This window comes from Gorilla gorilla, chromosome 7 (assembly GCF_029281585.2).
Source record: "Gorilla gorilla gorilla isolate KB3781 chromosome 7, NHGRI_mGorGor1-v2.1_pri, whole genome shotgun sequence".
Classification (NCBI taxonomy): Eukaryota; Metazoa; Chordata; class Mammalia; order Primates; family Hominidae; genus Gorilla; species Gorilla gorilla.
Window position 1 is genome coordinate 145,194,241 of NC_073231.2, and position 72,089 is coordinate 145,266,329.

Sequence of the window (72,089 nt, forward strand, 5' to 3'; positions counted from 1 at the left end):
AGACCCTGTCATTTGTCTGCCCAATAACCATGCCCCTATTTATTTAGGAAAGTTTTATGATATTTGGGGAGGGAATGAGGACAGACTCCTTATAGCAAGAGTGACCATGTGACTTTGTTCTGGCCAATTAAAGTTGAGAAGTCCCTAATCTGACTGGACCTTCTCTGATAAAATGGATAAAGCCACACTAGAAGAAACCCTTCCTCCTTCTCTCTGACCCTTTCTAACTACCAGAATAGAAGCAGCCATCCTGCAACTGTAAGAATACAAGCTAAAAGGAAAGAAATATTCTGGGTCCTTGATGGCTAGTGACCCTTGCTCTGGACAGGCTACCTCCAAGTAAAAATAAGCCTGTGTTTGTCTAGTCACCTCTATTCGTTTGCTAGAGCTGTCTTAACAAATTATCACAGACTGGGTGGCTTCAACAACAGAAATTTATCTTCTCACAATTCTGGAGGCTAGAAGCTTGAGATCAAGGTGTTGGCAGGGGCGCTCCTTCCAAAGGCAGTGAGGGAAGGATCTGTTCCAGGCCTCGTTCCTTGGCCTGTAGACTGCCATCTTCTCCCCGGGTCCTCACATGCTCATCCCTCTGTATCTGTGTGTCTGTGTAGACGGCCGTCTTCTCTCTGTGTCCTCACATGCTTGTCCCTTGTTCGTTGGCCTGTAGACGGCCATCTTCTCCCTGTGTCCTCACATGCTCATCCCTCTGTATCTGTGTGTCTGGGTCCCAGTCTCCTCTTCTTAGAAGGTCACCAGTCATACTGAATTAGGGCCCACCATAAAGACCTCATTTTAATGTAATGACCTCTTTAAAGACCCTATCTCCAAATACAGTTACATTCTCAAGTACTAGGTGTTAGGACTTCAACATGGCATTTGTGGGTTTAAGGGCAAAATTCAGCCTGTAACACCATCATTGTGGGGTTGTCTGTGGTTTGCCGCTATCTACATAGCTATTTACCATATTATATCAACAGAAGGATCTTAGATGCTGTTGGTCTAGGTGCTGTTTGGTCTATCCACATGGATATCCACACACAGTGCAGTTTGCTGCCATCCACACAGCTATTTGCCACATTAGATCAGTAGTAGGATCCTAGATTGAGGTGCCGTTTGGACTAGGACTGGGCTACAAGGGCTGGCAGCCAGGCTGGTAGACACAGGTGTGTACAAAGGTCACAAACACAAGGCTTTAGGAGAAGAGGCCTGGAGGGAGGGGGGAGGAAGGCAAACTTGCCAACCAGTAATAAACCATATTTGATGAGCAGCTCTGCAGCAGACAGTCGGCAACAGCGCCGCACAGGAGACCCCCTTCCAGGACCAGCACACACTCACTCTACCTGCATCGTGCAACTTGCACATATGCCTGTGACACAGTCCATCAATGTTGTCCATGCCTGGTAATTTGGCACAAATGATAAGCAGCTGCTATGATGACTATTAACCCTTTGCCAGCACAAAGGAATCTGCCAATACTTTGATGGAAGCTGTGTGATCGATCAAGGAGCAGCACCGTGACAGAGGACAGCACAGATTCTTAGCCAAAGCTGGGTCTGCCCCTTGCCTGCTCTGTGACCTTCAGCAATCTGTGCCCTCTCTGTGCCTGCTTCCTTATCTTTAAACAGGAATGAGAATTGCCGAACTCACCTTACTAGGTTATTGCAAGGAATAACCAATTAACATTTGTGAAACGTAGAAGAGTACCTGGCACAGAGTTAGTTCCATTTAAACGCTCAGGTTTGTTTTTGTTTTTGTTTTTTAGTCCCAACATTTCATCCAAAATCACAGGTCCATGGGTCAATCCCTACCTTATTCTCAGCCTCTGATTTCTCTTTGTAAATATCTACTTAGCAAATTCACGAAGGACATACTATATATATGACACTGAGGCCAGCGCTGTGAGCTGAAGGCTGGTAATGCCGTCCCTGTCTTCTTTAAAGGGTTGTTATTGGCCGGGTGTGGTGGCTCACACCTGTAATCCCAGCACTTTGGGAGGCCGAGGCAGGCAGATCACTTGAGGTCAGGAGTTTGAGACCAGTCTGGCCAACACTGTGAAACCCCATCTCTACTAAAAATACAAAAATTAGCTGGGGGTGTTGGCATGCACCTATAGCCCCAGCTACTTGGGTAGCTGAGGCAGGAGAATCACTTGAACCTGTGAGGTGGAGGTTGCAGTGAGCCAATATTGGGCCACTGTACTTTAGCCTAGGTGACAGAGTGAGACTCCATCTCAAAAAAAAAAAAAAAAAAAAAAAGTGGGGTGGGATTGTTATAAGGATTAAATACAATTGTGCTTGGGAAAATGCTTTGTAAAGTATAAACCGTTGTGTGTATTTTAAGAGTTGCTAGTATTATCCTGAATGTGTGTGATGACATATTTTTTCAGCAGTTCTGAGTGGGCTATTCTGGTGGGCAGGGTGAAACAGGACCCAGAGCAGCTTTAAACAGGAAGCTGAGAGGAAGAGACCAGAAGTAAGGAGGGAAGGGGCGGCCATTGGTAAGTTCCTGCCATGGGTCAGGCATTGTGCTAGGCCCCTGACATGCCTTTTCAGATGGAGAATGCTAGGTCTCACACAGAACCAGTCCTCTGCTCCTTCGTGGTCCCCTGGAGAAGCTGTGCCTTGCAGCCCCTTACTGTTAGGTGGCACCAGAGACTAATTCTGTCTGATGGGCTGTGCATGGGAATGACATGCCACTTCCAGGTGGTGGCCTTGAAGAATAGACATGGGCTACGCTCCCTTCTCTCCCGTCCATGGGGGCTTCTCTTTCCCTTCCAGGTTGTGCGTCCCAGAGGGTGGCTCTAAAAGTTAAAGGAGGATGGCCTTCCCCATGTCAGATATAACGTGGGCCACTAGTGCACCTGTGCACTCTTGACTAGCCACTAAAATGTTGGGGTGAATTTGTTCATTTATAGATTCCCAACCACCCTCCCCACCACCACCACTTCACACCCATCCAATAGGCTGTTCTCAGCACTGCAACCAAAGCAATCCTGTTATGATGTAAATCCACAGTTCACGGCCCCCCAGAGGTTTCCTTTCCCGACAAGTAAAAGCCACAGTCCTGGCACCCGACGCCTCCACCCTTCTGCCTTGGTCCCTCTCCGCTACCATACTGCCCTGCCTGCCAGGCCCTCCAGACCCGTAGAAGAGCTCCTCCCACAGCAGGCATCCCCTCAGAGCCTCTGCATGTCCATCTCCCTTGTCCTCATGCTTGGCCCCATCGACGTTCCTCTGGCACTTTCCTTGGATCTTTGCTCAGGTGTGCCCTGCTTAGTGGGGTCTCTCCTCACCATCTCACCTAAAACTGTGCCCCTTCTTGGCCTCCTTGGCTTTGTTTTTTGGCATGGCTTTCAGCACCACCTGGTGCATCTATTTCTGTCCGGTCATCTGGACCCAACATCATGGAATTAGATGATAGCATAATCTTCATGAAGGCAAAGAGTTGGGTTTGTCAAATGTCCAACAACGATAGACTGGAACAAGAAAATGTGGCACATATACACCATGGAATACTATGCAGCCATAAAAACTGATGAGTTCATGTCCTTTGTAGGGACATAGATGAAAATGGAAACCATCATTCTCAGCAAACTATTGCAAGGACAAAAAAACAAACACTGCATGTTCTCACTCATAGGTGGGAATTGAACAATGAGAACACATGGACACAGGAAGGGGAACATCACACTCTGGGGACTGTTGTGGGGTGGGGGAAGAGGGGAGGGATAGCATTAGGAGATACACTTAATGCTAAATGACGAGTTAATGGGTGCAGCATACCAACATGGTACATGTGTACATACGTAACAAACCTGCACATTGTTCACATATACCCTAAAACTTAAAGTGTAATAATAATAAAATTTTGAAAAAAGAATACAATGTTTAAAAAAAAAAAAAAGAGTTGGGTTTGTTTACTCCACTGCCATCTCTCCAGTACCAAGAACCATGCCTAGCACATACAGTAGCAAGCACCCAAAAATTGTGGACTGAACAATCCTTTGGAATACATCTGGTGGAATGAGATCCCACAGCTAGAAAGTGGCAATTCCAGGATTTAACTGAGGTTTTGGTCTCAGGCCAGTTTCCTAAGCAATAGACTCTGAGATGGGGATTTGCAAACAGGAAGTTTATCAGGACAGGCTCTCAGGATCTGACCCCATGTGAGAAGGGGAGAGAACAGGATTAGGCAGAGAGAGAAACTGAAGTGCAGTGTGGGCTCCATGGAGTCCCTGTATCCACAGTGAGGTCTGGAACTAGGATGATGGCTCTCAGGACTGTTTCACTTGAGGCCAGGGGATCTGCCCTTTACCCCCCTGGGTGGACGAGTCATGGGCTGTGAGCTGCACCTGGGGAGGGGTGTGGACCTCCCACAAGGCACCCTCTTCCTGGGTGACTCAGAGAAGCACTGGGCTGAATGTTGGCAGCCACAGACTGACTCTCCACACTGAGTCCTGAGTGCGGCACCCCCAGGAGTCCCTTTCCTCTGAACTACAGTGCTGGGGAAACACTCCTTGAGCTCAGTGTCTGTGCTGGGGTAAAGGAAAACAAGACGGCAGGGTGGGTTGATAGTTATTCTGGAAAACAGCTCACCAACTTCCCTGAAATGCTACAGCAGCTCAGTTTATGCTTTGGTTTTTTTGTTTGTTGTGTTTTTTTTAATCATTATTCCTGAGGTTTTCCCCCAAAATCACAGAAGAAAAGCTGAGATGTCATATAGTCTCCTATTGTTTTTAAAAAACAATAATAACTTAAAAGGAGGAAATGAAATCAACACAGTTGCTTGGAATCAAGTGACTCTTGGAACCGTAATGGTGATGTGGAAAAAGATTACAGAGCAGAATTCCCAACTGCATTTTCCTCCTATGCTCACTCTCTTACTGCACACACAAGTGACATTTTAATTATGGAGCTCTGAGCTGGGGAAGCACAACTGCCTGACTCTCTCCCACTTACCCAATCTGGTTTCCAGTCCAGCTGGGAGGGAAGGGGGTGAGATGAAGCCACTGCCCTTGCATGAAGATGAGGATTTCTCCTCTTAGAAAGGCCCGTTCTTTCTCCGTTTCTTCATCTTTCATGAGAACACTTCCTCTGTCCTGGAGTCCAAGGTCACTGCTAATAGTTCTTCACTCTGCTTTCACAGACTGCCACTTTCCTGAGGACCTGCCGTGTGCCAAGGACCTACTGTATTCTGAGCATCGTGGCCATCCTGGGGCATGGAGTTGCGTAAGGCCCCCTTCAAAGGGCCGCCTGTCAGGCTTGCAGGGTGACAGGCACGGGCAGAGGTACAGCATGGAGTGGCCGTGTGGTACACTGACCCACGGGAATGGGGGCCCAAGGAGGGACACTGGACCTTACATGCATTAGTGGAGACTTTCTGCCAGGGCACTCCTGAAGCTGAATTCCTGCTAGTTCCCGAGTCACATGATTTCCTCTAAAAACAGGTCACTTCTCTGTTAAGAACACTGACTGCTAAGCTTTCTCTTGGATTAAAATCTCTTTCTTAGCTGGGTGTGGTGGCTCACGCCAGTAATCTCAGCACTTTGGGAGGCCTAGGCAGGTGGATTACTTGAGGTCAGGAGTTCAAGACCAGCCTGGCCAACATGGCGAAAACCCGTCTCTACTGAAAATACAAAAAAATGAGCCAGGTATGTGGTGCACGCCTGTAATCCAGCTACTGGGGAGACTGAGGCAAGAGAATCACTTGAACGTGGGAGGTTGCAGTGAGCCAAGATTACGCCATTGTACTCCAGCCTGGGCGACAGAACAAGAATCTGTCTCAAAAAAAAAAAAAAATCTTTCTCTTGGATTAAAATCTTTCAAGCTTCCTTTAATTCAAGCTTTCTCTTGGATTCAAATCCCTTGTCCATGTACGGGTCTGGAAAACTCTGTGCTCTCTGATTCATCTCTGGAACGCGCTGTGCTTTCTCTCTGATTCATCTCCTACTGCTGCCCCTTTTCTCATTCCCCTGTGGCCACTTCCCTGTGACATATTTGGCCTAAAACACCTCACACACTGTCCCATAGCAGGGCTATGCACTCACTGGCCCCTGTGCCTGGAAGGTTCACCTCCAGATGTCTGCAGGGGCAACTCTCTTCTCAGTCACATATTCGCTATGGGTTACTGTCTCAAAAGACCTACCCTGGGCACACTTTATTTATTTATTTATTTATTTATTTATTTATTTATTTATTTATTTGAGACAGAGTCTCACTCTGTCACTCAGGCTGGAGTGCAGTGGCGCGACCTCGGCTCACTGCAAGCTCTGCCTCCCGGGTTCACACCATTCTCCTGCCTCAGTTTCCAAAGTAGCTGGGACTACAGGCACCCGCCACCATGCCCGGCTAATTTTTCTGTATTTTTAGTAGAGACAGGGTTTCACTATGTTGACCAGGATGGTCTTGATCTCCTGACCTCGTGACCCTGCCTGCCTTGGCCTCCCAAAGTGCTGGGATTCCAGGCATGAGCCACTGCGCCCGGCCCCTGAGCACACTTGAAAATGGTGTGCCTCTTCCCTGCATTCCCAGGAGCCCATATCCCACATTACTTCTTCTTTTGCACTTATCATTTTCATTCCAATCATTGCTTATTATTGCATAGTCAAAATAATATATATGTTTTATGTTTTTATTGGCTATCTCCCCCCACCTCCTAATATTAGCTACATGTGCACAAGAATTGTCTTTTCTGTTCACTGGTGTCACCTCAGTGCTTAGACCAGTGCCTGACATAAAATTTGTGCTCAGTTAATGTGATGAATGAATGGATGGATGGATGGATGAGAGAATGAATGAATTCAGGGCTCCAAGAGTATTGGGAAAACCATAAAGAAATTATTTGGACTGGCATAGTTCCCTAAGCATTGCAATGGCGTTCACACAGTGTGCCAGGAGACGGCTTGGGAAAGTGCTGCTCACTCTGACACAGGCAGAAACATACATAGGGTGGGGCTTGCCCTAGGGCACTCTGTGTCATCACTGGATGGCTTTGCCAAATTACCTTCCCGACAATTTTATCTGAGGCTCTCCCCAGATGCTGTACCCCCTCGGAGACAAATTCCACCCTCGAGTGCGGTGAGCTGTTGACATGCGGCCTCAGAAGGCACAAAACAATAAGGCCCTCCACGAGGCGTTCCTAATTGGAGCCTCGGGTTCCTTCAGCTCAGCCTGGACCAATAAAGATTTGTTGATTTATTCTTCCCAGCATGGATGGGATCTGGGGATGCCCAGCTGGAAAATATATGTTTCCTGCCTTCAAGGAGATCCCAGGCTGTGGGGAGCATGATGCAGGGGCGCCAGATGAACAGTAGGGTATGTGGGCCAGCAGCAGGTCTCTGGGGCTAAGCAGATCAGCTGAGAAGCTGTATTCTGTCATGGACTGACTGTGGGACCCTCGGCAGCAGCTGTGATAGTTGACTGTCTCGCCTGCAAATGAAATTGACACTATCTCCCTCTCACGATTGGTGTGAAGATGCAATAAGACAACACCATAAGATTACAGTCTTCTGCTCTTCGCCTGGCATGTAACATGGACTCAATACATGATACTGACAGTGCTTTTGATTCAAACTATGGTAAGCAAGAAATAGAAAAAAAACGCATCTTTTGAAAGTTCAGAGAAGAATGCTTCTGTATTGGTTTCCTGTGGCTGCCGTGAAAAATCGCCACGAACTTGGTGGCTTCAAACAACACACATTCACTCTCTTAGAATTCTGCAGGTCAGCAGTGTAAACTCAGTCTTATGGGCTAGAGCCAAGGTTTGAGGATGGGCCACACCCTTTGGATGCTGTAGGATAGAATCCGTTAACTTGCCTTTTGCAGCTCCTAGAACTGCATCCTTGACTCCAGGCTCCTTCCCCCATCTGCAAATCCAGCAGCATAGCGTGTTGCTTCAGTGGCCACATCTCTACTTCCATCTATGTCAAATCTCCCTTTCCCTGCCTTTTATAAAGACAGTTTTCATTGTGTTTAGGGCTCGCCTAATCTCCCCATCTCAAAATCTTTCACCACATCTGTAGTCTCTTTGCCATGTAAGGTAACACTCACCAGTTCCAGGGCTTGGAATCTGGATCTTTGGAGGCCATTATTCAGCCTACCACAGCTTCCAACTCTTGGAAGCCTTCAGGAAAGAAGGGATGATTGGGTTATTGGGTTGAGTCCTGGAATATGAGAGGACATTCACTTTGGGAAAATTGGAGGAGAGTCATCCCAGGTGGGACAAACAGCATATGCAAAGTCACGGAGGAGAAGGGAGGAAAAGGTTATGAACTTTCCTCTGCGCTGAGTCAAAGAGCCAAAGGAGAATGGTTTGGGAGGAGCTTCAATCACAGGGGCAAGTGGCCTGCAGCAGGGTCATCATGACCTCCAAGAAAAGTCAGGGACTACATTAAGTCAGATCCACAGAAGCCGTTCTCTGCCACATGTCATCTGAGAGTCCTGCAGAAGTAACTTAAGGATGTTATAGTTCGCTGCTGTATCACTTTCAGTTCTTATAGAGGGTCAAGATGAAATTACACTTTTCAGTAGTATTTCTTAATAGAAACAAAATTGAAGACATTATTCATAATACTAGTCACTTAGTCTCATCGTGACTGCTCCAGAGCAACTCACTTGAGTCGGGTGCCATGGTAGGGGAAGCCATCATCCAACCACTTGGCTCACTTCCATAAGGAAATGGCATTTCCCTGGGAGAGACACCATTGCAGGGAATAACTTTAGTTTCTCTTCCCACCCCTCCCCATAGGAGGAGGAGTAACTCACATCATCAGTAAACTAGATGGACCTTGACATTAAGACACATTAGCCAGGGATGTGGCCACAGCGTTGTGAGGCACAGACGCTTGACTCTGGCCTTCTCTCTTGTGTTTCTGCTGGGTATTCTGGAAAGTGCCATGTAGACAGCAAGGAGTGGGAGTGGTGTCAGCTCTCCCCAGGGAAAGGGCCTAAGGTCTAGCTTTGGGGTAAGTAACAAGACTCACTTTTAGCCTCCGGCTTTAGCTGTGCCATCCAACACCAAAAACAAGGAACACCATAGTTGGGTGTTATTGCTCCTGCCAAGCCAGCAACGACACCAATTCTCCACTCCGATTGTCATTACCCTCTTATTTCTGTTCTCAATTGGTTAAACACTTAAATAGGAGAAGACCTGAGTAATTATAACCACGGAATTTCCAGCCTTCTATAGGTACTCTAGTTCCTATCCTTATCAGAATCTAATGCCTGGTGATCTGTCACTCTCTCACATCACCCCCAGATGGGACCACCTAGTTGCAGGAAAACAAGCTCAGGGCTCCCACTGATTCTACATTATGGTGAGTTGTATAATTCTTTCATTATATATTACAATGTAATCATAACAGACATAAAGTACATGATACATGTAATGCACTTGAATCATCGTGAAACTATATCCCCTGCCTCCCATCCATGGAAAAATTGTCTTCCACAAAACCAGTCCCTGGTGCCAAAAAGGTTGGGGATGGCTGTACTAAGAGATGGCCATGTGGTCTTTGGTTATATGTTTTCTGTCAGCTGAATATAAAGGGCAAGAAATTCGGGTTGCACAATTTCCCTTGTCTAAAAGAAATAGAGCTTCCTAGTGTAGATCCCTCGCATGCACAGTTCACAATAGAGTTTGCGCTCCTATAAGAATCTAGGGCCACCACTAATCTGACAGGAGGCAGAGCTCAGGTGGTAACATGAGTGATGGGGAGCGACTGTAAATACAGATGAAGCTTCGCTTGCCCACCAGCTGCTCACCTCCTGCTGCGCAGCCCGGTTCCTAATGGGCCATGGACCAGTACCAACTACCAGTATCATCCACTCTGATAATCAGTGTGCAAATATGGCAGCACCCTGAAGTGGTAAGAGAGGGCTTTGCAGCCTCAGTCTCTCTCCTCTCCTCACGCCCTGGGCCCTGGTTACCAGTCTCGAGGGAAAGCTGGGGCGATTTAGTTAGCACAACAGGATGACAGACAGAGCTGCAGCAACGGTTCATGTAAGAAACTGTAAGGAAGCGAGGGAAGCAGCACAGGGCAGGAAAGCAAAGACATGAATTCAACAATTCAATGGCAGTCCAGTCTCAACCAGTCACTGCAGGTAGCACTGGTGGCTTGTCCCACCTTGAGGCAAGAGCATCGTGAATTCACCCCTGCAGCAGCCAGTCACTGGCTTATGGACATCCTCAGGGGAAGGTGTATCTGGCATGGTATATCTGGGCAAAAAAAAGCCCACAGACCAAGAGAAATTTGCTAGAGAATGTGTCCCTTGAGCTGTGAGCAGATAACCATCGTGGCAGATGGAGGTGGCTGTGTGGGCAGGGGATGAGAGGAGGCTTCAAAGCATCTACCCCTGTCCACTCCTAGCACCACTCATGTCCACTTTCTTCCTACATCAGGCCCACTCAAGGTTGTAACAACTTCTCCAGAGTTCTGATGGCTTACAATTTCTGGGTAAAGTTTAACCAGGAAGTTTAATGGGACAAGAAAAGCCCTTAAGGATGGAGTTGATCCCAAGGCCATAAAGAATTTTCATGATCTCCCTCCTCTGCTATGTTCTCTAGATTCTTCTCTCCCTGTTAGTGCTTGTTCTGGTCTACATGGCTGCCCTGGTGGAGTGATCCAGAGCCTCACCCTGCACACACTGAGTTCCTAGTTAGCCTGCCCTTTTAAAGCCATGGTTACCATGATGCAGGGCAGGTTCTTGGCTTTGCTCAGGAAAGAATTCAAGAGCAAGTCTGTGGTGGAGGAAGGCAATTAGTTGAGGCAGCAGCAGTGTTACAGCTGTGTGACTGCTCCTGGCAGAGCAGAGCTACCCCATAGGCAGTGTGTGGAGACTAGCAGTGTATGGGCAATTTGCAGTCATATTTATACCCACTTTTAATGACATGCTAATTAAGGGAGGAGTTATTAAGAAATAGCTGGAAAATAGGTGGTACCATATAGATGTTGCTGTGGCACAAGCTAGTAACTTCTGGGTGTTGCCATGGCATTGGTAAATGGTCATGGAGCTGGCGGGAGTGTCTTCAGCAGCAAGACCAATGGGGGTGCTTTTGGCACCTCTTCCCAGTTTTGGCCAGCCTTCTGGTCTGGAGAGCAGTCCTGCTGGCCTCCTACCTCAACTGCAGAGTTAAAATTGGGCATGAGAGTACCAAGAGATTCTCCAATCGATTACCAGAGTTCTTAACATATTCCTCCTTGCCTTAACTATGTGGTGACAGCATCAATCGCATCTCATAATGTCAGCATCAATCACACCTGTCCTCTCACTAATCAATGGCACGGGACTCTGATGCGACCAAGCAGAAGCCACAGCTCTTAGTGGGACTCTTATTGCATCCCCTGGTGGAAGATTTTGCTCTCTGGGAACCAGGACCCCTAGACCCATAGAACCTAAATTTTCAGGAACAGTAAGACATTTTTACCAGATGGGTCATGAGGAGTGATAGTGAGCAGAACCACTCCTACCTCCACCCCTAGGTTCCCTGACCCATGGATTCTACGTATTGGAGGTACAGTATCATATCATGGCTGTTGGGTTGGGTTAAAGGTGCCATTTCTAAGCCGGTGCCTCCAATATATCTTAAGGTCACTGGAGGGCTCTATGAGGTAGGCCATTTCTAGATGGCATGGCACTTAACAGGGCCAGTAAATTCTATGAGCCATTTACCCACTGCTCTGTCTCCTTACTGCACAGTGGACCCTTGGCCTGAAGCAGTGCTGCAGGGTTCTATATCATGACTCTGGATGCCATTGGGAGTTCTAGGGCAGTGATGCTGGCTGAGGCCCTGAGGGCAAAAGGCAAACACACGCTCAGAATTAATAACAACCCCACTCAGGACAGATGGTGGCCTTTATCCCTTGGAAAGACACAATGAAATCAGTGTGCCACCAAGAGGCTGACCTCATCCATCTATGCTTTGATTGGCAGATGGCTACGGTTAATGAGTGATTTCTAAACAGTGGCAGATAGGAAATGCCAGTAGAGGTCAAGACAGTTGATTTGCAATTTTTAGAGTGCATGTAATGTGGATTTTTCCTGCTTTGTCTGATTAATAAGTTACCTTTTGTTTTAGCAGCAGGCAGTTAGGACTGTCAGCCATGTATTTGGAAATACAAGACAAAGGAAAATACCCAACCCATGCATCCCAAGAATGTGGTTTAGGGATTTTGAATGGAGAACTCTATTGAAATATCCATAGATAGGGCCAGAAATGTAATACTATTGTACCTGACTGCCCATTCAATTCAGAAACGCCCTACTACTTCTGTTAGGTGGTTAGCAGGGGCCATCTGGTCTCCGCCGGAACATCCCCGATGGGCAGCAGCTTGTGACTGATTCCTGAAGTCACCCGTTTGATCTTTGACAAGTCTGACTATTAGATTTGGGTTCAACAGAGAGAGGAACATTCTGCTTCCCTGTGGCTTTCCTGCCTTTCTCCTCTATCTGCTGCTTGGGCCTAAAAGAATGCCCAGTCCCTGTCTGGTAAATGAGCATCAGGTATATGCAGCAGCAATCACTGAGCTGAGACACTCCATTATGTCCAGCTCCTCAACTCTGGTGCCTCCAAATTACCCATGTTTGCTTAAAACCAACCAAGTTTTCTCAGTGGCCCAGAACAGATTCCAAAGTCCCTGCCTTGGCCTACCAGTCTGCAAGTGACCTGCTCCAGCGGACTCTGACACCATCCCTTCCACTGCTCCCTCCTCACTCTCATCCAGCCTTTCTGGGCTCCCATTGCTCCAGGAATCTGCACAGCCAGCATTCAGGGCCCACATGGCTTCTGTCCTCCCTGCCATGCTGTCTACACTCAGACCCCTGCTCAAATGTCACCTCCTCAGAGGGGCTGCCTGACCACCTCGCAGAGGCAGCACTCTCCCTCCCCTACTCTCCACACAGCCAATTCTCCATCACAGAACTTATTTCTGCCTGACATCTAACTATGTATATGTCTATGTATGCGTGGTCCTCCTCTCACCCCAACACACTGGTATCGAACCCCAGGAGAAGGGCTTTGGTGGGTAATGAACAAACAAATCAACTGAATATGCTCACCCATCCACCGTAACCCTAGTTTCCTTCCTCCAGTCAAACTCCAGGCCGTCCCTATTCTTTTGTAAATAATGCTATCTGGAGCTGTAAAGTTCCAAGTGTGGTCTTACTTCCTTTGTGAAACTGGATAAGTCCATCGGTCTCCCTGGGCTTTGGTTTCACCCATGTGGGAACTGAGCCCATAACGATGCCCTGGTGTCACCATGGGAGTCACAGCATTATGAGGAGCTTGTGAAGTGCTCTGCATGCTGTAAAGTGCTGTCTCGGTATAGGGTAGAGGGTATGGTATACTTATTACATCAGTATGCACAGGAGGCCCTGCTCATCTCACTCCTGGTCACTGTTCCGGGGAGAGTGATATGTAGGGACATGCAATCTGGAATCCTATCTACTCAGAACATGGGAGCTCCCCGGTGGACCCTCAGCCCAGCCGCTCACTTTAAGGCCATGTCAGCCTCAGAGGAGACCTGCAGAAGGGCTCTCTCTCCCCTAAAGATGAAGGAGCAATGGCAAAGGCTCTTAGAAGCCAGCTTGGAAAATAGGTTAGCAGCGGGGTCTGCCGCTTCCCTATCTCCTTTACTCTGAAGCTGGCACTTGGGGAAATGTCCTCAGGCACCTGAGATGAGACAGTATCCAGCTGAGACATTGAACAGCAGCTAAAAAGTAAGCTCATTAGCAAATTTCCCAGCCCCAAACCCTTCAGAAAGTATTGGCCTGGCAAAAAAAACATGCAACCTTCTCTGCTCTCAGAGAGGCAGGTGTGGTCATGCTGAGAATGCAGGCTCAGTTCAGGTAGACCTGAGTTTCAGTTTGCCCTCTGCCTCCCCATGGTGTGTTGGCAACCTTTGCTCTCTTCTCTCCTATTTTTAGAGTCATGGATCTCCCCTTTGAAAATCTGTTGAAATTGTTGATCCCCTTGCCAAAAAAACTCTCTGACCCCATTTCCTCATCTTTCAGATGGGCATAAGGAGGCCTGATATTCGTCTTCTTCCCTTTGGTAAAGTCCGATGATTGTTTAAGGCTGGAATCCATTCTGATTGGTTTGTGTGTTTCATACAGGTAGTTATTGCATTTTAAATAGCATCCCTGGGGGCTTTTGTGAAGACAAAATGAGGCAATGAGAGGGGAATCCCACAGTTAACCCACTCAGTCAACATCCGTGCCTTCCTTTAAGATAAATGATTAGCTCTGGCCTGGGTGCAGTGGCTCATGCCTGTAATCCCAGCACTTTGGTAGGCTGAAAAGGGTAGATCATTTGAGGTCAGAAGTTTGAGACCAGCAAGGCCACTATGGTGAAACCCTGTCTCTACTTAAAAAAAATACAAAAATTAGCCAGGTGTGGTGGTACACACCTGTAGTCTCAGCTACTGTGGAGGCTGAGGCAGGATAATCGCTTGAACCTGGGAGGCTAGGTGACAGAGTGAGACTCCAGCTTGGGCAACAGAGTGAGACTCCATCTCAAAATTTAAAAAAAGATAAATTATTAGCTCTGGATGGCTCATACATTGTCCCTGGCAGATGTAAGTTCCTTTACTAAATGAATTAGAGTGGTGTGGCTGGTGGGCAGGAAGAAACTACCTTAAAGACAGTCGCATCTGAATAAGGGACCCTCCAATCATGAAAGTTCACTGAGGGTCTCATCTTGTTGAAAAAGATAATTTGTGGACCAGAAGCTTTTCAGTAAGTTGCTGAGATATGGGGATCATCTGCTATGGTAATTGCCTTTTTTTTTTCTCATAGTAAAGGTAACTGCACTCTGAGGAGGTGAGGACATGAATGGAAGTGCTTCAGCTGGTTTGAAAACTCAACTTTCCAAGCTAATTGTTTAGTGTCTCTCTCTGCAAAAGTCAGTTCTTACCATTAATATACCTGAGTTCCCATACAGACTTTTCTACTAACTTGCTGTGTGATCTTGGAAAAATTGTTCATCCTCTCTGTTTTTTTAATCTCAAAGATGGCTTGGCTAAATAGATAGCATCTAAGAGCGAGAAGCAATCTTAGAAAACATCTAGTCCAATTTCTGACCTTACAGAAAAGGAAGGTAAGTTTCAAAGAGGGGAAAGCATCTGACTTCTGATTCCTGAAGCCTCTGGGCTCTAAATTCTAAACAACTCACACAGCTGCTGCAGACAGTGCCAACATTAGACAGGCGAAGATGCAACCTCACAGGTTCAGGTTCCTCCTCAGGTGCACCTGCCAATGTTGAAGCTGGAGTCTGAATGAAGTGCTGTTTCAGAATCCTGTTCCCTTTCCTTGAACACATGTCTGCCAGGCCATGCAAGGTGAAGATGAAAGATAATGGAGTTGACTCCAGTCTCCCACCCAGCTGATGAAGAACAGGCTGGTGGCAGAGATCAGTGGCCAGCACGGTACGGGCGTGGTTGGAAAGTTCCCACCAAGGGTGGTGAGATGTGTTCCCTTTGGGGTTATTTATTAGAGGCAACTTTTTTTTTTTTTTTAAAAAAGGAAAGTATGCTTATATTTGCCTTTTCTTTTTTTAAGTGTGTTTACATTTAAGGAGTACAAGTGCAGTTTTGTTACATGGATATATTAAGTAGTGACGAAGTCTGGGCTTTTAGTACCACCATCACCTGAGCTGTTTAGGGGAGGGAAGAGGAAATAATAAGGGTCAAGAGAGAGGAGTCTGATGTCAGGAAATCTAGGATCAGACAAAGAGGATGTTGGAGCTGGAAAGAGCAGGAATGCTTGCCCATTTCCTTGCTCATATTTGCAAAAAAAATCATTTTAATAAATACCTCTTGGGTCAAACTTCAGCTTCCCTCATAAGCTATCCTTGCTCCGCCTGACCCTTCAATGCTGTGCCCCTCGGCTTCCAAGTTTTGCACTCTTCTCTCCTATTTCTGGCTCATGGGTCCTCCGTTGAGGATCTGATGGAAATTATTGATCCCCTCACCAAGAAAGGCCATAAATGCACATATGAAACTGCAGCTCACCATCACAGGGAGTCCTAAACCCTTGGTCTGTAGACACCAGTGGTTCCCCACACTCCAGTAACATCTACGCCCTACTTACTTGCAAATTTATGTTTTAGCCCAGAATTTTTCTCAAACATGTTTCTGCAACCCAAAACACCCTCTTCCATCAGTACAATGGGGAGGATTGTGACACCACCTATGCACCCCACAGGGTTTTTGTGAGTAGGAAATGAAATGCCCAGTGAAAAAGGCCATGGTGTATAGCAAGGGGCTACACAAACATCTTGGGAAGCCTGATCATGCTCTTCGGTGAAGGAGAAGGCCACCCACGTAGAAGGGTAGTCGTCTTTATCATTTTCATCCAAAGGGGCAGAATAAGAAATATCATATTGTATGATGAATGGACGGGAGAATCTTTTCACAATGAGAGCTCACCCAAAGTAGAAGTTCAGACCAATGTGGTGAGATTCAAGTATCTGCCTCTTGGCTTCTCAGATGCATTTTAGAGGAGAGATCTTGGTTTTCAACAGCATATTTCCAAACTCTGTGTCTAGCAGGTATGCATTTGGAAATAGGTTTCCCTTCCTTATTGCAGTCTGTAATGAGGTATTTCCATGGCTTGCAAGTATATGAGCTGTTTCAGAACAGTGTGTGTCCTCTAACTACCCCATGGAGCTAATGGAAAATGAAATCTACCCTACAAAATAACTCATTAGAAAATACGCTATGGTGCTAATATTTGGTTCTACAAAATCTTTAATCATATTTCACTCTGGAAAGAACAGAGGCCTAGGCAAAGTTGAAAGTTTAGTGTCAAAAAGATCCCAGATTTTTACATATCGGTTGAATTTAAAATCATGTTTAAGAACTCCATTTTTCTGCCACTATTTATTCTATAAGCCATTCACTAACTTACATAAAACTATCACCAAAGCCTTCTCCATGATTTAGAATTAAGATTAATTCTAAATGTAGGCTCGAAGTTTATAAAAATGAAAGCAATGTGGAAACAGGCTTGCTGTGCAAATTATGAGAGAAAAAGAACATGTTTTATCTTCACAGTGAGATTCACAAACTATCATCATTGACTTTTCTTCAGCAATGAGTGTGCTAATTACTACTGCTGATACCTATTTGTTTATTGTCACCTTTTTCGAGATCCTCAGAGGTGTTTAATTTCATTGACTTTTTCTCTGTCCCTGATGGCTGTGATACTCCATTTACATGAGATTAATAAAATCAAGTCCTTGTTAAAACAGTAAATAATGGAAAAGGTTGAAGGTTTTAGATGAGTTTTTGAATAGGAGTTAAGAACATTGGATTTGGAGAAAGATAAATGGTTTTAAAATTTGAAAGTTATTTTAACTTTCAATTTTCTCATCTGTAAAATCCTACCAATAATATTACCTATTTCAAAGGATCATATTAAAGATTAAATGTGATAATGTATCTGAAGTGTTGAGTGTACTGCCCAGCACCTAGTAACATTTCTATTGAATACTTGTTATTAATATTTAGGGCTACTAATTTTAAGATTGTTGTTAAGATGAGCTAAATTGTTTCTAAAATTATATGTGACTGCAAAAGACTTAAAATAGGGAAAAAATCTTAAGAAAAAGCTGGAGTACTCAAACTATCTAATAACAAAATTAAATATAAAGCTACAGTATTCAAGAAAGTGTGGAATTGATATAACAACAGACACATGGGCCAGGTATGGTGGCTCATGCCTGTAATCCCAGCACTTCGCGAGGCCAAGGTGGGCGGATCACCTGAGGTAAGGAGTTCGAGATCAGCCTGGCCAACATGGTGAAACCCCGTCTCTACTAAAGATACAAAAATAAGCCAGGCATGGTGGTGCACGTCTGTAGTTCCAGCTACTCGGGAGGCTGAGGCAGGAGAATTGCTTGAGCCTGGGGCGGGAAGGTTGCAGTGAGGCGGGATTGTACCACTGCACTCCAGCCTGGGCAACAGAATGAGACTCCATCTCAAAAAAAAAAAGAAAAAAGAAAAAAGAAAAAAATAGATACATGGATGAATGAAGGAACAATGGAATAAGTCAAGTCACATATAACATGTTATTTGATACTCCAATGAGGAAATAAATACTTTTTCAACGTATAGGGCAGGAAGAATGGGATAAATATAAGAAAAAAGTATCAACTCCTTTCCTCCTGCTATACGGATACATTATTTTAAGACGGATTGTAAACATAAACATAAGCTAAAATTATAAAGGTTCTAGAAGAATATATAGAAGAAATCTTATAAACTTGAGATAAGAAAATATTTTGAATATGATATATGAAATCAAAAATTTAAAAAAATCAATTGGATTAGATTTAATTTGGATTTCATTAGAATTAAAAGTTTTACCTCATCAAATACAGTGCTAACATAATGAAAATCAATAACAGATTTTTAAAAAGTATTCAAAATGCGCATAGGACTTGTATCCAAAATATATAAAGAACTCTTTCAAATCAATAAAACAAAAAACCACATTTAAAAATGGGCAAACAACTGAAAGAGACACCTCAAAAAAGAAGAGGTAAAAGAGGCAGGCAAGCACATGAAAATGTCCGACATCATTAGTTATCATTAAAATGTGAATTAAAATCACGAGTGATATGTTTTCCTACTCACTAGAATGGTTACAATTTAATAATTGATATCACGAAATATAAGTGAGTATGTGGCACATATATTGCTGGTTAAAATATAAATGGTTTACCTACTTTGGAAAACTGTCAGTTTCTTATAAAATTATGCATAGCTACCATATGATTCAGCAGTTCTACTTCTAGAACCTAAAGAAATGAAATAGTATGTTCACAAAAAGTATCTGTATAAGAGTAGTTATAGAAGCTTAATTCATTAAAGCCAATAATTAGAGACAACCAGAATATTCAGTAAAGAGAAACATATTGTAATATATTCCTACAATGGAAAACTATTCAGCAACAAAATGTAATCACCCACTGATTGACATATATATGACAGGTATGTCATATATATAACATATATAACATATATAACATATATGCCATATATATAACATATATAACATATAACATATATATATAAAACAATATGAATCAATGCCACAGGCAATGTGCTCAATGAGAAGCCAGACACACAAGAAGAGTGTCTGTGGTACTATTCCATTCATATGAAGTTCAAAATCAGCAACATAAGTCTGTGATGATAGAAATCATAACACCATTTGCCTACAGGAGATGGGCATTCGCTAGATGGCAAAATAAGGGAATTTTCTGGTGTGATAAATATTTTCTGTGTCTTCACTTGTTTCATGGGTGTGTACCTTTATCAAAACTCATAGAATTGCACACTTAAAATTGATTATTCCACTCCAGGCACATGCCATATCGATAGAGCTTTTTAAATGCTAAGAAAGTTGGAGAGATCTTTGAATAGTCAGAGCTAACTAAGTTCCCTCATTTCATAAAAATACTCAAGATCAGAGAGGCAAGGCAGCTTGCCGGAAGTCACCCAGTGTGTAGGGCACAATGAAGATTAGAAGCCAGCTCCTCTGACTTCTTATCCAGTGCTCCCTCCAATATACTTTGCTAACACCCCCATCCAAAGCCACACAGCTCCTGACAATAGATCCAATACTACAACCTAGATATTCTCATTTAAAACCTTACATTGTCTTTAGGATTATTCAATTTGCCAAAGAATCGTGGCATGAATTATCTGAGCAAGAAAACCAATGCTATGAAGAATCATGCTAGGGAAACCAGATTTGGAGTCAAGAGATGTATACTTTGCTCTTGGCTGTTCTGTATCTTACTGTGCACTCTTAGGGAGATTACTTTCCCTCTCTGTGCTCAGTAGCATCAATGGATTGAACTAGATGTTGCTCAAGAGTCTTTCCAGCTCGAATGCCCTGCAAACATCTGATGCCCTGCAAACATCTGACCTTCTAAGTGTACAGAGTTGTTTCCCTGTTGACCTGATATATGCAAAATCCAACATTTAAATTATCCATTCAGACTTTACTTGAGAATTCCACAAGGGGCTCCTCCAGGGCTCAGAGGATCACACTACCTGCCTCTGGAGTGAGACTGACCCTGGGTGTGGGTGTCCTCTGGTTATTGTGACACCATTTGCTCTCACTTCCTGCAGGAAACACTGCAGGTTCCTCTGCCTTCACTGGTGGACCTCTGCAGCTCCTCTAGGCAGGACAACTGAAAACCACTGAGCAGGACAATTGGGCATTGAGGCGAGTTTCTTAAATGTTGAAAAATAGAAGTACTAACATTCAGCTTGCTCTTACTATGCAGGAGGCCCTGTGAAAAATGCTTCATGTTCACTTGGCTTATTTTATCCTCACAACACCCTAAGAGGAAGCCACTATAATAATAGTGATTTTTCAAATCAGGAAACAAACTTAGAAAAGGTATGTTACATGCTTAAGGTCACACAGTCAGGGGGCAGGGGCAAGATTTAATGTAGTATTTTTACCTTCCAATCTGTGTGTTTAAATACTTCCCTAGATTTCCAGTTCAGCATGGTGATCTGCAAAGATCCTAAGTAAATATCCAGCCAACGTTATCAAGCCGCTTCTCAAATTATTGTTTGCAAAGGATGAGAGGATTGGCAAGATGGTTTCTAAGGTAGCTTTAGATCTGGAGAATCTGTTCTGAGATGGAAGACCTGGGGTGGACCCCAGGCCTTCCTAGACACAGCTCAGCCCCCTATGCTGAGCTGCCTCCCAGTAGAAGCTCCCTGCCCTCAACTCCCTATCTCCTGGACCTCAGCTCTTGCCATTGCAAGACAGAGATGGATCTAAAAATACCGCAAAGGCTTGGCAATGTATAACATATAATCTCTTGCTCTGGCCCTGAAATCAATTAGATTTGTATTTTAAACTCCAGAAGTGTGTGTAGACTATAGCCTTTCTCCAAAGTCAATAGAAAATATAAAAATGATTCCATGATCTGCCAACTTCTGGGCAAACCCAGGTTGGCTATTCTGCCTTACTGAGAAGTAACCTTGGGCCTCTCTCAACAGCAGGAACCAGTGGCAAATCCCAAATGCCAATGTCAGGGATCACCTGGCTTTTAGATGATGTGTCATATTGTAGGAGGCTATAAAGAATTAACTGAAGAGTCCAGGGCTGACCCCTAACCCTGCCTATAAGAGGTGGCAGCCCTATCTGATGAAAAAAAAAGTTAAAGTCATCATATGAAAACATGTATGATGCATGAGGCGCTGCCTGAAAAACGATGTAGTGTCAAGCAGACCTGAGATTGCCATCAAGCGTCTCCCCAGCCTTAATGCGTCACTAAGGCACCCAGTGACAGGCACATGATTGTACCAGAGACAGAGCATTCCAGTCCAGAAAAGGCCAAAGAATTCATGAGGATTCTAGAAGGGGGTAACATTTAGGAAGGCATCAGGGCATGTATCAGCAGGTAACAACAGGAATGAGGACCCGGACTGAGGCCGATGGTGGATGGGATGGGAGGGACGGCTGAATCTAGCAGAGTTCAGAAATCAAAGGGTACATCTGTTCAGTAAGATAGATACCAAACTGCAAGCTGGGGAAATGACACTTGAGCTGAAGTCTGAAGGCTTGACATGAGTTAAAGATGGAAAGAAGTACAAGAGGAAAGTCTTTAAGGGAGAGAAACTACAAGCTCAGAAGCCCTGCATTGTGTAGGCCATGGTACATGCAAGGGACTGGAGGAAGGCCAGTGAGGCTAAGCAAGAGCCAGGGATGGAGGAGGCTGGAGAGTCAAGTGCTGGACCCTGGAAATATGTCTGCTTCATCCTAAACCAATGGGAAGCCACTTGAGGCTTTAAGCAAGGGTCACAATGAGGTGGCAGCCCTATCTGATGGAAGAAAATAATAATGAAAGCCATCATATGAAAACATCTACAATGCATGGGGCACTGTCTGAAAAACGATGTAGAGCCAAGCAGACCTGAGATTGCCATCATGCAATCAGAGCTGCTGACTCTCCAGCCTCCCCCATCCCATTTTCTGCTGGAAGCAGTTCAGCATAGAGGTTGAGCTATGTCTAGGAAGGCCTGGGGTCCACCCAAGGCCCAGCATCTCAGAACAGATTCTCCACATCTAAAGGTACCTTAGAAATAATCTCACCAAACCTCTCATCCTTTGTAAATAATAATTTGAGAAAGGGCTTGATAAGTTGATAATATTGGCTGGTTATTTACTTAGGATCTTTGCAGATCACCATACAGGACTGAAGTACAGGGACGTATTTAAACTCACAGATTCACTCTATGTTGTGAAATGAGACCAAAATTTGCCTTTCAAGATAAGAAATCAACAAATGCATATTGACTGTTGAAATATGCATAAACAGGATAAGCAACAAAAACGTGGGGAGAAGTGGATACTGAGTTGATTCGCGTGGCTATCTCCATGAGATTGGATTGCAGGAGGATTTTGATTTTCCTGTGATACATTTCTGTATCTTACAGATATTTTACATCAGTACATTTTGCATTTTCTGAGAAGAAAATAAAGTGTGTTTTGTTTTCCTTTTTAAAAGCAAAATCTCTGCAGATGATGCCTTCTCAGACAATAGGAATAAATTGCAAAGGAAATTGCCCTAATGTGACCCAGACTGGAACTGGGCGTGCTTTAAACATAAATAGAAAGGCCTTTGATGATGTCATTTTAAAAGTGTCCTTGACATTCTTGAAGGTTTTAGCGGACCCCAAGATAAGAAAAAAATAGGATCGTGTCACTGAAAGGGACCTTACAGTTCAAACAATCCAACTTGCATATTTTACCACTGCAGGAAACAAAGCCCTGAGAAATAGATACTTCAAAAGGAAATTCACTCAACAATCAATAGCATTTCTAAGCACCAATAGTAACTAATTAGACATTTACATTCTAAGAAGGCTTCAGTCATTAATAGCAACAAAACCTAGGCTAAGAGTAAATCTAACCAAATACATGCAAGTTCATCACAAAGAAAATAAGAAAACTATTTAAACTATAAATTACCAGCACTTTGGGAAGCTGAGGTGGGCAGATCACAAGGTCAGGAGTTCAAGACCAGCCTAGCCAATGTGGTGAAACCCCATCTCTACTAAAAATAGAAAAATTAGCTGGGCGTGGTGCCATGCACCTGTAATCCCAGTTACTCGGGGGGCTGAGGCAGGAGAATTGCTTGAACCCGGGAGGTGGAGGTTGCAGTGTGCCGAGATCGCACCACTGCACTCCAGCCTGGGTGACAGAGCAAGACTCCATCTCTGTCTCCGTCTCTCTCTCTCTTTCTCTCTCTCTCTCTATATATATGTGTGTGTGTGTGTGTGTGTGGGTGGGTGGGTGGGTGTGTATATACGTATACATATATACATATATATACACCCACACACACAGATATATATATGTGTGTGTGTGTATATATATACACACACACACGTATATATACATACACACATATATATACAGACACAAAAAGAAATATATATATATACACACACACACATATATATATTCACACACACACACACATATATACATGATCAAGAATAGGAAGATTTATCATCAGGACCTGCAAAATTGTCTAACATATATAGTAGGTGCTCCCTATATCTTAAATTGAATCCATTGGAAAATATGTCAGTTCCTCCCACACATTAAACATACAGTCATTGCCATTCCAATAGTAACCCCCACAAGTTTAGTTAGGTTGGTTGTTCTTCTAAAATCAATTTTATTAAGATTTAACTTACATTAAATAAAATGTACCCATTTTCAAGTGTGCAGTATGATGAGTTTTGACAAACATCTAGATCAGGTGTAACCATCACCCCAACCAAGACTTCCATTACCCCTGAAAAGCCCTGCAGGGCTTTTTAGGAACTTGGCAAAACCGGTCTTAAAATACACACGGTAGAGCAAAAAGTTAAGAATAGCTTAGACAATTTTGAGGAACAAGTCGGAGGATTTTATCTAACAGATATAAAGATTAATTTTAAGCCATAATAACTAAGATATAAACAAATAGTCCAAAGACACAGTTTTGCATTCCAGAAATAGACACACTCAGATATAAGCACTATATACACACCAAACCAAATCTACCAAACATGGCATTTCAAGTCGGTGATGCTGGAACACAGCCATGTCAATGCATTTACAGATTGTCCGTGTCTGCTTCCATGCTGCAACAGCGGACTTCGGCAGAGACCATATGACCTGCAAAGCCTCAAGTGTTTACTATCTGACCCTTTCCTGAAAGCACTGCTCTGCTCAGGACATTTGCTGAATTCTGAAGCTGTATGACCTGGAGAGCTAAAATGCTAAATTATTTGCATTCTACTTCCCCATAAACAAAGAAACTTAAAATTCTCTGTTTTAAGTGGTGGGGGTGTGCCCCACCCGCCACCCCCCACCCCGTGTTTTGCAGTATTGTGTTTAGGAATTTCAGTTCTACATTTATATGAAACTTTGGCTGTTCATTCTATCCTGCATTTCCATATTGTAATCTTGGATCATTTTCTTCTGCCCAAAGAGCACCCTTTGGTGTTTAGTGCAGGTATACCGATATTAAGTTAGCTCTTGATTTTACCTGAGGTATTTTTATTTTGCTTTCATCTTTGAAGTTACTTTTGCTGGACTTGGAATTATAGGACAGTATTTGTTTCCTTTTAGCATTTTAATGGTTACTCCACACATCCCTGACTTACTACAAATCTAGTACAAACTATTCCTTTTCCCAGTTCCCTCATAGAGCTAGGACCTTGGGATACTCAAATTGTGATTATTACATTCATGATTTTCTGTCATTTTAGACTACAATAGATCAAGGATCCATATTCTAATCACTGGGTAACCACTAAAGAATAGTAACAAATATATAACAACTTAATAGAGGGATAAAGGGAATAATCTAAAGGATAGTTAATCTAAAGAAAGGCCAAGAGAAGAAGAGAAATAGGAATATACAATAAATAGATGAATCAAATAGAAAGCAAATACTAAGAAGACTGATTGAACTTCAAGTATATTCATGCTTATTTTAATTGCAAATGTATTAAATATTTCAATTAAAACCCTGAGATCATCAGGTTAGATATAAAAGCAATTTGAACAACATTTTATGCTTACAAGAGTCATACAATTATTATAAAGACACAGAAATATACAAAATACAAGGATAGAACATGCGTACCATGTCCATATTAACCAAAAGAAAACTGGTTTAGCTACATGTACTACTTATCAGGTGGAGTTTAAGGCAAAATAACACTGCTAAAGAAAAGGAACATTTACATGATGAAAAAGGGGTCAAATTATCAGAAGAAATAAGAATTCTGAATCTATATATAGCTTCAAGACAGACACAGCAAAACTGACAGAGCCAAAAGAAGAAATAAAGAAATTCGCAATGATAGGAATATTTCACACTTCTCACAGCAGCAGATAGATCAAACAGGAAAAATATACATAAAGAAAACCAAAACAAAACGGCAAACTTAAATTAATTGACACATTGAACACTGCGCCCAGCATGGACCATATTATTGGCCAAGTGTACATGAACACGTCTCCAAATTGACCATATAATGGGTTGCAAAGTCAACCTCAATAAAGGTCAAGGAATTATAACTATTCACATTGTATTCTCAGATCACAGTAAAATTAAGATAGAAATACTTAGAGAATTTTAAAATCACCAACTACTTGTGAATTAAGCAATACACTTTTAAATAATCTATGAGTCACAGAAAAAACCATCACAGCAAATAGAAACTTTTTGAACTGAACATTAAAGATAAGAGGTTTTGCATATCAAAATTTTTGCAGTGCAACTAAAGCAGTCCCTAGAGAGTAACATATTGCTTCAAATGCATAGATTAGAAAGGGAGAAAACTTAAAAAAAATTTATCTAATTCTTCTCAAAAAAAAAAAAAAAAGAAAAGCTAGAAAAATGGAAAACAAAAGGAAGCATAGGCCAGGCACGGTAACTCATGCCTGTAATCCCAGCAGTTTGGGAGGCTGAGATGGGTGGCTGACTTGAGGTCAGGAGTTCAAGACCAGCCTGGCCAATATGGTGAAACCCTGTCTCTACTAAAATATATATATATTTCACAAGTAAAGCAATATGAGGCTCAGAGACCATGTTCACAAGTGTGTAGTCCCAGCTACTCAGGAGGCTGAGGCAGGAGAATCACTTGAACCCAGAAGGCAGAGGTTGCAGTGAGCTAAAATCGCATAACGGCACTCCAGCCTGGGAGGCAGAGTGAGACTCCATCTCAAAAAAAAAAGGAAGCATAGAAGAGGAAATGAAAAAATAAAGAACCAAAATCAATGAAAAAGGAAAAATTGTACAACAGTGGAAAATCAAAGCCAAAAGTTATTCTTTGGAAATATTAATAAAATGAGCAATTTTCTAGCAGTTCCAATCAGAGAAAGTAAGAGCATGAGCATGAATTACAACATCGAGAACCAAAAGTGAGACAATAAGTACAGGTCCTCACATACCATTGATAGTGGTATGAACTGGTCCATTAAAGGGCAATTTTGTCATATAGATGAAATGTGAAGATCCTGTAATTCCATGTGGAATTACATTGCTTGAGGTAATGGTTCTGAAACCTGAATGCACATTAGAATTGCCAGGCAAGCTAGAAATTAAACCAAACCAAACCAAACAAAAAACAGATTAATGAAATTAGATTGTCCAGGTGTGGTGCCTGCAGGTATGTTCATTTTTAAATTCTTCCTTGGTATACAGCTACGGTTGAGAAACACTGCATGGTGGAAACACTTACAAATGTTTATAAGGAGACAAGAATATTCTTTGTACCAACTGTAAGAGAAAAAAATGAAAATGATGTAAATGTCTACCAACAAAACATTCAACATTGGAATGCTACACAATGTTTTAAAATGCATGAAATATGCCTTAAAGCATGGACATGGTTGAATCTCACATAGAATGAACAGTTTGCATTAAGAAAATTATAGTATAATATCAATTTTATAGAGTTTGCAAAGATGTAAAAATCTACCACATATTTACAGTCAGTGGAGCATAGTAGTTAAGAACTCAGGATCAATTTCAGATATCAGCTTCCCTGCCAACAAGTGAGACGTTGGTGATTATGTAATTTCTGTGTACCTCATCTTCTCCCTCTACCCAATAAGGATTCTATCACTTACCTCAAACGATTGCAGGGATTGAATGAGCTGATCAATATTTGTCAAGTGTCCAGCACATCTCAAGGGATTCATGGTTGTCTGTTGTTACTGTTGTTACAATGCAGGCTTCAACTCTATCTACAACGTTTCATTTCTTTAAACTCCTTTGTAGCTAATATGGCAAGATGTTCCAATTTAAGAGAACTCGCTGGTGAGTATACATCTGTTTCTTAATGTTGCTTTCTGTTCTTTCCTGCACCTTTAAAATATTTCACAAGTAAAGCAATATGAGGCTCAGCGACCATGTTCACAAGTCAGGTCACCTATGTGGACTCATTGCTCAAGTTCCCTCCCTGTTGATTGGCCAAGATAATTGTCAACACTAAGAGTTCTGAATCTACATAAAACAGTGTCCTAAATTCCAAAAGTCATCTTGCCCCAAATATCCTGCCCCTAATTTATCAAATTTGGTAGTGAGAAATTAAACTCATAATGTGTGTTGGAATCATTTCTATTCCAACCACTGAAACATTGGCCTGCCAAAGTCATCATTTCAAAAGTCCTTTGTGAGTCTATAATTACTTTCTTGTTGTGCTGGGTTATGTTTTTACTTTGCTCGCTTCTCCTTTGTTGACTTGTGACTTAGAAAGCTAAATGGTAAAAAATCAACAACAAGAGACATTCCATTGGCTTTCCACCCCACTCAGAATAAAATGCAGAACCAAACTCCTCAATGCCGTGTGTAATAGCTCACTTCCAAATGCACTGCTTACCATGTACTTTACCACCTGCCCCTTGTCTCCCTTTCTCTGGCCGCACTCACCACAGTTGTTTTGTTTGTTCCTTTTCAGACCTGCCAAGCCTCCCTTCATCTCAGAGTCCTGGTGCTTGCTCCGCCAGGCATCTGTCTTTTGCAAATCACTCAATGATGGTTCCCTCCCTGCCTCCAGGTCTCTACTTAGAAAGAGATTCTCCCTGACCAACTTGTCTAAAATAAGTCATTTGCACCATTACTCTCTACCAGTCCTGGTGTACTTCTCCTCACAGCTCTTACCCAGGTCAGCCCCCAACAGGCACTAGACCCAGAGCAAGGCTGCGAAGGAGGACCGCTGTGTCTAAGTATTTACAAATTACAAGTCAAGTTACAAGTTACTTGCCCAAGTTGTTAGTAAGATGTTTTCTATTCTCCTACACTGACAAATATGCAGTCATAGCCACCTACCAAGCTCCATTTGAATTTAGAATTTTCAGGTTCCTCGGCTGCCTATCAGAAAGCAGGGAGAGTGGGTCTCTGGGCCCTGCACTCTGTCTCACCCCGCTCTTTTCCACCACAGCCCCCTTCCTCTCCAGGAGTGGCTTCACACATGGTTGACCTGGCTCACCTGTCCAGCGGGTCCAAGCTCCATGCACCCTCTCCAGTTGGTCAGTACCTCTCAGACAGAGGTGTGTGGCAACCAGGATAAATAGCCCTACCACTGAAATTCAACTGCCAAAACCAGATGTCTTTGCTAATACAAATTCACAGTGAAGGAGCTCTGATCTTCTTGGTTTGACACAGCCTTCCAAGTTATTGGCCGTTCATCAGACACCGCTGCCTAACAAATGGCTCAGTGCCACTCCATACTCAGGGTTGTGGGCAGAGACAACTACCCTAAAGCAATGGAGAATTGGATAAAGAAAATGTGGTGTATAGACACACTGGAATACTATTCAGCCATAAAAAAGAACGAAGTCATGCCTTTTGCAGCAGCGTGGATGGAACTGAAGGCCATTATCTTTGTTTTTTTCTTTCTTTCTTTTTTTTTTTTTTTTTGAGACAATCTCCTTCTGTCACCGAGGCTGGATGAGGCTGGAGTGCAGTGGCATGATCTTGGCTCACTGCAACCTCCCCCTCCCAGGTTCAAGGAATTCTCATGCTTCAGCCTCCCTAGTAGCTGGGATTACAGGCGTCTGCCACCCTGCCCGGCTAATTTTCATAGTTTTAGTAGAGACGGGGTTTCACCATGTTGGCCAGGCTGGTCTCGAACTCCTGACCTCAAGTGATCCATCTGCCTTGGCCTTCCAAAGTGCTGAGATTACAGGCGTGAGCCACCGCACCTGGCCTGGAGGCTGTTATCTTAAGTAAAACAACACAGACACAGAAAGACAAAGGCCACACATTCTCACGAGGTGGAGCTAAGTAGTGTGTGGACATGGACGTAGAGTGTGGAATGATAGACAGTGGAGACTTGGAAAGGTGAAGAAGAAGGAGAAGGTGGATGATGAGAAATCACTTAATGTGTACAATGTATATTATTTGGTTGATGGTTACACTAAAAGTCCTGACTTTACCACCACACAATATACCCATGTAACAAAATCACACTTGTGCCTCATACATTTACACAAAGAAAGTTTTTATAAAGAAGTTGAGCACTACAGGCAGATGGGGATAGGCATGCCTGATACAAACCTGCAGCTCAAAGGCCTGAAGGAGCCAGCTCCAGTCATGCTGTCATGGTGGACAGTGTCAGGTCCCACGCCCAGTGTGGCAGAGGAGTTCACACTGTGGGCACTGCAGTCATTTGGCTCATGTTTAAATCCTGACTGTCTCTTACTAGCTTGATGACTTTGAACAAGTTATGTAACCACCTCCATGTTATGTAACCTCCTCTGTCTGCTCCAGAGGGTGTTTGAGGTGATAGCTTGGGTTAGTACAAGTGATTAGAACAGGGCCCAGCAGTTATTAAATCTCTGAGAGGTGTCAGGTAGCAGCAGTGGTAGTAGCCGTGAGAAAACTCACTCTTCCCTGCCGCTGAATCCTGGTGGCTTATAATAAAATGAGGGACTAATTTACAAATTAAATATCTCCTCAGAAATAAGTTCTGAATTGTAGACTTTATATTTCTTAAGATTTCAGAGAAAGAAAAGGAGAGTAGGTACTGGAGTCAGAAAAGCTTCTTGGGGAGGTGGGACCAAGAGGAGTTCCGCATATGAGATCCTTTGACTGGAGAAGAGCTTCCAAAGCTGTCCCTGCCAGGGCTGTTTCATAGGAGTAAGGGTTTTGTCCAAAGGGCAATATTTTGAAGGACACAAGGCATCGGGGTTTTGGAGCAGAAGTTGGAAGACCAGTCATATCCTATTATAGTTGTAATTTACGATACACTTTCTCCCTGGAGTGGCACACGGCAGGTCAGTCATTCTATTTCCTGTCCCTTGACAAGATGTTCTTTCACTGTAAGACAGTTCCCTCTTTCAAGTGGTCATTTGTGCTCTTGCAAGTGAGCTTGATAGAAACCCTGCCTGGAATGTTCACTAAAGTTTGTCCATAGAGCAACTCAGCTTTCTTGTCTAATTGCAGTTTTCTAGCACTATGCAGACGGGCAATGGTCTCCGCACAGACACCGTATTGATTTCAGTCCATCCCTGAAGCCTTGCCTACCTCATGCCCACATTACGTTTTCCAGTAATTAAGCCCTGGTGTCTTTGGAGTCAAGCTGGATTCAGGAGGATCTCTCTGCTCCTCGACTTCCCCTCCCCTCATTTCCTGAAGGTTGACCTAAAGGGCAAACCCAGGACTTACGTTTGGAAAAAGGCTGTTTTAAGAACATGGTGAATTTACTCTCTCAAAATTGAACCTGGGACTAAGGTTGGTTTGCAAGAAATCGAGTGTTCAATTATAATATACTAATAATATATATTATTAGTATATAATATGATACATTATGGATTAGACATAATATGATACATCTTATATATATTATCCTATTACTGCAACATGTAGCTTTTGCTTTAAAAGCGTTCAGCATGATTCAACAGCTCTCTCCCAACAGATAATCATTTCCATTTGAAAGTGCTTCAGATCCTCAAAGGAAATTCCCTCCCTCTCTTCTCATCCCCTACTCCATGTTCTGGTCTTCTGTACTTGGTCTGCCTGGTAAATGCTGGTGATTACCTTGCTTTTGTTCTTTGTCAGCATTTTTTTCTCATCCTCGCACTCTCCAGGGCTTAATCATGGTGCCTATCTATAGTTTCAAGAGCTACCTCTCAGCCAGTGCTTCTTAACTCCAGCACTACTGACACTTGGGGCTGAATAAGTCTTTCTTGTGGAGGCAGTGCCTTGTGCATTGTAGGATGTTTAGCCACATTCCTGGCCTCTACGTTCCAGATGCCAGTCGTGTACTAGCCCCCAACAGTTGTGACAACCCCAAATGTCTCTAGACATTATCAAACGTCCTCTAAGGGGCAAACTTCAGCACCACTGATCAAAAATGATGTTCTTCCAGTCTGCACTTGCAGCTCTGAAATGAAGAAGCTATAATTGGCCACTCCCTGTTCATCTCCACATGGAGCTTCCATACATCCTCCTGCACCTGGTCTGGACCCCAACATCCTCTTCCTGACACTTTTCCTCTTTCTGAACCACTGGCCTCATCGCCCCCCGATCCTTCCTTCTTCTTACTGGCTGTTCGGCCTGCTTCAGCATTTCCTGTGTGCAGCCTTCCCTCTTCATTTCTACCACTATTGTTCTGGGCTAGGGCCTCACCTCCTCTTGTCTCAATTACAGACTCCCGTCTTCTCTCTGTCTGCCCTGGGCAGGAGCTTCAACTCCAGCTTCCACAGGGCAGCTGGCTTGGTCTATTGAAAATGCAGATCAGCCGGGCATGGTGGATCATGCCTGTAATCCCAGCACTTTGGGAGGCCGAGGTGGGCAGATCACGAGGTCAGGAGATCGAGACCATCCTGGCTAACATGGTAAAACCCCGTCTCTACTAAAAATACAAAAAAATTAGCTGGGCGTGGTGGCATGCGCCTGTAGTCCCAGCTGCGGGGAAGGCTGAGGCAGGAGAATGGCATGAACCTGGGAGGCAGAGCTTGCAGTGAGCCGAGATCGCGCCACTGCATTCCAGCCTGGGCAACAGAACAAGACTCCGTCTCAAAAAAAAAAAAAAAAAGAAAAGAAAAGAAAAAAGAAAATGCAGATCATATCAGATCACCTATCACCCCACAATTTCAAAAGGCATCAGTAGCTCACTCTCTCCTGTGCCATAAAGTCAAAGCTCTGAAGCTTGGACCTCAAAGCTGTCACCTGCCTTTCTTTGCAGGGTCCCTTACGGATATAGCTAGGCTTTGTGTCTTCAGTCAAATCTCATCTTGAATTATAATCCCTATAATCCCTGTGTTTCAAGGGAGAGACCAGGTGGAGGTAATTGAATCATGGGAGCAGTTTCCCCCATGCTGTTTTCATGAGAGTGAGTGAGTTCTCATGGGACCTGATGGTTTTACAAGCTGCTCTTCCCCCTTCACTCAGCACTTCTTCCTGCTGCCTTGTGAAGAAGGTGCCTTGCTTCTCCTTCATTTCCACCATGATTGTAAGCTTCCTGAGGCCTGCCCAGCCATGCTGAACTATGAGGCAATTAAACCTCTTTCCTTTATAAATTACCCAGTCTCAGGCAGTTCTTTATAGCAGTGTGAAAACGGACTTGCCAATTCTTCAGCTCTATTAAAACCAAGATGTTTGCAGTTCACCTGTAAGCCAGTGACAACTGAAATGAGTGACTGAGGCCTCCGCCAGCTCTAGGATGCATCTCACCAAAATATCAGCCACAGACACATCTGTGGCTGTTTTTCTGAAGAGTTTTTCAGGAGGTTTGGTATTTATACATTTCCTTTAAGGGAGAGAAGACATTTAGGAAGAAGAGCTGGTAGGCAGTTAGGCAAATGGTAACAATCCTCTGAGACTTCAGTTAGTGCCCAGTAAATCTACATTTTATATAAGATAAGGTGAAGATAAGGACCCTGTTTAAAAAGAGAAAGGGAATAAAGTAAGAGTCTATTATGCAGACGTCTCTGGGTAGGTGGAAGAAGAAGTCTTGTCTTTGTTCTGTACCTGGGAAGATAAGCTTGTAATGGATATTATCAGGGTGGAATCCAGTAGACTTGAGTTTTAGGAACTAGATGTAGATTGTAAACCTAAAGCTACAATTGGCATGTCCTTATGTATGGGAGACCTGCAAAGAATTTACTTAGGAATGATCTGCAAGGCCTCTTACCTTTCCAAGGGGATCCAGCTGGTGAATGATGTTATAATAGCTTCCTTTGAAAGAAAGTGTGGCAGTGACTTAACCCTCCCTTTCACATAAGAAGTTTGGGGGTCCTGATAGTTTTACTTCCCTTTACACCAAGGTTTTAGCTCACAGGCTTTAGTTCTTGACCTTTCCTCTGCTGGGAATATCCTTTCCTCCCTTCAATATCCAGCTTGCTCCTAGACCTTCCCCAAGTCAGCAGAAAACCTCTGTCTCAGGAAGCCTTGCCCCAGCCCTCAGCCAGATCTCTCTCTTTTCTCTACGTTCCCGTGGCATCTTGTAAGCAACTCCAGCTGACACTCGCCACAGTGCCACCTTCCTCATGAGACTGTGACTTTGCTCTTCTCAGTATGCCCAGCAGCCAAGCAGTGCCTGGCTCCTGCAAGACCTATCTGCCACACCCATCTTCAACCTCTGCCTAATTATTTCTCATCTTCTCAGACTCAGTTTGGGTATCTCTGCTTTCAGAATCCCTTCTGATCCCAATTCCTCCCTCCCTACTCTGTGGCTGGGTGACCTTCCTCTCTGCCTTCCAAAACACCCTCTCTGAAGAGCTGACATGAAGTCCACCACATGTCTACACAATTGCCTTTTCCTTCTGTCTCCACAATGATACTTAGGCTCCAGAAAGTCTTAGTCCATCATGGATAGAATTCTGTCCCCCCAGAAGATATATTGAAGTGCTAACCCCCAGTGTTGTGAATGTGACTTGACTTGGAATTAGGGTTTCTGAAGATATAATCAGGTAAAAATGAAGTCGTTGGGATGGATCTTAATCCAACATGACTCATATCCTTATAGACAGAAGAAAAGAGATACAGAAACAGGGAGAATGTCATGTGGTGACAGAGGCAGAGACCAGAGTGATGCAGTTACAAGCCAAGGAATGCCAAGTACTGCCAGCACCCACCAGGAGCCAGAAGAGAGGATTGGAACCCTTTCCTGCAGAGCCCTCTGGAAGAAACCAACTTGCTGACACCTAGGTTTTGAACTTCTAGCCTCCAGAACTATAAGATACTAAATTTGTGGCTGGGCGCGGTGGCTCACACCTGTAATCGCAGCACATTGGGTGGCCGAGGCAGGAGGATGACCTGAGTTCGGGAGTTCAAGACCAGCCTGACCAACAGGGTGAAACCCCACCTCTACTAAAAATACAAAATTAGCTGGGTGTGGTGGCGCATGCCTGTAATCCCAGCTACTCAGGAGGCTGAGGCAGGAGAATCGCTTGAACCCGGGAGGCAGAGGTGGCGGTGAGCTGAGATCACACCATGGCACTCTAGCCTGGCAACAACAGCAAAACTTCATCTCAAATAATAATAATAAATTTCTACTGTTTTAAGCCACCCAGTTGTTGTACTTTGCTATGCAGCCATAGGAGACTACGCAGGATCGGTGTGCTTTTCAGCTTCCACACCACATGGCACAGCAGTAACATACAGGGACTTTACTGTTGACCTTGCAACCAGCTTGTCTGGAGGGGCCTCTATGCATGTCTGTCTTCCTAGATTTTGTGACTATTTAAACTATGTGTTAAGTTGTTCCTCCTGGATGCAAACTTCTACCATGCTGTTGGATTGATTGATGTAAACTTGTCACCCACCCTGAGTTTGGCATGAAGAAACAGAAGCCTCTGGAGGAACAGAGCAGCCCACCCCAGTGAGGACAAAACTGTCCAGAATTGTCCCCAAGGTGCCTACCTCATTAATCCCAACTGTCTATGCAGTCATCATTCTGAGAATAGATATTCTTTGACATCATTAATTCTTGAGATATGTCTCTTGCATCAGCATTTGTTCATTTATCCATTCAACAAATATTTATCAAAGAAACATTGTATTCCAGACATCGTTCTAACTACTGTAACCGCTGCGGACATAGCAGCAAACTAAACGGGCAAAAAGCCCAGGCTTCATAGAACTTACATTCTGGAAGGTGAAGTCAAACAAAAACACACCCAAAATTAGAAAAATATATTTAATATGTTTAGTATACTATATTGTATACACAATATAGTATAGGTTCTGTGGGAAAAAATAGAAAGAGGGGAGAAATTCTGAGCAGGAGTGAGGTGGTTCCTATTTGAGTGAGTGCTTCAGTCCACCTCTCTGCACTGATGACCAATTGCCAAATCTCATTGACTTATGACAGCAATTACTCCTTGTTCACGTACTTAGGTCTCTAGGTCATGTGCAGGTCTGGGTTCCCCTGGGCTTAGCTGGCTCCCACTTACCTTTTCCGCTCAGAACTCAGAGTATGAGGGCTGCCTCTAGGGTGGCCTCCAGTGAGCCCAGCATCCTGCTTTCACAGCCTTGCATAACTCCTCCCATTGAGGGGGAGATACACCTAGTCACTCACTTCTAATGAATGAAGAGGGCAAAAGGGATGGGCTGCCACTTCTAACTTCAATCATACAGAGACTGAGTCTTCCGTCTTGCTTGCTGTTTCTCATTCTCTCTCTGCGTGTGTGTCTTTGCTCTGGGGGAAGCCACTGCCATGTCATGGGCTGTCCTACAGAGCCCACCTGGCAAGGAGCAGATGCTGGCCAACAGCCAGTGACGTTCCAAGTGTCTGGCTCAAGGTAAGTCAGCAAGTGAATACCTGTGCTCTACAGGACAGAGGACAAGGATGAGAGGGTCCTGAGAGTGCCTTTCGCTGGGGACGGAAGGAAAGACACTCCCAGAAGGTGACATCCTGCTGCAATGGAAGAAACCATAGAAAACACGTTTTTTTTGCCAGGTACGGTGGCTCATGCCTGTAATCCCAGCACTTTGGGAGGCGAGGCGGGCGGATCACGAGGTCAGGAGTTCGAGACCAGCCTGACCAACATGCTGAAACCCCGTCTCTACTAAAAATACAAAAATTAGCTGAGTCTGGTGGTGTGCACCTGTAATCCCAGCTACTCGGGAGGCTGAGGCAGGAGAATGGCTTGAACCTGGGAGGCGGAGGCTGCAGTGAGCCGAGATCGCACCATTGCACTCCAGCCTGGCGACAGAGCAAGACTCCATCTCAAAGGAAAAAAAAAAAAAAAGAAAACACGTTTTTTCTCAAATTTATTCTAAGAAAATCAAATGTTGTTCTATTTCTTTTTTGAAAAGAGCGAAGTGCAATGAAGACAGGAGATTTCTTTTTTAAAATTCCTCACTAAGGAGCTCTTATTATTTTGAGGGTTTTTGTTGTTGCTGTTATTTTTTATTGATCTGATATATTGGACATCTTTTTCATCACAGTTTTATTATTATTTTTCTTTCATGTGGAACTAGAAACACATTTGCTACTTTCTCCAAAAATCTAGTTTTTATGGTACTCAGGCACAAGATGCTTTGGGGATCTTTGCCCTTCCTCCTTTAAAGTAAATCTCTGCTGATGCTTTTCAGAGACCCTGTTGGAGACAGGGAAGCCTGTCCTGGAGAGCAGCCACATGTGACTCAGGCAGGCTGACCTGGAGGTGGCAGACAATGGTGGCATTGCTCCACAAGCCAATACTCAGGATTTATAATACCAGAACCTGTGTCCACGTCCCGGCTCTGCCACTTAACATTCATGACGCCTTTGGCAAATCCCTTCACTTCTCTGATTAAAGTTTGCTCACCTGAAGTGGAGAAAGAAGATGGCACTGTTTGCATCTCAAAGTTCTGATAGACTTTGAATAACCTGGTATATGAAAATAACTTAAGGCTGGGCGTGGTGGCTCATGCCTGTAATCCCAGCACTTTGGGAGAACGAGGCAGGTGGATCACCTGAGGTTAGGAGTTCGAGACCAGCCTGGCCAACATGGGGAAACCCCGTCTCTACTAAAAATACAAAAATTAGCTGGGCATTGTGCCATGCCCCTGTAGTCCCAGCTACTTAGGAGGCTGAGGCAGGAGAATCGCTTGAATCTGGGAGGCAGAGGTTGCAGTGAGCCAAGATTATTCCACTGCACTCCAGCCTGGGCAACAGAATGAGACTCCATCTCAAAAAATGAAATTAAGTAAAGTAAAAAATAAAATGGAGAACTAACTAAAGGCAATGGTATCATCATTATTAAATATGAGAAGGAGGGTGACATATTCTTGGAAAAGCATAGGATTTTGTACATATATTCTATCTTGTAATTATTACTACTCTCAAATGATTGGCTCCCCTTTCCCAGGGACACAATGGTGTTGGGTGGGTAATGAGAGTTTGGAGTCTTGAAGAAAAGAATGAAAGTTGATTCAAGGACCCTACAACTTTTGAGATCCAACAGTGAGAGAGACTCCCAGGATAACCATGTGTCTAGATTATACCTAACCCTGCTCATCCCCCTTATCTTTTTCTCCCTTTTCTTTTTATTTCTTTCTCTTTTATTCTTTTGTCTCCATCCCCCTTATCCTTCTTCTCTTGGCAGCATGGAGGTGCACAGCTCAAGTCTCCCTTGGAGAAGGACCTTGCCCATCGGTCTGGAGGAGTGTGGTTGGCTGACAGTATCCATCCTCCGGGCTCCTCTGTACATCTGAGCTGACAGCCCAACCCAGTGGCTGAGCCAGCAGGGCCAGCAGTCTAGCCATTTGCACCCAACGTGGGGCTCCTCTTCCAGATAATCTTTGCTCCAGACTTTTCTTGGAATTGATTGAGATGCTGTTAGATCTGCCTTGAAGATGGAGGTGTTCTCAAGTCAGCTTCTTCCTTGACGTCCTCTCAGATGTGCCAGATCTGCGCTGGAGTGGATCTGAAAATTTTCCTTGTTTCTTGGGTTTTCTGACCACTAACTCCATCTCAGTCTCTGCTTACTGACCTCACCCATTTTCCTTCCCTACCTTTTTTTCCTTCCTTCTCCTTTTATTGCAAAAAACTGTGGCGCCCAACACAGGTGTGCGGCATGCAAGAAAATGCAGCCCCTCCCCTAAAGGATCTCGTCTTCTCTCAGGGTAGATAAGACACGTGTATCCATATAAACCCCAAAGGCCTTTCCTCTGCAGACATAGATTTACCAGCTCTGGAGTGAACCCAGGAATTTGTGCTGTAAACACATTCCCTGAGGAATTGTTATAAACAGGCAATTTGGAAAATAGTTTGTGGGGGGAGGTAGGTAACTGCTGTCTGTGGAAAATCTGGCCCTCTGCCTGTTTGTGTAAATCAAGTTTGAAACACAGTGACACCCATTCATTGATGGGTTGGCCATGACTGCTGTCGTGCCGTAATGGCAGAGTTGAGGAATTGCTGTGGAGACCGTATGGCCCACAAATCCTACAATATTTCCTGTTTGGCTTTTTGCATAAAATGTTTGCTGACCTCTTCTCTAAGGCAGTAGTTTTCAACCTTGGCAATAGAATCACCTTCACCTAGGGGAAACATTTAAGCTTCCCATGACTAGAATGGACCCAGACAATTAAATCAGAATCTTGGTAGCTGGGACCCAGGCATCAACCCTGGACATAGCATGTTTGAGATCTCAGATTAATACAGCATGCGGTCAAGTGTGAGAATTGGGAAACTGAATATATGAATGGACAGTGGCCAGACCCCACACAACAGAACTCTGACTGGCAACCTCTGCAGCAACCCCCCTGGGAAGCCAAGCCACAACCTCTGAAGCAACCATCCCTAAACTGTCAGGACCACCAGATTCCCTAATTTTTGCACCCATTTCCAACTCAGGACTGACCAGACAAAGCCAAATATGGTCCCCAAACCAATCACACAGGATGCCCCGCTCCTGCTCAGTGGACTCCTCCCTCACACCCACAGCCTCCAGCAGGAGCACACCTGCAGCCTTCTCCTTTTCCCACGACCAAGGGTTCCCACTCCCCTGCCTGCCAAATGCAAGTGATGGTGGCCGCCTCTCTCACTCTTGCAAGCTTTGGATGTGCGGCCTCTGCTTGCTCTCCTCTGGGTGGTCTTCATGTGTTTCTACAGCGCTGCTGTTCCAAGGGTATCCCTTAGGCCTCCAGTGCAGGGACCATGCATGCTGGAGAAGTCGTTGCTTCTAAAGAGTTAAGAGTCTCCAGGATCCAGATCAAGGAAGGCTGGGACCACTGCTGAGGGACGAACTCAGAAGGCAAGTTTAAGACTTAAAGAGAAGGTGCAAGGTGTCCTTCCCCTATTGTCTGGCCCAGAATTTCAGAGTGTCAGGAAACAAGCTCAAGAATATTCCTTCAAGGCCAGGTGCAGTGGCTTATGCCTGTAATCCCAGCACAGCACTTTGGGAGGCCGAGGCAGGTGGATCATTGAGGTCAGGAGTTCAAGACCAGCCTGGCCAACATAGTGAAACCCCGTCTCTACTAAAAATACAAAAAAAAAAAAAAAAAAGCCAAGAATGGTGGCATGTGCCTGTGGTCCTGGCTACTCAGGAGGCTGAGGCATGAGAATTGTTTGAACCTGGAAGGCAGAGGTTACAGTGCAGTGAGCCAAGATAGCGCCACTGCAACTCCAGCCTGGGTGTCAGAGCAAGACTCTGTCTCAAAAAACACAAATGAATATTTCTTCTACTGGGGTCAGGGAGGACTAATGACCTGGGCCAGCACTGTGAAGAAAGCCCACCATGTTCTGCATCTTTATCCCAGTGCAGAAGCAGAGTGATGTGGGCAGAAGAGAGAGCAGCAACCCCAGGTTGGGCATCCCTCACAGGAGGGTCAGCACCTCCAGGTTGGGCATTCCGCACAGGAGGATCAGTTACACTGTCAGGTGGGGGAAGGGCTGGTCAGCTGGGACCTCAGGGAGGGGTGGAGACATCATCTCAGGATGGAAAATGAGACCAGGCACAGATCACCCAGCAGTGGGAGGCTGCCCAGCATTCCTTTGCCAACTTCTTTTTCCAAGGGGATGATGATACTCTAGGTACTGAAGTCATTTTCTCAGAATTTAATCTGGACCACAGAGTCTCCCGGAAGTGACTTGGTCAGTGTCCAGGGAGCCAGGGAGAAATGGAACAGGAAGATGCTTAAAAAGTAGCAGCCAGGTGTTTGCAGGAACAGGACCCAGGAGCAACAGAGCAGGTGCAGAACTCTGGCTGCAGGCATGTATTTGTCTCACCTCCTGTCCCTTAGCTTTCCCCAGGCCCACACCCTGGAGAGTTCATAGCCCCCCCTCCACCCCAACCATTCGGTGCGTTTTGATCTCAACTCCCTGGAGAGAGACTGATGAACAGGCTGTGGCTATAGTGCCAAGACTCAGCAGCTTTAGGAATTTCTTGAGTGACAACTGAACTTGCCCAGAGGGCATGTGCGTGTTAACAAGGATGGAAGACAATGCCCTGAGCCAAATAAAAGAATTGTAAGCAGTCTGAGTCCAGGTCTTATGGGAAGAGAGGGTTTTGTTGTGCAGCACTTTACAATGCTCAGATCACACTGATTATTCACCAACAGCTCTACCTGTCAAGAGGGCAGAAGGCCGGCGCTCACTGACTACTTGCTTTGTGGGTGGCACGGTGCTAAGCTTTTAAACATATATGATTAGCAAGATTTATCTTATTCAAACTTTACAACAGTATTCTGAGGTAAATATTAAGGAATCCCGATATTCAGATGAGAAGCAAGCATTGGTGGATAAGTGACTTTCCTGGAGTCACCGGGCCATAGCGGAACTGGAATTGGGCCCCAGGTCTGGCTTCCAGGGCGCCCATGCTTTCCCCTTTCTAAGCTTTTGCTGCAAAACTTCCTGAACTCAGAGATGCAGACCAGAAATGCAAGTTCTGGAGGCTCCACCCCTGGGGCTCTGATTCCAGTCGGGGAGTGATGAGCACCAGCCAGCTGCCTCCAGGCGGCTGCTTAGGTCCGGCTCCTGGAAGCAGAAGCGGGCTCAGGTGGAAACAGGTGAGGAGACTTACCGGCGAGAGTTCTCAGGGCCATCACCTAGGGCGAGGATAGGACGCAGGTCAGGCTGTAAGTCACGGCAAGGCCTCAGTGGCAATTAATGGAAGCTCTGAAGCTGAGGCCACCCTTCAGAATTGGCCTGAGTTGAAAGGAGGGAGCCGGAGCTCTATACAGCTCCTTGAGCAACCACTGGGTTGAGTCGCCCTGGAAGGTGGGAGATAAGACGCACAGCCAGGCAGCTCTCTTCAGCGGAGGCGGTCCCAAAAGGGGCTAAGGGTGGAGAACTGTTAGCCACCCGCCTCCCGGCAGCTGGTGAAATACACCCTTGCATGCTGACCCTTTAATGATGAAGAGCCATTAATGCTGTGGATACACAGCGTTCACAACAGGAGCGCTGTATAAAATCCACAGAAACCATGTCTGAAGTCACGGGAGTCCCGCCGAACAACCGTTCACAGATCCACCTTCATGGTTCTCACCGGTGGTTTATGAGTGCCAGTAGGGGGCAGCAAAGAGCTTCTCAGGTGCTGTTACCCTACTGCACTGAGTTGCTGAAGCAAGAGCCTGGAGCAAGCACCACCTGGGAAGGAATTGCTGGGTGCCAGAAATGCAAGCGAGCCCAAGACTCCACCATCATTAGCAAAATCTGACACTAAATAGGTAGGTAGGACCCAGATCACAAGGAATGTATGTCATGCAAAGAAGCTGGGTGTTACTCTAGAGCTGATGGGAAGCCCCTGAATGGTTTTCAGCCTGGGAAGTGATGCATTTGATGTGTTTTAGGAAGCTTGTTCTGTCTTCAGGGAGGATGCAGGCAATGGGAATGCAGAGGATGCCTTATTAGGAGGTGTCATTTCTTTGCAGCCATGCAACAAATTACTTAACTTCATTATCCAGGCCTGAAAAATTGCGAGGAGGTAACAGTGTCCACATTACAGAGCTCCCATGCCAATTAAGAGGAATAAGCTACATAAAATGCTTAGCACAATTCTTGATAAATAATGCCTACTCACTAAACCTTGTTAGAGTGATTATTTTCATTATATTTAAAGATTTAATCAAGAGACTGTGGTTACAGATTGGATGTAAGGAGAGGAGGATGGCAAGGCCATTCATGGACACTAGACATGAAAGTGGAGGTTTGCAGGGAGAGGAGGAACCCCAGGAGGCAGACAAGTCTGGGGCCCCCTGCCTGAGTGAGGATGGAGATATTGGGATCTGAGAGTCAACAGTGTAGTGGAAGAAACTATACCAAGAGGGATGCATGAGGTCCCCCCAGGAAATAACCAGACAAAAGAGTAAGCATGCACTCCAAACAGCTTCAGAATGGAAAAGGACTGAAGAAGAAATTGCAGGTGATGCTGACATTTTAAGGGTATTAAGGCATGAGAGGAGCAGCTCCTGGTGGAGAATATAAAGGAGGCCAGGCAGGTATAAGAACAACAGGGGAGAGCAACAACCCAGATGCCAGGAGAGCTGGGTTTTCAAGGAGAAAGTAGCTGGCAAAGAGTCCAGTGCAGCACAGATGTCAGGCAAGATGGATCTGGGGAGGGGAAGGAATGGGCAGCTTTTCTGGAACAACACTAGTGAGGGCAGAGGGCCAACCACAGTGAGCCGAGGAGCTCAAGCGGGAAGAGGCAGCAGACAGTCATATGTGGGTGGTAAGGTGGGCAGCCTACAGGTTTTATTAAGTAGGCAGTGTAGAAGGACAAACATGGATAAATTGAGATATATGATTGATAGATAGATGATAGATAGATAGATAGATCAGACTACAGCTTAAGTCCCACTTGTCAACTCTGTCTTCTAAGCACTTACCTGTATTATCTCATTTAATCATTTGGGATGTGTATTGTTATCCCTGTTTTAAAAACAAGGAGAGTCTGGGTCCAGAGAGATTACAGGAGTTGCCCGAGATTACCCACTAGGAAGCGGTAGACCCAGGCATCAAATCCAGGCAGTCTGACTGCCTTTTAAGATATCTGAAGGCTTTATCTTAGGTATCATTATTTAGTGATGGCATGTAGGGAGGACTGGTGGTGAGTAACCTAGAGATGGGGGGATGAGAAGGAGTGAAGGGACTGAAGAAAGAGGTAAAGGCCAGAATTTGAAGTGGTCCCAAGAGCAAAGTAGATGTTACTCAAGAACAAGGCAGCCTGGGGTGATTGAGTGTGTTTATTCTGCCTGGCTAAGTGTTGTAGAAAATTGTAATGGAATAAATAAAATATGTAGAAAAGCATTGAGGTGAGAAACAATTCATATAGCATGATTTATTTTGTAAGTAAAGGTGAGCATATATAAATATGCAACCACATAGTTGCTTATATAGAGAGAATACTCCTGAAAAGATACAAGAACTGGCTAGGTGCGGTGGCTCACGCCTGTAATCCCAGCACTTTGGGAGACCAAGGTGGGCGGATCACCTGAGGTCAGGAATTCAAGACCAGCCTGGCCAAAACATGGAGAAGCCCCATCTCTACTAAAAATACAAAAATTAGCCAGGCGTGGTGGTGGGTGCCTGTAGTCCCAGCTACTTGGAAGGCTGAGGCAGGAGAATCGCTTGAACCCAGGAGGCAGAGGTTGCAGTGAGCCAAGATCCTTTGCACCATTGCACTTCAGCCTGGGCTACAAGAGCAAAACTCCGTCTCAAAAAAAAAAAAAAAAAAGATAAAAAGATAGAAAAGATACAAGGAACTGAAGAGAGGAACTGGGATTAGGAATCAGAAGGAGGAAATCTCACTTTCTACTACATCAACTCTTATGTTTTTGATATTTTAGAATCATGAGTGTAGGCCGGGTGCAGTGGCTCATGCCTGTAATCCCAGCACTTTGGGAGGCCAAGGCAGGCAGATCACGAAGTCAGGAGATCGAGACCAGCCTGGCCAACATGGTGAAATCCCATCTCTACTAAAAATACAAAAATTAGCTGGGTGTTGTGGCAGGTGCCTGTAATCCCAGCTACTCGGGAGGCTGAGGCGGGAGAATCGCTTGAACCAGGGAGTCAGAGGTTGCAGTGAGCCGACATCACGCCACTGCACTCCAGCCTGGCAACAGAGTGAGACTCCATCTCAAAAAAAAAAAAAAAAAAAAAAAAAAAAAAAAAAAGAATCATGAGTATATATCAATATTTTAACTTATAAAATTTTAAACGTAAATATAGAAAATAATAATATAATAAACTCGTGTCCATCAGCCACCTTTACCAAACATCTGTATTTGTGGGTATATACATTGTTTCATATGTTAAAAAATGAAACAGATGGAACAGAACCTTCCTTTGTATCTTCTCCATATTCTGATTTTATACCCCCCATCTATCAGTAAGTCACTATCCTATATTTGATCCTTATCATTCCCCTGTATTTTTCATACTGTCTTTCTATATTATAGCTATGACTATATATGTGTATCTATATATCAGCATGGTTGAAAACTTTATAAAATAGTATCCTATAGATCCTGTCATTCTGTAACTTGCTATTTTCATTCAAAAAGTGTTTGCAATATATCCAAGTGGATACATGTAGATCTAATTCACTTTTCATGGCTGTATGATATTCTATTTTATGAGTATATTATACAATTATATAATTATACATTTCCTGGTTTTGGCTTTTAGGTTGTCATTTTTCAAAAATAAAAATAATCATGTATACTCTTCTCTATGTCTCCATATGCACGTGTGTCCCTGTGATTTATACACAGTTACAGAATTGGTGATGTGAAATTATGGGCATCTTCAACATTACTATACAGCTCCAGGTTTTCTGTCATCAACTGTCATGAGAGTGGACTTTGCTACAGATCCTTGCAACACATTGTTGTGTCTTTCCAGCTTTATTAGCTTTTGCCAATCTGATTGCTGTGAAATCATATCTCAATGTGGCCTTTTTTTTTTTTTTTATGGAGTCTCGCTCTGTCACCCAGGCTGGAGTGCAGTGATGCGATCTCGGCTCACTGTAACCTCTGCCTCTTGGGTTCAAGCGATTCTCCCACCTCAGCCTGCTGAGTAGCTGGGATTACAGGCGTGTGCCACCATGCCTGGCTACTTTTTTTGCATTTTGGTAGAGATGGGGTTTCACCATGTTGCCCAGGCTGGTCTCAAACTCCTGAGCTCAGACGATTCACCCGCCTTGGCCTCCAAAATTGTGGCTTTAATTTACTTTTCTCTGATTACCAGTAAAATTGTGTACCTTGTTTCATAAGCTTCTTGTTATCTAGTGAATTGCTAGTGAATTGCCATCTAGTGATATTGCTTGCTTATATCTTTTTGTCATTTTTCTCCATTCAGTCTTTGTCTTTTTCACACTGATTTGAAGGAGGTATTTATTCATCCTAGGTACTAATACTTTTACCACATATATCTTCTCCCAGTTGGTAACTTGCCTTTATTTTTTTAATTTTCTTTATGGTTTTATATTACACAAAAAAACCTTTTAAGTTTAATTTGCTAAGGTTTATTGATCTTCTCCTTCATAATCTGTATTTGTTTATTGTCTTAAGACTTTTTTTCTTATCTATAGAGTTACAAATATATTTTCCTAAATGTTATTCTAGAAGTTTTTTTGACTTTTTATTTGGGTCTTTCACATACTTGTAATTAATTTCTTTATTGATCTTTTCCTTCATAATCTGTATTTGTTTATTGTCTTGTTTAAGACTTTTTTTCTTATCTATAGAATTACAAATATATTTTCCTAAATGTTATTCTAGAAGTTTTTTTGACTTTTTATTTGGGTCTTTCACATACTTGTAATTAATTTCTGGACATGCTGCAAATAAAGAATCTATTTTTTGCATGTATAAAAGTAATAACTTTAGCACCATCTTTTCTTAATACATTTTTAATGATAGCTCTCTGATATATCGAATATATCTCTATTCTGATCCTTTGGCCTATTTTCCTATCCCTATGCTAATAGCACATCATCCTAATTGCCCCATCTTTGTAATAAGGTTTGATATCTGACACTTTGGGCCTTCTCTTTCATCTATATTTTAGATGCAGCTTAAATTAGAAGGGGAAAAAGTTTAGTTATTTGTAGTGGAATTTTATTAAAATTTTAGATTAGTGATGACAGGAATCTTTATTATAGTCAATCTACTCTTCCATGAGTCATCTACTCTTCCATGAACATAGTACATATCACCATTTATTCTGTCTTCTCCTATATCCTTTAATAACGTGTCAGAATTTTCTACATGAAGGCCTTGCATATTTTGTTAGATTTTCCATATTGTCTAACCAAATGGGTAGGGTTTTTTTTTTGGTTTTGCCATTACAGCTTCTAAGTTGTTATTATTATAGTTAGGCCATTGATTTATGAGAGTTTATATTGAATCTAGCAACCATGATCCAGTAAACTTGCATCCAGCACCTCTTTGATTTTCCTATTTTTCTGTATATTTATATTCTCTTAGATTCTCTATGTAGATAACCTTATTAATATTTGTAAATATGGATAATTTTCTCTCTTCCTTTGTAATTCTCATGTATCCCAGTTCTTATTCTCTTGTTTTACTGTGCTAATTAGGACCTCTAGTAAAATGTAAATTAGATATGTTCATAGGAAGTATTTAGTTCTGTTTTAATATAATTAAAATGCTTCTAATGGCTCACCACAAGTACAATCCTTACTATAATAAATTCTTTCTTTCTCTTTCTTTCTTTCTTTCTCTTTCTTTCTTTCTTCTTTTTTCAGGGTCTCACTCTATCACCCAGGCTGGAGTGCAGTGGTACAATCATAGCTCACTGCAACCTCACCCTCCTCCGGGGCTCAAGCAATCCTCCCACCTCAGCCACTTGAGTAGCTGGAACTACAGGTGGATGCCACCATGACTGGATAGTTCTTTTAATTTTTTTTTTTTTGAGATGGAGTCTTGCTCTATTGCCCCGGCTGGAGTGCAGTGGTGCAATCTTGGCTCACTGCAACCTCTGCCACCCAGGTTCAAGCGATTCTCCTGCCTCAGCCTCCCGAGTAGTTGGGATTACAGGTGTATGCCACCACACCTGGCTAATTTTTTATTATTATTATTTTTAGTAGAGTCGGGATTTTCAGCATCTTGGCCAGGCTGGTCTTGAACTCCTAACCTCATGATCCACCTGTCTTGGTCTCCCAAAGTGCTGGGATTACAGGCGTGAGCCAAAAATTTTTTGTACAGATGAGGTCTCACAATGTTGTTTGGGCTGATCTTGAACTCCTTGCCTCAACTGATTATCCTGCCTTGACCCCCCAAAGTGCTGGGATTATAAGAGTGAGCCACCACACCTAGCCAGTTAGTACTTTTTAGCCAACAGGGGCTTCCTTTTGTTACTATTTTTTTTCAAAGAGTTGTTATAAATTAATCTTGAATAAAATTCAGCACTTTTTTTATGCCAAATGATACAACCAAATCTTTTCTGGGCTTAGATATATTAAGGTGTAGAATTACTTTAATGAATGTTCTAGTTCCAGTGTTAAACCATTTTTGTATTTCTGGAATAAGACGTTGCCACTTAAGATTTATTTAAAATAATGACAGCCAATTATCTTTATCTATTAATATATAGGGTTATATCAACAGCCTTTCTATGTAAGTGTTTTCTAAGAAGTATCATTTGTCTTCAGGATAAAACTGCATATCTAATCATCTCCTTCCATGATTTAAAATATTTCAGTGGCTCTCTATTGTTACAATAGAAAATATTATTTCCTGTACATGCAAAGTTCTTCATGACTTGATCCCCACATTGTATCTCTGAATTTTCTGCTTATCTCTGGCTCCTTTTCTTTGCTTATTGAGTCTAACCTGTCACCAAAGCCTGTTACCTTTCCCTTATAATGTATCATTTCAATATATTTGTGTGTGTGTGTGTCCTCCTCTGTCTAGATCTACAATCAGTTGTTTAGTTTCGCCTCAAGAATCTCTCATCCAGATTGTTTTGATGGGCTTCTAAATGATTATCCAGAGTGATGTTGTAAAGCACAAATTGGTTTATGTCACTCACATTTTCAAAATCCTTCAGTTGACTGTGTGCTGACATTTGCTCATACTGGCTTCAGAGAGTCCATTGTTAATATTCAGGAATTTTGCAAGCCAGTTGTTAAATTGATGTTAGCCTGAAATTGGCTGTGGTGAGACAATTTAGGAAAAAAAAATAGCAAATTCTGCAAATCAGTGATTTCTTTTTTTGTTTGTTTGTTTTTTGAGAGGCAGTTTTCTAGCTCACCATTTACTCATGAGATGAAGGACATAGCCCCATAAACAAGTTTCTACTTTGTGTCCTAGTCAACTTACAGTTTCCAGAGCTTTTCTACTTCCTTATTTTGTACTATCTCACTTCTGGTTGTAATTCACTTCCTTTCTCCACCCCATATGCTCCCTTGCCTGAACCCAGTTCAATGTTCATCCCCTACGGAAACACCTACAAGATCCCTTTTTCCTGTACTTGTACGACAAGCACTTATTCTACAATAGCCTAGTCATTGGTTTCTGGTTCTGTATTGTCCTTAATATGCAAGCTCCACAAAGACACGCGCTCCTATTCTTCATCTATTTGTTGCCCCATAGTTAACATACTGTCTGGAACATGACAAGTGGTACATAAATGTTGGCCAAATAGAAATAAAAAATATATCTTCCCACTTTCAGCCAGGCGCGGTGGCTCATGCCTGTAATCCCAGCACTTTGGGAGGCCTAGGACTGCGGATCATGTGGTCAGGAGTTCAAGATCAGCATGGCCAACATGGTGAAACCCCATCTCTACTAAAAATACAAAAAATTAGCTGGGTGTGGTGGTGGGCACCTGTAATCCCAGCTGCTCAGGAGGCTGAGGCAGCATAATCATTTGAACCCAGGAAGTGGAGGTTGCAGTGAGCCAACATCACACCACTGCACTCCAGCCTGGGTGACAGGGTGAGGCTCTGTCTCAAAATATATATATACACATATATACATATATGTATATATATGTATATGTATATATTCCCACTTTTTAAAGTATTCATGTTTCCTTCATGCTCATAAGGAGAACTGTAGCATGGCGCAACTTCTAATTCTGTCCTCAACCACAAAGCAGAACTGGTCAATCGACCCCAAATCCAGATAATATTCGCTCATCCAGAAGGAGCCAAACAAAACAGGAATTCTTATTTTTCTTCCCATCTGACTGGAGAGAGCTGGAGAAAGTTACTGGAACAAAATTGTTGAAACTGGTTGCTCTTGTTTTCTGTTGCTGCATCACAAACTACCCAAAATGTGATGGTTTAAAAGAACCATTTTATTTGTTCACAGTCATGTAGGTCAAGATTCAGGAAACTGCTTGGCTGAGCAGTTTGACACTCATCCACGTGGTCTCCAGAGGGCGAGCCGGTGTTGGGGGACCCACTCCCAAGATGGCTTCTCCACTCAAATGTTTAGCTTCCTGTGTTCTTAGGTCTCCCTATCTCCATGTGGCATGTCATCTGCCAGGGCCTCTCTGCATGGCTTGGGCTTTTCACAGCATGATGATCTCGGGATGCATGTCCTTTTTACATGACAGCTATTTTCCAGCGGAATGAGCCGGAAGCTGCCAATCTGCCTCAAGTGTAGCCCCAGAGCTACATAAGATTACTTCTCACATACTCTATTGGTCAAAACAGTCCCAGGCCAGCCCAGATTCAAGGATAGGAAAAGTAGACTCTGTTTTCCATGGAAAGAATATCAAATACTTTGTGACCATCTTTAATCAGCCACAGAGGTGACTCATTGTTGTCTCTCTCTGATGGGAATGAGGATAGAAAAGCTACAGTGAGAGGAAAATATGAAATCCAGAGATATCCCCCATGGAATTAGTTACTATCTCCAGTAAGCTGCAGTGACACCTGGCACCAGACATTTAATGAAATCCCACAGGAAACTGCTAAACTCATTTTTTTCTAGCATTGACCCTAAATCCATCCCAGCTGACATAACAGCTTCTTAGCTAAACTCTAGCAATTTCCTAAGTCAGAAGAGTAGATAGAATATGTTCTTAAACTGTAGCTATTAGAGAAAAAGTGTTGCCTCACATATGATGAGCAGTGAGTCAAGAAGTCATCCTCACTACAGCAGAGAAAATAGAAAGGATTGAGCCTTCTAAAGATGATCAAAAGGAAAAGTAATGGTGTGTAAACCACCTAACCATACTGCAGAAAAGGGAAGGCAGCAGAAATATGCACACACACACACACACACACACACAAAGCAAGTAAAACTAGCTTCCGCCCCCAACCCAGACATCTAGATGTCAAGGTTTGAATGTGTTTCCTGAGCAATATAAACTGTAATCATTAAGGGCTTTTGATGCTTCTAGATCACTGTATCCATTAAGGTTAAACAGAACACAGACACCATACTCAATAGGGGTGACTGAAAATTATGGAGCAAATTGCCTATTAACCAAGGTGAGGGGAGCATTGAGGGAAATAAACATGAGAAGGTGAAGCACAAGGGTGCAAACAAGAGAAGAATGAAGACCCTGGGCCTGAGGGGACAGGGAAGAAGCCAATGCTGGAAGCCAACAAGGAAGGACTGAAGCTGCAGGAAGGGCTGCCTGAAAGGAGATGAGCACAGGTAGAAGAAAGCCACTGTGAAACCTTAGAGCAGAAGGGAAGGAACTTTGGTAACAAATGCCCTGATCTCCTTCTGCTTCTTGCTCCTCTTCTTCTACCAAGGCCACTCTTGGCTGAATGCAACTAGAAGGAGAAACCAAGCAAAGGCAGCCTTTTTGATCAGGTCCTCAGAGCCCAGCCTACTGGAGCACAAGACAGAGCAGGGACGTGTGGAAATTGGGCCTGGAGAGACGGTGCAGATTCTGCAACTGAGCTGGCCTGGTAACCACATGCAACCTAATTTCTGTAATACGTGAATATATGTTAATAGCGATACCTCTTTTGAAGAAGAATCTTAGAATTATCTGTGTCTCCCCTCTTGGTCTACAGAGCTTTTACGGATCTGAATCCATTTGGTTTCTTATCTTAAACAATGCGTATGGAAGATTTATTTAATTTGACATTATAGAACTAATAAGCTCTGATTAAGCAGAATAAACATGGCTGACGACTGCTGTAGAAGATAGGTTTAAAATAGTGATATAAAATATATATATATATATATATATATTTTTTTTTTAGACAGAGTCTCACTCTGTCACCCAGGCTGGAGTGCAGTGTCATGATCTCGGCTCACTGCAACCTCTGTCTCCTGGGTTCAAGCGATTCTCATGCCTTAGCCTCCTGAGTAGCTAGGATTACAGGCATGCACCATCACACCTGGCTAATTTTTGTATTCTTAGTAGAGACAGGGTTTCGCCATACTGGCCAGGCTGGTCTCGAACTCCTGACCTCAGGTGATCTGCCTACTTCGGCCTCCCAAAGTTATGGGGTTTAAAATAGTGATTTCTGATGAAAAAGAGAAATAGTGAAATGATGAAGGATAAACTAATAGATAAGTAGGGCAAAAAGAAGCCAAACTAAGCATAATTAATGGCTGTAAAGTAAAAAAAAAAAAAATCCACGAAGGATGCAGATGACACATTTAAGGTAAAATACAAGAAAAATTTCTAAAATATAGAAATGATAAAGACTGAAATAATAACCCAGAAAAAAAGTGTTTCAAATCCCTCAACTCCGTGACACATTCTAACTGTTATATTGAACTCAACAATAAAAATACTTTTCAGGCAGAAAAAGCAAATCACATTCTAAAGAAGGCAAAATATGAGACAGGACACATACATCTCCAGATCAATATTAAATATCAGAAAACAGTAATGCTACAAAATTTCACAATGAAAAAGTTTAAGCCAAGAATATGATTAAATTAAACCTAAGGTGGCCCAACTGACAGCCACCCCTCTTATTCCTGGTAACAGACTTCAGATTTCTTTTTCTGGCACCAGGGTACACACTTACCCAGGATGCCAATCACGGTTTGTGTAAGGCAGGCACGGCAATGTACATGGCTGATGCAGCAGTGAGAATGGGCCCACTTCTGGCTACTGAAAACTGAAAAGTCTGATTGGGATTCCAAGAAAAGTTTTCTCCAAATGACTGGATAGAGAAAAGTTATTTTATGCGGCACCTTTGATTCCTGCCTGGGTAGCTATGATTTGAGGATGCATAGCTTAGAGTTCCAGCAGCCATCTTGAGACCATGATGTCTCATCACCACGCAGGAATGGCAGAGCACAGCGCCTGAAGAAGCCTCAGAGTTTATGCCAGGCGTGGTGGCTCAAGCCTGTAATCCCAACATTTTGGGAGGCCGAGGAGGGCGGATCACGAGGTCAGGGGATCGAGACCATCCTGTCTACCACGGTAAAACCCTGTCTCTAATAAAAATACAAAAAATTAGCCGGGCTTGGTGGCGGGTGCCTGTAGTCCCAGCTACTCAGCTACCCAGGAGGCTGAGGCAGGAGAATGGCGTGAACCCGGGAGGCGGAGCTTGCAGTGAGCTGAGATCCTGCCACTGCACTCCAGCCTGAGCGACAGAGTGAGACTCCGTCTCAAAAAAAACACAAAAAAACAGAAGCCTCAGAGTTTAATGACATCCTTCAAACATTATCATCAATACTGACACTGCTCACTTCTGGGCTTCTTAAGTAACTCAGAAGAGTCTTGATCTTAAGCTGCTATTAGTCTGATATCCATTTACTTACTATTGAAATTATCCTAAGAACACTCTTTCCATTAAAATCTTTTGCATTGCAATTAAATCTAAGCTCCTTGGGGCAGAAATTTTAGTTGGTTTTGTTTACTGATGTCTCTTCATTGCTTAAAAGAGCTCAGTGGCATAGCAGGTATAAAATAAATATTTGTTGAATAAATTACAATAAAAAGCAAAACAAAACAAACTCGTTATACTAGGAGTCTAAATATTATAAGCATTCCAACAGCAGAATTGCCCTAAAATGTCTTTAGAATGACCACTTTAAAAACAAATAAACACAACCCTGATTTACTGATGCAAAATCCATTGTCTATGGTCCATGGCACATGGCCAGGGTGTGTCAGGAAAGCTGTGAGTGATTGGTTAACAGTGTTCCATCCTTGCAAGGCAGACTGCATGGGTCAGAAAACCAATGCAATGGCACTGACTACTCTTGAATATTCCCTAAGAGTTGTGACTGTTCAAATCATTTATATGTTTCAGTAGGTAACCATTCTAAGGCATTAATTTATAATGCATATGTGTATATGCATTATATATACATATATACATATATATGGAGTATATATAATGCATATGTGTGTGTGCGTGTATATATATGTCCCATTTTAAAATTTCTGTAGTAGAAGGAAAATTCAGATTATGTGGGACTGGATTAAATAATCTCATTTAATTTTTAGATAATTAAACCCTTTTTTGAATTGATTGGTCTAACTGCCAGAAATATTATTTGCCCAGAACAGAGCAGGCCACAGGAATTCCAGGAAAATTATCTTCTGATGCATCTTCTCAGATATTCCTCATAATCTAGAAGAACAGTTCCCAAATATGGTGTCTATTCTCTGATGTATCTCAGTGAGCAAAGAGATGTGTCACAAGTAATCTGAGGCTAATAACCATTAAAGAACTGATGTACTTCAAATGATGTGCTTTATAAATAACTCTGAGAAAATTCAAGGTTACCTCTATGAAAGCATCCCTCTTGCTTGCACTCTGATGTTTTCCCGAAGTGTTATGCCAGATATCACCCCTTTCCTGGACCTTGCTCTGTGCCCCAGGCACTGATCTGAATTGACTACATCAATGAAATCTATGGGTGATTGCAAGTGATAGCCACAAATTCCTCCCTTCTCTATATCCGTCCCTTTTGCAACTGTGTCTTTGCTGTTCTTTCCACAAAGAGGCAGACTCTATTTATGCATTTCCCCTACTCCTTCAGGCCCCAGAATCTGAGCCAGCTTGTGACTTACTTTGACCTAGAGAATGTAGCAAAAGTAAGTTGTGGGATTTCTGAGCCTGACCCTGAAGAGGTCCCACAGCTTCTGCCCTCTCTTGGAACCTGAGACTACCATATGAGACAGCCTGGGCTACCCTCCTGGAGGATGAGAGACCATATATAGAGAGAGGCCAAGCTGAGAGTCGACACCAACTGCCAGACAGGTGATTGAGGCCATTGTAGACCCTCCCATCCTAGGTGAACATCCAGACAACTGTAACGGCATAAGTGGACTCAGGAAAAACAGCGTATGAGCCCATTCCAAACTGCTGACCCACAGAATCTTAAATTCAAAGAAAATTCAGTGACATTGCTAATAAGTCCAGTGGCCTAGGGCATGTTAATGTATCCTTTCCAAGGTGAAGTACAGGTTGCTGTATCTGGTGGCTCCTATTACTATATTAAAAGGCTAAATGCTGTAGGAGGCAAAGGAAAAACTTCCCCCTTCACCCTTGGAAGATTCGCTGAAAAATCAACTCACAAAAGGCAGGTTAATAAGCGAAGAGTCATACCAATTTATCAGTGTGTACAGGAGAGAATCACAGAGTTAGTACCCAATATCTCAATAGAGTACAGATGCTTATATACCCTACTTCTTAGGGGAAAGGAAGATGGGGAAGTGCGGATGATTTTAGGGGGATAGTAAATGATTTTCAGGGGAATTCAATGGGCTTGAAGAATATACAGTAGCCTGGGACAAAGTCTGTTGGGCCCACAAAGCAAACACTAGTTTGTGACAAAAGTCTGTCCTGGTTTGTTGACAAACCTCAGTCTCCCTTCCTATGAAATGGGTTCAGTTAATGAATACTCAGGAAAGGGACGGAGGGTGATTTTCTTTTTTTTTTTTTTTTTTTTTTTTGTAATCCCAAACTTCAGGCAGATAAGGGAACTTTAGAGAACAACTTCATCCTGTGCTTTGAGAGAGGTAGAAGATTCAAAGAAGGAATGGGGAGGGAAGGAAAAACAATTGTTCTCCTCGGTGAGTTCGTCTGGTCTTTATGTAGAGAGGAGAAATCTCTTCTGGCACCTGTTCATCTCAAAGGGTCTTTAATTCAAAACACTCATTATATCAGGGAGTCATATTTTGGAGTGAAGTTCCCTGTGTTCCTTCAATACCTAATGGGTCTCTTTGGGTTTTAGATACAATGTATATCTCACTTGGTCAAGCTACTCTGACCCATTTTCCAAGCAGCATGAAGGTTGCCCATTTTGATTAAGAACCAGAGGGGGAAAAATGCATGGATCAGGTCAAAGCTGTCATTCAAACTGCTCTGGCACTTAGGTGGTATAACCCAGAAGATCTGATCATGTTTGATGTGTCTGTGGCAGATAGAAATGGTTTGTAGAGCCCTTGGCAGGCCCCTAGAGAAGAATCACAGCAAAATCCATGAAGAATTTGGAGTGAAGCTGTGCCACTCTCTTCAGATTCTATTCTTTTGAAAGTTTTTAGCTTGCTATAGGCCCTAGTAGACAGCAAATGCTTTACCATAATATACAAGTTACTAGGCAACCTGAGCTACCCTATCACGAACTGGATGTTGTCTGATCCTGCAAGTTACAGAGCTGGTCATGCACCGCAGCACTCCATTGTTCAGTGGAAACGGTGGCTACAAGATTTGGCTAACAGGACCCAGAGGCTCAAATAAGTTGTGTGATCAAGTAGTCCTGATTCCCATGCTCCTACGCTTGCTACTTTGCCTTCACTCTCTCTACTTAGCACAAATTGCTTCATGGACAATTCTCTGTGACTAGTTAACTGAGGAAGAAAAACTGCAAGCTTGGTTTACAGTTGGTTCTGCAGAAGATTCTGGCAGTATCCAAAAACAGAGAGCCACAACACTTCAGCCACATTCAGGAGTAGACCCAAAGGAAAATAATGTCAATCGAGTGAAATATTTGCAGAACTTCAAGCAGTGCACCTCTGGCTATTAAATGTGCCTTTAAAAAGATGGTTAGATGTTTATATCTATATACTGATTCATGAACATTGACTAAAAGTTTGGTTGGAAAGATGGAGACTTGAAAGTAAGATGATGAGAAATGTGGTGTCAGGGTGGTCTGGGGAAAAGCTATGTGGATAGACCTCTCTTAATGGGCACAAGTGTGAAAATTACTTGTGTCATGTGTGAACGTTCACTGAAGAGCAGCCTTGGTTAAGGAGAATCTTTTTTAAAATGTTTATTTTATTTTATTTTTCCATAAGTAATTGGGGTACAGGTGGTATTTGGTTACATGAGTAAGTCCTTTATTGGTGATTTGTGAGATTTTGGTGCATCCATCACCCAAATTGTGTGGAGATTCCTTAAAGAATAAAAGTAGAACTACAATTTGATCCAGCAATCCCACTACTGGGTATCTACCCAGAGGAAGATAAGTCATTATTCAAAAAAGATACTTGCACACGCATGTTTATAGCAGCACAATTCACAACCGCAAAATCGTGGAACCAACCCAAATGCCCATCAATCAACGAGTGGATAAAGAAACTGTGGTATATACATACAATGGAATACTACTCCATTAAGGAGAATCTTAATAGTCAGGTGGAAGTCAGGAGAATCTTAATAGAATGATGAATTCTGTGGATGTCAGTTAATCTCATTCCCCAGTCAACCCTGTCTTTAACCAATGGGCTCATGAACAGAGAGCATGGTGGCAGGGATGGGAATTACGCACGGGCTCAGCAACATCAAAACCATTTTGGCTACAGCTACCACTGAACACACAGCCTGCCAACAGCAGGGACCAGCAATGAACGTGCACTACATGTATCAATTAATTTCATCATCTTACATGGCCGTGGTTCATGGTACCCCAACAAGTTATAGTAGTAACAATATAATCACGATCACAGACCCCCATAACAGACATAACAATAATGAAACAGTCGGACGTGAGAATTACTAGAATGTGACACAGAGACACAAAGTGAGAAGATGCTGTTGGAAAAATGGCAACGGTAGATTTGCTAGACACACGGTTGCCATGAAACTTTCAGTTTGTAAAAAATGCAATTATCTGTAAAGCACAATGAAGTGAAGTGCAATAAACAAGGTGCACCTGTACTAAGAACCACTTCCATCATGAAAGAAGCAGTGCTTGGTTCTCAGGAAGAGAAACTTCCCTGGATATGGACTGATTTTTTTCTGTCCACAATGCTTTTGTCAAAACCAGCATCTCTGGGCTTCTTAGTCATCTTATTCACCATCATGGTAATCCACACTTCATTACTTCTGTCCGAGAAAGAAGATTTTATAGTAAATGAAGTATAACGGCAGGTGGGTGCTCATGTGATTTACTGGGGTTACCATGGTTCCATGAATTAGCTGGCTCTATGAAATGATAGAATGGCTTTTTGAAGCCTCAGTTTTGGTAGCAGTGAGGTGGCAACCCTTTGACACAACAAGTTATATGTGCCAAATAAGCAATTGATACATAGGAGCTTCTTTCTTGCCAGGGTTCCCAGGGTCAAGTATCACGATGGAATATTAGCAGTTCTTCATATTTTCCCTTCTTGTTCCACTAGCAACATTTTTATAATCAATTCCTGCAACTTTACACTTTTCTGCTTTAGACAGTTTAGTTCCTAAGGGAGAAATGTTTCCACCAAGGGACACAGCAGTCATTCCATTAAACTGGAAGTCAGATTGCCACCTGGACACTTTGAGCTCCTCAGTCTCTGACAATCAGGCAAATCTAGTATAATTGTACTGGCTGGTATAGTTGCTTCTGACTATCAAGGGGATTGGGGGTTGCTATTAAACAATAGGGTCAAGGAGGAATATGTCCAGAATGCAGGAGACCTTCTCTGCACCTGTCAGTACTCCTACATTCTGTAATAAAAGCCAACGAAAAATTACAGCAACACAACACAGACAGATTGAAAATGGAACATACACTTCAGGAATTTAGAGTTTGTGTCATGTGTGAACATTCACTAAAGAGCAGCCTCAGGTAAGGAGAATCACCCCACCAATCCAGGAGGCCTACAACCACCTGAGGTGCTTGCTGAGGGCAAAGGAAACATGTGACGGGTTGTGGATGATGAAAATGTGTAAATACCTGCAACAACCATGTGAACAGTTGCAGACATAAAGATAATAGTGTTCTGAGCATTTATTTCTTGCTTTTCTATGAATATATTTGTATAATATTAACCAAGTATTTTTTTGTGTCTCTTGTTTTCAAACTCTCTACCATTTTCAAACCATCTAGCATAAGATATATTATTAGTGGTTAACTTTATCTCTCAGGAATTCGGTTACAGGCTATCAGGGGGAAATGTGATTCAGCTAAAAGGGAAACAAATACAATCAAATGGATGAAGTGAACATAGGGAACTTCATATTCTCCTTCGGGGGGACGGTTCATGTACTTTCACTTACGTAAGGAATTGTTGCCTTATGTTAGGCAGAAGCACGATTTTGCTTGTGTTTTGTTTGGAAGCTAAATGTGGTTTAAAAGGCACGTGTGGGGGTCAAATGGATGAGGAATGGACAGTGTCAAATTGTGCTGTGTCGACTTGGCTGAGATGGGGGTAGAATTTTCCTAGAATTTCCTTCCCTGAATGATTCCAGATTATAGTCATCCAAAAGAGGAAAATATTCCAAATTTAGAAGGCAGAAGTAAATCCGTCACCATTACACTCCGAAGGTTCTTGAGGTCAGATGCAGTAACAGAGAGATTCAGGAGTGCCCGCTTGTTCCACATTGTTCACATTCACTCCGAGCCGCATCCAGCTCTTCTCCCAGGCTGCTTGTTCTGTTGACCCACAGGGACCCCAGATCCACCTCCAGGAGCTTGGCTGTGGATCCACAGAGGAGGTCAATCCATGAACCCTTCCGGCACCGCTTTGAAAGCTGGACACCTTATCAGGTTGACTGGTTAGTACCTCCTTTTCTGACCCTCTTATTCTTTCTTTCGAACTTTCATTCCCTGCCTCCTTCAACAACTGGGTCTAATTCTAATAATGAATTCCTTATTCCCTAATCTCACAATGACTCAGCTGCCTGAATAAATCCTGATTGATACAGGTTTGTTGCTGTCATTGCCATTGTCACATCCTGGCTTCTAAGTGGGTTCAGCTGATGGGGATTAGCTGACAAGACTAGAGAAAGGATAGGTTGGCCAAGGAATTAATTCTCCTGGTTCTCCCCGCATGCTGCTGACCCTGTCTGGCTAGGCTGTGTTCCTCAACCAAAGGCCACAGCTCCTGCGACAGTCACGCTTGCCCACAGAACTCATTCCATGTCCAGTTGCCTGTCATTGTTTCTTCTCCTTATCCCTTCAGGTCTTGGAATCCACAAAGCTTCATCCTATCACTAGCCCAAGGGGACTGCACTATCCCTTCTGTTTCCCTTCATCCTGCCCACGCTTTGTCAATATTCACTTCAGTAAACACTCCTCAAGCTTAAGTGTGTCTCATAGACCTAAATGTAAGGGCTAAAATGATAAAAACACTTAGAAGAAAATGCAGGAGTGACTCTTCATGACCTTAGGCAATGGTTTCTTAGATATGATAAAAGCACAGGTGACAAAGGAAAAAAACTGATAAATTGGGCTTCAACATTTTAAACGTTTGTGTTTCAAAGGACAACATTTAAAAGGTGAAAACACAACTCACAGAATGGAAGAAAAAATTTGCAAATCATAAGGGTCTAATATCTAAAATATATATACATATATCTTTTTAAAACCTCTTGCTACTCAACAACAAAAAGATAAACAATCCAGTTAAAAAATAGGTAAAGATTTGAATAGAAATTTCTCTAAAGAAGATAAGAGAGGTGGCCAATAAACATATGAAAAGATGCTTGACATCATTAACCATTAGGGAAATGCAAAATGAAACCATAATGAGACATCACTTCACACTCACTGGAATAATTAACATGAAAAATGATGGACAATAACAAGTATTGACAAAAATGTGGAGAAACTGGAGCTCTCATACATTGCTGGTGGGAATGGCAAGTGTTGTACCTACTTTGGTAAATGGTTTCGTAGTGCCTCAAAATACTAAACAAAAAGTTACCATGGGACCTAGCAATTCTACTCCTAGGTGTATATCCGAGATAAGTGAAAACGTACACCAACAAACCAGGCACAGTGTTTCACACCTGCGTCAGTGACTTGGGAGGCTAAGACAGGAGGATTGCTTGAGCCCAGGAGTTCAAGGCTGCAGTGAGCTGTGATGGCACCACTGCCCTCCAGCCTGGGAGTCAGAATAAGACCCCTATCTCAAAAAAGAAAATAAAAAAGAAAGAAAAGAAAAGATATACCAATACAGAAACTTGTGCATGGTTGTCTATAGCAGCATTATCCATAAGCCAAAAAGTGGGGACAATGCAAATGTCCATCACCTGATAAATAGGTGAGCAAAGGTGGCATATTCTCACAATGAAATACTGGCAATGAAAAGGAATGAAGGGCTGGGTGCAGTGGCTCACACCTGTAACCCCAGCACTTTGGGAGGCCAAGGCAGGTGGATCACCTGAGCTCAGGAGTTTGAGACTAGCCTGGCCAACATGGTGAAAGCCTGTCTCTACCAAAAATACAAACATTAGCTGGGTGTGGTGGGGGGCACCTGTAATTCCAGCTACTTGGGAGGCTGAGGCAGGAGAATCACTTGAACCCGGAAGGGAGAGGTTGCAGTGAGCTGAGATCACACCACTGCACTCCAGCCACTGCACTGCAAAGCAAGACTCAGTCTCAAAAAAAAAGAAAAAAAAGGAGTGAAGTACTGATCCATGCGACAACACAGATAGATACATCTTGAAAAATTATGCTAAGTGAAAGAATCCAGTTAGAAAAGACCACATATTATATGCTTTCATTTATATAAATGACCAGAATTGGTCAATATGTTGAGTGGTTGCCAGGGGTTAGAGGCAGGGGGAAATGAAAAGTGATTGCTAATGGGTATGGGATAGCTTTTGGGAGTGACGAAAATCTTCTAACATTAAATAATGGTGATGGTTGCACAACTCTGAATATACTAAAACCCACTAAATTATACACTTTGGAAGGATAAATTTTATAGAATGTAAATTACATTTCAATAAGCCTGTTATTTGAAAAATTAAGCGTGCTATCTGCTTCCTGCTAGGACCCTGACTGACAAAGGTTGAAATAATACGTATCCCAGCCTATTTTATTTTAAAATCTGGTTTCACCCACACTGGTCAGTCCTCAACCCAACGCCATACATCATGAATGTCATGAAAGAAAAAAAGGTTATCTAAACGGCAAAAGTCTAAATTCTCTACTGTGCCCTATGAGGCACTTCAGAAATAACAATGACTTTTAATAATACCACCTGGCCACAACCAAACAATGGAATGTCAGCTTTGGAAAGAACCTTAGCACTGTCAATACTGCCGCCATCTTGGTTCAGTCGGCAAAACTGGGCTTCTAGATAGGAAACCACTATTCCAAGAGCACAAGAGTTGGGTCAAAACACTATGGATGGGACTTTTCAGAATTTAATGGAGAGAATTATGAACTAGGAATGAGGAGTTTAGGGTTTCCATTGATTCTCTCAACAAACAAAATTGAGGTGAGGGTGCAGGAAGGAATTGAAGTTGCAGTCAAGGGCCGAGGTCTGTGGACCACGGTAGGCAGCCCCCAGCAGCGGGACCTCAGAGCATCCTGGGAGGCAGTGAAGCTGTCTCTGGTTCATCACTCAGTAGTTGTGCGCAATCTTGGCAAGTTCCTAGTCCTCTCAGAACCTCAATATTCTTGTCTGTCAAATGACATAAATAAAGTCACTATTGCAGAGCTGCCTAGGAGGATTAAATGGGAGATATATAACACACGCGAGACACTTGGCTCAGTGTGGGTGCTGCTGTGCTGTGATGTCCTGGGCGAGTCTCCTCGCCTCGTCTCTAGGTCTCGCGAAGGCTGATGTCAAACTAGGTCCCTGACTCCTTAGCTGAACAGGCATCAGAACCATCCAGGAACCTGACTGAAATAGAGAGTGAAGTATCCATCTGCCCTGGGGCCAAACCCAGGTCTGCTAGCCTGGGATATGCCGGGGCAGGAACTGGGAAACTGTATTTTCAAGTAGGCTCACACCGGGGGATTCTAATCCTCAGATGGCTCCATGGACCAGGCTTGGAAACTGCTGCACGAGATGCTCTCTGGGGCCCTGGAGCCCACAGGGCCTCCGGCTCTGGGCTGTGTCAAGTGTGACCCCCCCCCCCCCGGGAGGTCACCCCTGCACACAGTCTATTTTCAGATCCACCTCTCCGGCTTCTGGCAGAGCCTGCAGACTGCATTGGCTGCTGCTCTGTCTCCATCTCTCCGCTTCCTAATCTAATTATCACAACAACCAGATGTGACAGTCTCCCTCTCAAAGCCATTTAAACATCTCCAAAGGCACCTCTCACTATTTGGGTCTTCTGTAATTCTCCCCTCCCTCCTTCAGCTGGACACCTTGGCTCCCGACGCTCTCCTCCCTGTGCCAATTAGCGGTGAAGTATCCTTCTGCGAAAATAATCCAATTATGGAGCACTGAATAGCAGCCATGATCTGGCACAATCAAATCCTTGTCCACAGAGACAAGAAAGCCAAGCCTCTTAGCATCCTAAGGGGTCAGCCTGCTGGAATAGGATGCCGTCTTCCTCTGACAGCCACTCTTCTGAACACTTTTGTGAGTCTGTGCCTCTCTCCATACCTTTGAAAATGGGAGAGATGAAGAGATGTCTTTCCCAGAAAAATGTGCATTGATTTCTATCCAATTTCCAGAGTCCATGCCCTCTTGGAGACAATCCTTGGACCCCTGGCCTACCACGTCTCCTCGACAGCTGCCGTGACTGTAAACTAAAAATAAAATCCTAAGCCCCTGATCAACTGAATGGACCCTTCTCTTGGCCAACGGGACCTCAGAAAAACCTCAAAAACTGAACTCCTGGCCATGATTAAAAGGGAGGTCAGGCATACCTCGTTACACCCCTTCCCTTTAGGAGTTTAAGCATAACTGACCAGCACTAATGTTCAACAAGAGAACATAAGACTAACAAAATGGGCCCTTTGTGACAGTAAGATATCAAATTATTAACAGGACCTAAGGCCATGCCAGACAAGGGTTAAATCACACACTCCTGCAGGTCTCTCTGACCCAGTGTATTGGTTAACGGACTTCCTTGTCTTTTCAAACCTTCCCTTCTGCAGACTCCCAATTTTTGGACAGAGCTTTGCTTTCTTAACCAATTGCAAATTAAAGAACCTCTGAATCACCTACAATCTGTAAGCCTCTGCCTTGTCAAGATATCCCATCTTTTTGGGCCAAGCCAATGTATACCTCCATGCAGTGATTTAGTCTTTGCCTGTCATTCCTGTCTCCCTAAAATGTATAAAAACAAACTGTAATCTGGCTGCTGCAGGTGCACTTTCTCAGGACCTCTTGAGACTGTGTTCCCTTGGCCGTGGTCACTTGTATTGACTCAGAATAAACCTCTTTAAAATGTTTTACAGGGTCTGTCCTTTCTGTTAACATGACCCAGGGCAGGCCTGTTACTCACTGCGTATACCTTCTGAGCTCCCTTCCAGACCTTGATACTGAATTTTCTTTTCTTTCTAAAATAGTAAGACCTTACTATGCCCATCGTTCCTCATGAGTCCTCTTTTCACTTAACGGTACATCCTGGCCATCTTCTCATGTCAGTAACATCTCTCTGTTACGTTAATACTGTACCAATTCCATGGTATGGATTTTCCTTAACTACTGATGTACGTTTAAATTGTTCCCCTCCACTTTAAGGCAAATAACGCATCGCTAGAATACAGAGAATTTAGAAATCATCATAAACAATATTGATCAGAAATGGCTTCAGGGAAGAGAAAACAATATGTTAAAACACTACTAAACACAGGTCAAATCATGTTCTAACAAACAGACTTGCCCTAGGCCCCCATTGCCTGGCAGATAGATGCACAGTCCTTAGCATGGCCTGATTAAGGCTACCGCCATCTGGCCCTAACTCCATTTCAAGCTCCGCCACCCATCCTCCTGCCTGCAAGCCCTCTCTGGGTTATTTATGATTTCCTGAGCAGGCTGTGCCTTTGCTCCTGCTAGTTCCTGCCTGGAACGCTCCCTCGCCCTCTCCGCTCCCCTTCCTGCAGGCTCAAACTCCCTCCAGGAGAGCCACTAGACACATTTACATATTAAAGGCTTAGAGAGGAGCTGCAGGCCAGGCACAGACTTAACTTCCATTCACAGAGTCATCTATTTCTTCATTCAGCCATTCTTCTCTCGCAGGATTCTTCAGTTTGCCTCCCTCTGTGCCAGCTCCAGGGACAGAAGAGGGGACAAAGCAGATGTGGCTCCCTTTAGGGGACCCTCAGGTGGAGAGGCCACCGTTCAAAGTATTTCAACCAGGTCTTCTTGTAGCTGCACAGTGGCCATCCTGTGTCATGGATTTTCTCAGACCTGTAGTGTCCTGGACTGTAGTGGTGATTTGTTTCCATTTGTCCAGCAAGCTTGATCGTCCTCCTTTTTAGAGGACACACCTGACCTCCCTCCCTCCCTCCCCCATCCGCCCTGGCTCAGGTGCCTTAGCAAAGCTTCTTCCCTGACACCTGGAAGCTGCGGTTTGGCCAAGGGAAGGTCACATGATCCAGATAAGGCCAATCAGCATTAATCCCTGGAGCTGCTATTATGGACTCTGGAAGAAAGAAGTTCTTTCCACCAGAGATGCCAAGCTGGGACTGGCCTGGTAGCGAGGTAGAGAGTCTGGGAGACATGAAGCCACCACACCAAAAAAAAAAGAAAAAAAAAAAAAAGCCAAGCTTCAGAGATGGGCAGAGAGAAAGGGCCACGTGGTGTTCTATCCTCAAATCAAGTCCTGAGGCGAGGCTGCAGAAGCTCACTCTCATCCTCCAAGCAGCTCCAGACTGCTTTCCAGCAGGGGGGGACAGTACAATTCTTTTTTTTTTTTTTTCAGTTTAACTCATTTTGACCTGGGGTTCCACCCCTTGAAAATAAGTGTTGTGACAAATATACAAACAGTTTAGCAGCTAGCCTGGTCCTTTGTATGAAAAGGGTCTGCGTTCACTGGCGTTTCCACCTCTCTGAACTCACCTTGCTCACCTAAATCCAGAATCAGCCTTTTCTCTGCTTCTCATGATGTGCACAAGGACTTCCGCAGGTACCACCGTTTAGCTTGAAATTATCTCTGCCTGGATCTTCTTGTTCCTCAAATGTGAGTTCACAGATCACATCCACAGAAAAGCCTTGCCCAACATCAAAGGTAGCTTGCTGTGATTCTCATGGGCAGTATCCCAGGTCATGATCCAGATGACATTCTATGTTAACTAACCTCACTGTTTGCACTGCTTCGGAAGGTGAGCTCCAGGAGACCAGGTAGTTTGCACATCTTGTTCCAGTTGTGTCTCCAGCATCCAAGATAGTGACTAGCACATGGCATGAAGTCAGTAAGTATCTATCAAATGAATGAACCAGCAAAGTAACAAAGGAAGGAATTAATATAAAGCAAGGGGCTTAGACTTTGAAACGGATGACCTATCTTACTTAGTTCGGGAAGCTGAAGAGAATGCCATAAACTGGGCGGCTTAGAAACAACAGAAGTTTATTTTTCACAGTCTCGGAGACTCTAAGTCTGGGATCAGGGTGCCAGCGTGGTCAGGTTCCGGCAAGGACCCTCTTTCGGGTTGCAAACTGACGACTTCTCCTTGTATCCTCACACGTCAGAAAGGGAGGGTGAGTGAGCTCTCTGGGCTCCTTTTTATAAGGACACTAATCCCATTCGTAAAGGCTCTGTCCTCAGGCCCTAATTACCTCCTAAAGGCTCGCCTCTTAATACTATCACATTGGGGATTGGGCTTCAACATATGAATTTGGAGGGACACAGACATTCAGTCCGTTGCATGACCTAAGATTAAATACAAGCTCTACCACAGATCACCTTACTTTCCCTGGGGAAAAGTATTCATTTTCTGAGACTCAGTAGCACCACTTGCAATGGGGAAAATATTAATGCACAATATAGTTGTATGTATTTATGTATTTATTTAACCCCCAACAAGACTGGAATATATGAATGTTCTATGTAAACTATGAAGTCTGACTACACGATGATGATGATGATGCTCATAGCAGCTAACAAATATTAAGCTCCTACTGTATTTCAGACATTGTGCTAATGGTTTTATGATGTTAATTAATGAAACTCTGCTGTGACTGTTAAGTAGGTATTAACATACTTATTTTAACAATGAAAAGGTGAAACTGAAGCTCAGAGGTATGACTGGTATCCAGAGATCAGCTGAGAAGGTGAAGTCTGGGATTTGAACACGCTGAGCAAATGAGCGAGGGAGCTGGTGGGAGGGTTGGCCTAAGTTAGAGACACTGTTGACCTCTAGGATTCTGCAGACTTTCGAGTCAACTAGCTGCCAATCTATTCCTCCAGTGCAGCTGTGCTTCCTCTTGGTGGCTATTTAATCAGCACGCCCCCAACTCTGCACTCCAGACACCCCTGACCCTGACACTTCTGGTGAATTCCGGACACTCCATTACTGGCTAAAGAGTGCTGTGGGGTTTAACTTGTGAGCTCTGGACCCAGAATGGCTGAACTTGAACCAGCTCTGCCTCTACCTAGCTAAATGACCTTGGGCAGGTTGATAGCCTCTCTTTGCCTCAGTTTCCCCTGGATAAAAGGGGCCATAGCAAGTCTCTCCTCATAGGGGATGTGTAAGGATTACATGAGCCAACATAATTGAAGCACATTGACTAGCGTCTGACCCAGAGTGAGCGTTCAATAAACATTCACTATTTTAAACTGAACTATGAGGAAAGGGGGAGAAAGCAAGTTGGAGTTAACAAAACATTCTGGGTTATACAACACCTTTTGGGAAATAAACAAAGTAATCTCAAGGCCAACTCCCATAGTATAATATTCTTTTGAATACTTGCATTCATCTACTCATGAATTCATTCAGAAAAAAACATCTTATTGAGTGTGGAGAACACTCTTATCCTTCCCCTTTTCCCACCTGAGACACATACAATTATTAGCCTGATGAATCAAGATGGAGGAAATGTGATTCATCAGAGTTCCCCTAATGAAAGAGTGATGCAGCACTGTGTCAGGATAAACCCCACAGGAGCCTCCCGGGGCAGGGATGACTCTCCAAAGGCTCTTTGTAAAAATGGCCTCCTAAGAAAGGGATGCCTTGTGCAGATGTGAACCCTTTGTTTGCAGAGAACCAGATGGGTTCGTACAGGTATGTACAGGGAAAAGTGATCAAGCAGAGCTCATCCTTGCATAATGGAGGGGGAGACTTTGATCGTGGAATTGGGGATGGAGTCTACAAAGAGAGAGCAGAGCTCATCCTGCATAATGGAGGGGGAGACTTTGATAGTGGAATTGCGGATGGAGTCTACAAAGAGAGAGGAGTGTGCATGCTGGATGCTTGCAAGGGAACAGGTGGAAGTAGCAAAGGGAAAACACTTGACTCAACCATCCATCCCAACACAAAGGCAGGGGTCAGAAGAAGACACACCCTCCATGCTTCTTCAAAGGGTGGGCTCCAAGGAACTGGGTGAATCTTTCAAGATACCGTTTGTTTTCCATATAAGGAAGATTTATTATTTATGTATTTTTATTTGTTTGTTTTTTTGAGATGGAATCTCACTCTGTCACCCAGGCTGGAGTGCAATGGTGTGATCTTGCCTTATGCACTCAAATGTTCAAAAGCGAAAGTGGGTTTTTTGAGAGGTGGTGAGCTCTCCAGCAAGGAGGGTGTTTAAGCAGGAATGGGATGCTCTCTGAGTGAATAATTTGCTTCTCATTCACCCATTTGGAAAACAGAAAAGTTGATTTGTGGTTATAATTGTGTGTAAATTGTGTGTACAATTTACAGCCCTTTGTCCATCTGCCCTGTGAAATCTTCAAGCCAGGCTTTTCTGCAGGCAGATTATTTTAGCCCAGCATGAAGATGCACCTAGCTCTGTATCCTGGTTAGTGATGGGATGAACACCAGAACAGTTCATGTAGACAAAAAAATAATCTGAGGGTAGAAGGATATTATAGACTGGATTGTGTCACCCCAAAGTTCATATGTGGAAAGCCTAACCTTCAGTAATTCCGAATGTGATTTTATTTGGATCTAGGGCCTTTAAAGAGGTAGTTAAAATAAGACCTTTAGGATGGCCCTGGTTTAATCCGACAGGGGTCTTTACAAAAAGAAGAGATTAGGATATATAGAGAGAGACATCTAGGATGTGCTTACACAGCAAGCAAAGAAGAGAGGCCTCGACAGAGACCAGACCTGCTGACACCTTAATCTTGGACTTTCAGCCTGCAGTACTGAGAGGTTGTTAAAAATTAAATTAAAATTTAAATAAAATATTTAATAGTTTCTATTGTTTAAACCAGCCACTCTGTTGTATTTTGTTATGAAAACCCTAGCAAACTAATGCAGAGAAGGCCGCCTCTATTTTATAGGCAGAGAGTCTAAGGTTTGGTGAGATTAAGTGATTTGCCCCAAGGTAAATGAACAAAGAGGATTTTAAGCCAGGCGAGTCTGATTCCAATAATACAGTGCCTGTATTATTTCTGCTCTCCTGCACTACTTCTTAATGTAGGATATCATGCTCAACACTATATGAAATAAAAATAGGTGAATCCCAAGTATATTATTCCCCCAAAAAGCATCCCATCCCGGCTTAAATACCTCCATTGCTAGAGAGCTCACCATTGCTCAAGCCATTTCCATTTTTGAACATCTGAGTGCATAAAAATAAATCTTCTTTATATGGAAAACAAATGTGAATTTTAGAAGATTCACCCAGTTTCTTATGGCTGTCTCTTTGGAGCAACATGGGAGAAGTATTTCTTTCTATCCCCAGAACGTCCTTCAAGTTCTCTTAGAGGGCAGTCATGTCCACATTCTGCCTTTTCTTCTCAGACAAAGCAACCACACTATTATGAAAGCATCCTTATATGACAATAATTCCAAATTTCCTCCTTGTTATACTTAAATTAGGTTAACCGAATTGCCTAGTCTAATTAGTAAAACCATCCTTAAAAAATGGAAAAGCATGATTTGAAATGAGTATAACTTGGCATCTGTACCAATTCATAGGCACAGGAAATTATTCACCAACAGTTTGCCTCCTCCCTGAGCCAAAGGCATATTGGGAGTGACCGGGAGCATGGGCTTGGGCTGTCAGTGTATAAAGCGATGAAGTGAAAACCACCATCTGTCACATGGAAATGAGAGCTCCTGAGAGGTACCTGGAGAAAGCATGTTGTCTCAAAGCAGAATGACGAGTCAGGTGGCCACAAAATCGATGGGAAGAAGAGTCTAATCAAAGCCCCTGTGGCCGCCCCACCCTCCAGCACATGGTGCAGACAGGGAAGCGTGCAACGCAGCACTCGAATTCCTGGGGAAGCTGGCTCTGGCTGGTGAGTTGGAACACGGTGAGGACAGGTGCCTCCCTCTGCGTCTTTCTCTTTCCCTGGCTGTCATCCCCTCACTCCAGGGTTCAAGTCATTCCAAATCATTGTCAGGCCACTTCAAGGTCCCTGCCAAGGAGAGGAAGGAAAGGTGGTGTGCCATGAGCCATGTTGGAGCCCAAAGAGAGACCAGTGACTACAGGGGTTATGGAAAAGTCACTGAAAATTTGAAGTGGTTTCAGCAAAAGGGCCAGAAGGTACAACTGGCACCACAGGACATACTGACAGTGGTCACAAGTGCCAAGCGGAAAAGACAAATTTGGGTGATAAATGTGTGGGCGTCTAAGGGGCATAATATAGCTGTGGCTATTCGATGAGAAAACCAGTGGAAGATGTGTGTTAAAATACTTTTAAGTATATCATATTCTACTTTCAAATGCATGCAAATATGCAAAGAGAGATAATAAAGGGATGCGGAGTGAAGAGTCTCAGAGAACCAGCTTTAATTAAGTTACCCAGTTAAGCATTTCTTAATGACTTCTAATGTGCCCGAACATTTACTATTAAGTACATTAACACATTTTTCTCTCCTAAGAGCAACAAAAAGGATGAAATATTTGACAAGCTTAAAATGAATTAACACAACTTTTATGAAAACAAACAAAATAATGAACACCAAAAATACTGCCCCACCATGCATTTACATCTGACAAAATTTATTGATGGGCATGAAGCAGATTTAAATAGAGAACTGTAATTGTTCCCAAATAGGCATACTCAACATTGTAGTATTGTTAGTTCTTTTTAAATTAAGTGCCTACAACTCCATCCTAAATCTTAGTGTGATACGGTGAAACTTCACAAAGGATTTCTAAAGTTTATCTGGGAAAAGAATAAACACAGGCACTAGCCCAGGTGTTTTGAAAAAAGAGAACAACAAGGGTAGCTTGCCTTTCCAGGTAGCAAATGTCTTAAGCCTCAAATAATTTAAGCAGTGTCATTCTGTTATAAAAATAGACAGAAAACTAAAATATAATAGAAATCCACAAAAAGACTAAATTACATAAAGTTTTAGAATATTAAAGAGTAGCATTTTAAATTAGCAGGTAAGTACAAGAATAGTAATTAAAGAATTATTTGAAACAATACGTTTTAGAGAAAAGCCAACTGAGATTCTCATCTAATACTATAGAAAGCTAATTGCAGATAGATTAAAACATTCAATATATTTTTAAATGTAGTCACATAAGTGCCAGAAGAACATGTAAGTTCATAGTTTAAAAAAAAAACTCATAGCAGTGGACTTTATAAAGTAAAAAAAGAATGGTTAAAATATTACAAAGGAAAATAAATTTTACTAATTAAAGCTTTAACTTTCTATATTTCAACAAAATAAAATTAACAGATAAAGGAAAACCACAGTAATACTGGCGCTTCCCATGAGACATGGGAATAAAGCCTATAAATACCAATAAATATTCACTGAAAGCATAAAAGTTGGAAAAATCTGAGGACTGAAATCATACCTTTATTTACTCTGTCATTAGCACGATATTAACTGATGTCTTTATACTTTGATATTAGGCTCTAGTAAACTAGGTGTTTCTAAAATATGTCTGTATCCCCATAGCATTTAGTACCAAGAGTCCAGTCTTAAATATATTCATACAATCAATTCATGTACCAAAGCAAAAAGATGTAGCAAAGAAGTAATCAGCTTTGAGAACACATGTATAAACAAAAGCACAGTTGCCTTTCTAATTATTCTTCCCTCTGGAAAGTCTACATTGTAAAATAAGTTTGTTTTACATGTTCAAAAGGCAGAATGGTTTCAATCAGCTTTTGCTACATACAAACCACACCAAAATGCGGTGGCTTAATGTAACACCATTTACTGACTTTCCAAGTCTGTGGGTTGGTAACTTAGGCCGGGCTCAACAGTTCTGCTTATCCACCCAGGCTTAGCTGATCTTAGTGATAAGTGTGGAGCTTAGTGATAAGTGTGGTCAGCTTCCAGGATGGCTGAGGGCCAGCAGGCATCCACCAGGGTTCTGCTTCACGGAGACTCTCAACCCAGCAAACCAAACTAGACCTGTTGCTGTGGGAGATGGCCTCCAGGAGTGAAAATGGAGCTTGCAACTCCTCTGGGGACCCAGGCATAAAATGACATCCTATCACAGCTTTCTATCAGTCAGAGGGTAGGAAAATAGACTGTACTCTTGTTGTTGTTCAAGAAACATTGCAAAGAATTGTGGCTTTTTTTTTCAAGCTACCATAAAGGTCTACCTAAGAAGTCCAAAAAAGTTCTGAGTTTCATGACAATTTGGACATATATATTTTGAAATCTAGGCTGTGGACAAACACCTTACATTAAGTACCAGGGGTTGGAAAACAACCACCACTTGATCAAATCCAGCCTACTGCCATCTTTTGTAAGTAGTTTTAGTGGAGCGCAGACATTCATTTTATATTACCAAAAGCTGCTTTCACGATAAAATAGCAGAGTTAAATACCTGTACCCAAGACTGAATGGCCCACAAAGTCTAAATATTTATTGTCTGGCCCTTTGCGAAAAGTTGCTGATGGCTTTTCAAAACCATCATGCGATATGAAGGCCTTATGTGCATTTTTGTTTATGATCATATTGGCACCACGTAGGTAGCAATTGCATTAATTGTCTCACACTAATGAGAGAAGAACACAGCGCATTAGCATGTAAAATAATGGGTTTGTGTC